This window comes from Protopterus annectens, chromosome 4.part1, assembly GCF_019279795.1.
Source record: "Protopterus annectens isolate FY-2018-M chromosome 4.part1, PAN1.0, whole genome shotgun sequence".
Lineage (NCBI taxonomy): Eukaryota > Metazoa > Chordata > Ceratodontiformes > Protopteridae > Protopterus > Protopterus annectens.
This window is the reverse complement of record NC_056734.1, coordinates 895,615,766-895,687,854: the sequence shown is the minus strand read 5'-3', so window position 1 is coordinate 895,687,854 and position 72,089 is coordinate 895,615,766.

Genomic DNA, 72,089 nt, shown 5'->3' with positions numbered 1-72,089 from the left:
GTTAATCACTATGTAATCCAATGTAACTACTGTCTGTTTATTTTAACCGTGGAGCTTTTCTCCCCAGGCCTCTGCTGAAAATGGATCTATGTCCAGTTGGACACTCCCGGTCAACAAATGTAAATAAATAAATAAATAATAAAGGGACACTTGGGTAAATATTTCAGTTTTGTGCTTCTGCATACTTGGAGCTTTTACTGCATAGGTCATTGTGAAAATGGTTCAAGTTTGGTGTTTGCACAAAACCTACATATATTACAAAAGAGATTGCTGAGATATACAACTTGTTTTTTTGTTTATCCACATTTGGACATAGTATTGACATGGTTCACTTGGCTAACGTATTCATTCTATTGCCTCTACATAATTGGACAAAGTACTAAAGGTATAATCTAGGGAAAAAGGGTGTTTTTGATGCCTGCACATGTCTAGACATATTTCTGAAGGGATTACTGGGATAAATGTTTCTTTCTTACTGCTTTTGCATATTTGTACATATGACTTCATGGGTCATTTGTGGAAATTTTCATCTTGGTACACAGGCATATTTGAACACATTACTCATGGGGTCACTTGACTGCGGTGGTGGTGCTGCAGTAGCATTGTTACCTCACAGTAAGAAGTTGTCCTGTTCGATTCTCAGCTAGATCATCTTCTGTGTGGAGACATACATGAATGGGCTTACCTTTGTTAAAGGTTGTGCATTAGGGCTGGCAACTCGGCACATAAAAATCTACTGCCAATCATTAGCAGACTGGAGTTCTGCTGTGGTGACCCCTAACTGGGAAAAAGCCAAAAGACCCAACAACAACTCATGGGGTCACTTGAATATGTGTTTCAGTTTGGTGTTTGTGCATACCTGGCCATATACTTGAACCATCCTTATGGTATATGTGTTAAATAAAATCAAGAATTCAATACTCAGGAGGTTCAGATTCAAAAGTTTACTAGTGTACACCAGGAGGCAAAAAATGTACATGTACAGAATTTTGTCTGACATGAAACAGGAAGCATACAATTTTATATAGGTTTAACATTCAAGCTGTGCCCACCTTACTGACGTGGTATGTCACAGGGCATCTACATCACTTTAGCTTACAGTCCTCTATTCATAAAAACTGCTGATGCCATATATTTAAAAAAAAAATTCCTCTGGTAACAATACGGCCTTGCTATCCACCTGGTCAGACATAATGTCTTTCTGTAAAGTTACTTCTTCAAGGTTTCATATCAGTTCGAATACAATAGCAGATTCAGTCTTTTAATACACATCTTTGTTCACTATTACATTTTCCCACCAGCTGCGTGCTATCTCAGTAACACATATACAAGGCCAAATCATCCCAGCAGGAAAGAGCAGAAGATTTCATTATTTCACACATTTAATTTCCTGACCCAGCAGATAATCACTTATGAAAAGCATAAACATTAAAACTTGCTAAGCTAGCATCTGCCAGGGTCGAAGGTCAGCTTACTTCAAGCCACACCGCAGTTTCAAAACTACTTACATTTACACATGAATTAATCCTCTCTGCTATATGATTAATAGAATAAAATGCATTATATACTACTTTGCTTTTAAACTAGCATTTCTCATATATTCATATACATATTTGTCTAACATTTTCCCCCCTATTGATACTTTTTATTCTATTTTGAAGTATGCATAGTGTAATTTCATCTCCTAACCTTTTCCACTTAGTATTTTCAGCTAGGTGAGTCATTCAATCTATACTTCAGAAAAAATGTCATCTGAGATTAATTTTTCAATCTTAATATCTTGATACAAAGTTTCAGTAACAGATACATCAATAAAATCTTTGATTAATCTTTTCATGCAGGGAATTCCACAGCAAACACATGCTCCTATTAGGAGTATACCCACACAAATGTCAATCAGAATGTTCATTAGGATGGAACCCCACCCCCCAAATAGATTCTGGAAAAAGTCTGTCAGTGGGTTTGGGCCTGGTTCAGTAATGGCTGATACTTGCTGAATTACCTCTAGTTGATTATTGATTTCATGCCTGTTATCTGGTATATACGCACAGCATTCTTCTTTGATAAGCGCGCACGTACCACCTCTCGCCGCTAGGGTGAAGTCAAGAGCCATTCGATTTTGTAGCACAACAGTTCTCATTGCATTCAGTTCATCAGTCACCAGTTCTAGGGCAGAAAAAGTTGCATTACTCATTACTTCAAGAAGTTTCGACAAGTTCCTCAGCTCCCAGATCAATTTGACTGCTCCGTAGGCTGGGAGTATTCCTGCCCAAGATATAACACTGTCACTCAAGTCCATATGAGTCAATTTGCTTTTGTCTTTCATGGTATTATGGTCTTTCCAGCCAGCTTCGATCTTTCCAACTGGATTCACAGGTTTCTCAACTGGGCCTCCGGGTTTTCGAGCTGCTTCTCTCACGTTTCGTATCTTACCCAGAGGTAATTCTGCAGTATGTCTTATTGCCGGAACCAAATAACCCAAAAAACAACTGCCGGACCAATTCTCAGGTAGCCATTTATATGCCTTTTTCCCACAAATAAAATAACAGTTTTCTACTTTAGTACTAATACGCATTAGCCATGCATGAAACATTTTCTGATCTATAACTGACAATTGTTTAAACAAAACAGGATTCTTGCGAATGTCATTCATGGTTGTTTTCAATGAATTCAAATATGAGTCATAATTAATATTGCAAAAAGTATTGCCATTACTATTCTTAATATAATATCGGTAAGATATGATTATATTGCAATTGCTCCAGTTCACCTGGAGAGTATCATTTTTATAAAAACATACAATTCCTTTTTGTGTGACATGTAAGAATAAAGCTATTTTGTCCTGTGATCTCACAGTTCCTGTATCGAAGAGTAAATTCTCTCAAGTCTCATTTATCCCCAAAGGGACAGCGGACATTATCAGTCCTCCATATGCTGTTGGTATAGCTGTACAAACCCAGCAATTTGAAAAGTTCATAGTCTCTGCATATTCACGCTTCATGGCTAGGTATGTGTTAAAATTTGGATGCCAGTCTAAAGACGTTTTGTCATGCCTTTCCACTTTCACTTGTGTGGTTGTGTGCAGGATAAACCACAACAAGAGGAAAATTGTCACAATTACAGTCAATAAATGTATACTCAACAAAATGATTATGCAACATCTCTGGGGTTGATCTAAATTTCTATTCGCTTTGTTTTTGGCCATCTTGGTCTGGTTGTGTATCAGTCACAAAGTTTTTATCAAGTTGAAAGTTCTTTACCGGTTTGCAGTGTGTCAAATGAACCCAGGACCGTCCTCTCGGCCACTTTGACTGCAGTAGGCATTGCCAACAGAACCTGGTATGGTCCTTCCCACTTTGGACTCATCCAATTCTTCCTTTTCGTCACTTTCAGCCACACAAACGTCCCCAGGGCCAAGACTGCTTCCACCGGTCTGGTCTGTTCCTTATCTGAAAAAGAGTTAAACTGCAAAACAGATTTATTTGTTAACAGTTTCCTCATATAACTAGCTAATGAACTGTCAGCCTCTTGCTCTGCAGGCGTGAGAGCTTTCCACTGAGGCACATAATATGCTCTCCCAAAAAACATTTCAAAATGAGTCAAACCTTTCACATTTGGAACTGTTCTCATACTCAGCAGTGCTAAAGGCAGACAGTGTATCCAATTCTTTTGGGTTTCCTCAACTAGCTTCCTAAGCTTATTTTTGAGGGTACCATTGTACCTTTCCACCAGTCCTGCTGACTGTGGGTGGTAAGCACAATGGTTCTTTAAGGAGATGCCAAACAATCTCCCAAGTTGTTGAATCGTCTGGTTCACGAAATGTGTGCCGTTGTCAATATAAATCCTTTCCGGAATGCCAAATCTAGTGATTACTTCTTTTATCAGGGCTTTTGCCACTGTTGCTGCATTCGGGTTTTTGGTTGGAAGAGCTTCTACCCATTTGGAAAATGTCTACGATAACTAAACAAAACTTTTTCCCTTCAAACTTATTCAATTCTATGAAATCCATACAAATAGTATGGAATGGATATGGTGGTATAGGAAAACTTCCTTGCTTGGTTTTAAATGCCCCTTGTGCATGATGCTTGTTACAAGTATGACAAGCTGCACAAAATTTTTTTGTGTAATTTGTGTATCCATATGTTTGGAATATTTGGTTTACTAACCGTACCATCCCCCCTGTTGAGACATGGCACTGCCCATGGCTCAACAAAGCTGCATATCTAAATAAATTAGACGGCAATATTGGTTTTCTCTCTTTGGAAATGTACAGTCCATTCTCAAGAATTGCACCTCGTTTTACCCATTTTTGTTTTTCTGCTTTTGTAGTAAGTGTATGCATTGTTTTTAACATGTCTAAATCTAAAATCTCAGAGGGTTGTAATTCCTCATTCAAAAGTAAAGTTTCTGAGTATGAGGCTGCTTGCTTTGCAGCTGCATCAGCTCGTGCATTGCCTTTTGAAATCTTATCCTGTTGTTTTGTATGAGCTACACATTTACAAATGGCTACTTTGGTAGGTAACTGAATAGATTCTAATAACTCCAAAATAAATTGCGCATGATTAAAAGGTTTTCCACTAGATGTTATCATTCCTCTATTTTTCCATTGTTGTGCAAATACATGTACTGTAGAAAAAGCATACTGACTATCAGTATATATGTTTACACACTTGTTTTTTGCTAAAGTACATGCCTGTGTCAAACCTATCAATTCTGCTGCTTGTGCAGATAAGTTATGTGGTAAGGATCGGGCTTCTAAAATTTCAGTGTCTGTAACTACTGCATACCTCACTAGATTCTTTCCTATAGGACCCGTTCTGCATGAGCCGTCCACGTAATATGTCACCTCAGCATTATCCAAGGGCATATCTGTGAGATCTTGTCTAGGTAAAGCTAACTGTTCAATTTCCTGCAGGCAACTGTGTGGTGTGCCATCCGCTGGAGTCGGAAGTAATGTTGATGGATTTAATGTCGTACATCATTCAATTGTCATATGAGGTTGGCTCAGAAGTATAGTCATACATGAAAGGTGTCTAGCAGGAGAAAGGTATGCCACTTTTTCTTGCAGTAAAATTATTGCAACTGCATGAGGCACTCTCAATGTGAGAGGGTGGAATAATACCACTGAGGCCGAAGCCTGTACTGCCATTGCAGCTGCAACTACTGCTTGTACACAGTGAAGCAAAGATCGTGCCACTGGGTCTAACTGCGATGAATAGTAGGCTATGGGGCGTTGCTTGTCCCCATGTAGTTGCGTCAGTACTGACGTCATATATCCTTGCTTGCAATCTATGGTCTGAAAGAACCGTTTGTGATAATTTGGAAGTCCTAAAACTAATGAAGACGCTATCAACTGCTTCAACCTGCAGAAAGCCATTTCTGCTTTGGTTGTCCATTGTAAAATATCTTGTGCTGCCATTGGTGTCTTATATATCAAGTCAGTCAGTGGAGCAGATTCCAAAGCATAATTTGGTATCCAGCTCTGACAGAAATTAGTTGTACCCAAGAAAGACATAATTTCCTTCTTGGTTGTTGGTTTGGGTGCTTGCAAAATTGTTGTTTTTCTTTCCTCATCTAATATTCTACCTTCATTGGATATTACATATCCTAGGTATCTAACTTGTTTTCTCCAGAGTTGTAACTTACTTTTGTTTACTTTGTGTCCTTGTGTTGCTAAAAAATTCAATAACGCTACAGTATCCTCCCTGCATTGTTGCTGGGTGGGGGCTGCTAGCAAGATGTCATCTACATAAAGTAGAATTTGACTACCTCCCGGTGGGGTAAACCCTACCAGATTGCTAGCCATTTCTTGTGCAAATATTGTTGGACTCTCACAATATCCCTGTGGTAGCCAAGTATATGTATACCTTTTACCCTGAAATGTAAATGCAAACCAATATTGACTATCAGGATGTATAGGTATTGAAAAGAAAGCGTTACTGATATCTACCACAGAGAAATACTTCTGTTGCTGTTCTAAATCATTTAACAAAGTATGTGGGTCTGGCACCATAGGTGCTCTGGGTATTACTGCATTATTTACAGCTTGTAAATCTTGTACCATCCGCCATTCCCCGTTTGCTTTTTTAACAGGAAATAGGGGTGTATTACATGGTGAATCAGAAGATTCTATCAGTACTCCTTCTCTGAGTAATGCTGCTATTATAGGCATAATTCCTATTTCTGCATCCTTTCTCAAAGGGTATTGTCTTTTCTGTGGTCTAAAAGCTGACTTTGGGGTAATTGTAACTGGTCCTGCTGTTCGAATAAGTCCTACATCTGATTTGCCTGTTGACCAAAGAGTTGTTAGAATTTCACGTAAGGCCTTTTCTTCTTCTTCTTCTAATAAAAATGCTAATCAGCTGTCCTCACTAGATTGCAAGTGTACAGCTGGATGTGTCTGTGTCAACCGATTCAGTTTTTGTTTTTGTATCCCTTGTTCTGATAGTTCTAAATCAGTCTGTTTCTCCCATCTTGTTACTTTTTCTCCTAAATCTGCCCATTTTACACTTTTGTTCTTTGTCAAACTGACATGTGGTAATCGATTTGATCTATATAATGCAAGGAATTCTTGAGGTAAAAAACAGCTGACTACACTGTTCCCCTCAGTATCCCAGTACAAAGTACGCAAAACCATCCTGGTTGCTCGATTTCTGAACAATTCCTGCTCATATTCTCTATCAGGTCCTGGTGTAGTACGGTAGTATAGAGTACAGTGTAACAAATGCTGTTGATCAGTGTCGAGGGAGGGGGCTTTACTGATGGCTACGTTCATCAGTTCCTTGGTTACTGCCACTGGACCAGTCGTGACTAGGTCCTGGCTGTACCAGTAAAAAGTTTCACCCTCCGACCGCACTACAAAGGTATCCATTTGTCTTTGTGCCTCCATACCTTGTACAGTTGGAACTACTGATATGCCAAATATTTGCATAAGGTCCCTGCCCAATAGGTTTACTGGACATTTTGCAGAAACAACAGTTTTACTTCTCTGGGTCATACCTGAAACAGGGTCATTTATTGCTATATCATGGGAAAGTGGTTTCCTGTATAGCTGTCCATTTGCTGCTTTTACTAGTATATAATCAGGTGATTCGGAATGTTCTGGTAACTTGGAGGGGTGTATCAAAGTCCGTGATGCTCCCGAGTCACATAGGAATTTGACTTCCCTTCCCTTCACCAGAAGTGTAACTTCCGGTTTCGTATCTGCTAAGTAGAGCTCTAAGCTCAATAATGCTAAATCCAAACTTTCACTTTCTTCATCCTCCATATCTACTTGCACTTCCTCTACTCCTTCTATCACATTTACATTTGTTTTCTGTTTATTAACTTTTTTCTGATGATTTCTGACTTTCACATGATGTTTCTTTACTATCATATAGTCAGTCCTCATCTCCCTTATCTTCTGTAATTACCTTTTTGTTTTGCTTACAATCCCTTGCTAGATGTCCCTTTTTTCCGCACTTGAAGCACTCACCTCTCTTTTTCCTCTCTTCAAAATCTTCTGATCATTTGTCAGACTGTTTGTTTCCCTGGGCATTCTTCTTGCCCTTTTTACCTGACTGTAATACAAACACTTCAGCTCCGTCTTCAGCAGTGAAGATTTGTGCCTTCTTTTTCTTTTTACTATTAAAATGTCTTTCAGCATGTCTAGCGTATTCGAGTAAGGCTTGTAGCCTTCCTGTTTGATGGTCTATCATATGCTTCGTAATGAAGCTACTAATAGGTGCAATGCAACCTTTCAAAAATGCATTTTTCAGTTGTTGTTCATACGGGGGATCATTTGTTTGGTTCTCAGGAACCGACATACCGCTATGATTATTAAAACATTCTAATAATCTAGCATAATACCCATCTATTGCCTCATTTTCCTGTTGTATGCATTGATTAATGCAAGTCCAGTCTGCTCTAGGTTTCCATTTCTCAGAGATTCGGTCTGTAAGACCTTTCACTCTGTTGTCTAATTCTGCGTCACTATGTGGGAGTGGTTTAAGATCTGCATTACGAGGATTCCAGTTGCCACAAATCATGTGCCAATCTGGACCTATAATTTGTCTTACTACTTTTTCTACTTCTTCCCCATTCAAGTGGTAACTCAATCTCATGCCTTGTAAATCTTCTAAAAATTTCGTAAAATTAACTTTCGGATGGGGGATTCCCTCAGTAGCTTTCCGGATATCTTCCGGTGTCCATGGCCTATATACTAAGAGTGTTGGGTTTTGCCCTTCCTGTCCTGACTGAGGATTTGGAACTTCTATAAGTGGGCATATTTCTTCCTCACTCTCATCCTGTAGGTTTCTCTCTATTTGATATGAGTCTGTGTCCCTATGTGTTTTACGTGTTCGGGACCTAGTTTCAATAGGATCTCTAACAAATGGTTGTGGTCTTGCTGAAACTTCAGGATAACACGGAGGCGGACCAGCCTGTCCACTCGCTTCATAACCTGAAAAGGGTAAGGGAGGGGGCAAGTGAGGAGGAGGAGGAGCTGTCGCTATTACCAAATTATTATCCTCTTTGTCTAAAAATGATGTTTTTGAATTTTTCAGCTTCTGTTCTCTACGATTTGCTTCCTCAATCCACCTGTGTGCCTGAGGAATGCCTAATTGGCGTTGCTTTTTTGCCTGACCTCCTGCATCAGATTTAAGCTGTTTAAGGAGTTTAACTAGTGAAGTTTTATCTAGTTTGCCATCAAATTCATACTTATTAACCCATTTCGTATAATACCTAACGTTATCAGAACATTGTAATTGCATGTATTTTGCGTCTTCGGTTAGGGGCGGATCTCGCAATGTTTTAGTGCACTGATTTCCCATGGCAAAGAAAATGTTACGTAACCCTTTTTTATCATGTGATATCAAATTCTCAGTTCCTGTTCACAGTTTATCTAGAATAACTGCCTACCTTATTCTGTTACCCTGATCTATGACCAAATATACAGTATTTCCTTTTGTCCCTGATCTGCAAACAAATCTTGACAACAATTTACTGTAACCTAGTCCCTGATCTAAAACAGAAAAAAGGCAAATTCTTCCTACCTGAGCCTCCAGTATTGAATCGTCCAATATCCGCTCTTCGGCCACAGATCAAAAAGTGGCCAGCCTCTTTAAACGACAATTCAGTCGGAGGTCTTTTCACCCAAGAAGTACCATTTTGGTAACTTCTCCTGCGCAGTATTCGACCACCGGTAGACTCTGATCTGCAGCTGTCCGAGGGAATTCCGGCTAAGAAGGACCAAACTGTTAAATAAAATCAAGAATTCAATACTCAGGAGGTTCAGATTCAAAAGTTTACTTGTGTACACCAGAAGGCAAAAAACGTACAAGTACAGAATTTTGTTTAACATGAAACAGGAAGCACACAATTTTATATAGGTTTAACATTCAAGCTGTGCCCACCTTACTGACATGGTATGTCACAGGGCATCTACATCACTTTAGCTTACAGTCCTCTATTCATAAAAACTGCTGATGCTGTATATTTAAAAAAAGTTTTCCTCTGGTAACAAAATGGCCTTGCTATCCACCTGGTCAGACATAATGTCTTTCTGTAAAGTTACTTCTTCAAGGTTTCATATCAGTTCGAATACAATAGCAGATTCAGTCTTTTAATACACATCTTTGTTCACTGTTACATTTTCCCACCAGCTGCGTGCTATTTCAGTAACACATATACAAGGCCAAATCATCCCAGCAGGAAAGAGCAGAAGATTTCATTATTTCACACATTTAATTTCCTGACCCAGCAAATAATCACTTATGAAAAGCATAAACATTAAAACTTGCTAAGCTAGCATCTGCCAGGGTCGAAGGTCATCTTGCTTCAAGCCACACTGTAGTTTCAAAACTACTTACATTTACACATGAATTAATCCTCTCTGCTATATGATTAATAGAATAAAATGCATTATATACTACTTTGCTTTTAAACTAGCATTTCTCATATATTCAAATACACATTTTTCTAACAATATGTTTCACACTTGTGCTTGTCTGTGCCTGAACATAAACAGGAATGGGTCACTTGGTTAATGTCTCATTTATGTGGTTATGCATACTATGACAGATTACTGAAGGGTTGCATACTTATGTTTCATGTTGGCATATTGGCTTACTTGCACATATTAAAGAAGGGGTTACCACTTCAATTATGCCTCTGCATACTGGAACAGATCGCTGAAGTGCTTGCTGGGCTAACTGTTGTCTTTTGGTGTTTCTACATACCAGCACATATCAATGAAGTGGTACCTCTTACAAATGTGTCACATTTGTCCTTCTGCATGTTGGTTGTTTCCGCTTACTTGCACATATTAAAGAACAAGTCACCTAGTTAAATGTTTGGTTAGTGCACTTGAGCCTACTTGGATATATAAATTCAACTGGTTCCAGGAGTTAATGTTGTAATTTTGCATTTCAGAATACTTGGACCTGTTAATGAAGGGGTCCCTTGGTAAAATGTCTCATTTGCATGCTTCTGCATACTGGGACATAACGCTAAAGGGAGAATGGTTCAAATCGATGATTGCGCTTGACTAAATATATTACTGAACAGATTGCTTGGGTAACTGTTCCATTTTTAGTACTTTTGCAAGGTTGGACATATTATTGATGTGGTCGCTTGGAGAACTGCTTCATTCCGGTACTTTGGCATATAAGTAAAAAGGTTAATTGGAGAATTTTTTTTCTTTTTTTTTTTGGCGGTTCTACATACTTGGACATAGTAACAAAGGGATACTAGGGGAAATGTTTCTTTTTTGTGCCTCTGCATACTGGGAACAAATACTGTAGGTGTCAGTTGCACAAAAGGTTCATTTGGATGCTTACACAGACTTACACCTTATTTCAGAAGAGATTGCTTGAGTAATTGTTTTTCTTTTAATTCTTGTACATATTTGAAGGTAAATCTATATAAGTCACACCACAGCACAATTTTTCATTCATAGGTGTTAATTTATTGTTGTAGAATATGTTACAGGTGGTAATACATCTGTTTTCAACATATGCATGCTGATATATCATTTAAAGTCCCAAACTGCCCAGTTCTGACAATAACTCAGCCAATATTACCTTTTCCATTATTTTTCTACAACATGAAAGTAGACAGTTTGAGGCAACATATACAATAGTACCAGATTCATGTAATGTTGTCATATGTTCCAAGTATGTGGGTCTATAGGGGTATCAACTTACATTCTCTAGTAGTAAAATGTGCTATGAGATCTGTGACTAGGTGTTTTCCAAAAGAAATAGTTCTGACCGGTTCAGTATGGAAATATAGTATGATTGGTTACAAAAAAGGTGAGTTTTGTTATCTGAAGACAGAGGTGTGTGTGTGTGTGTGTGTGTGTGTGTGGGTGTGTGTGTGTGTGTGTGTGTGTGTGTGTGTGTGTGTGTGTGTGTGTGTACTCATGTGACTATGTATGTACAGCTATATTTCAAAAACAGCTATACATATTTGTATTTAGATAGCTATATGTAGTCTCACACACACACACACACACACACATATATATATATATATATATACAAAATTAAAATAATATATACATTTATAAAGATACATATAGAAACACATGGAAAGATATGTTTAGCTAGCCAATAACCAAAATCAAACAATTGAATTATGTGCTGCTGTGTGTATTGATTAAAGAAAAATCCCTACATGCACCAGGTGTATAAGGCACTGTCCATAGTCGTTATTTATATGTAATGTTCGAGTTATTTATAACAGTAAATAGGTACATATATATTTTCTGTTGGTTTATTATAATTCCTACATGTGCAGATATGGTATTTGACAGTGAGTGAGGGATATGCATACCTGTCAGCTGCCCCTGGATTTCTATTATCTCCATTATTTGCCATCTTATTTTTTGCCATGTTCTTGTGCTGGTTGAGGAATTACATACAAATAAACATTGTTGGTATTCACTCAGTCATTTGTTGAAATGTTTCATTTCAGTACTTGTACATAATAGGACATGCTAGGGGTCCTATGGAAACTTATTTTATTTTTGTGTTTGTGCAAACTGCGACATATTACTAAAGCATCCTTCAGGTAAATGTTTCATATTTTTCCACTTACACATGACCCATTCACATCATGATCTTACCTTCCTTTGATGTAAGATGCATGATAAGAGATCAGGAAGCACCATTAGGATGCAGTGTGTGTGTGGGGGGGGGGGGGTCATGGCTACCTGTGTCAGAACTGCCAACCCATTACTCTTTGACAAACCTGTTCTTCTTTTGTCTGGTTCAAAACTCAAGCAAAATCATTTACATAGGAGTCCAAATGTCTGCAGTTGCTGTTCATAAGGAATGACTCCCGTTTCCCTGGATGTCTCTCCCTTCCTATCGTAAGCAATGAGGTTCATTGTTATTCAGTTTTTTGTATATATGATTATCTGCTGCCTTTAGAAATAATGAGGTGTCAACTCTTAAATTAAATTAAAGTAGTAACTTGGTCAGGAACTGCAACTAAGAAAAGTGCCCTTTGTGAAAAGCCTTTTTTATCTCAGTAATTTGTTAGTACTTTTGCAAGCTTTTTTCAGAGAATGTGCAGTATATTAGTAGGAACAACATTTGTAAAAATCAATGCAGACCAGTCAATTTATTTATTTTATTTTATTTATTTATTTGCTATTTGTTAACCGGGTTGTTCTGGCTGGGCAGGTGCCCTATTTCAGCAGAGACCTGAGGAGAAAAAGTCCACAGTATAGATTTTACAATTAGTTACATACGTCAAATGTCAACAGTACACATTAAACAATCGGTTACTAACTTTATTCACAAATGTAATTTACAAAAGTTTACAAATTTGATGAGTATGCAAAAAGGAAGAAGAGTGTAGATACTGAGCAAAAGATGTAAAGAGAGAAGTCTTGGTTGTGTTAGTCTTTCTTGAGAAGGTATATTTACTGATTAATATAAAAACATAAGTTGTTACCTGTAGTTGAATATGGCTGTTAGATAGGAGAATGAAAGAAGAGGGAGGAAGAAGAGGAGGGAAGGCCCATCATTCTAGTAGCAAAGAGTCAAGACCAGAAAGAAGAGGTTGGGAAAATGAAGGGAAAGTTATGGGTGGGAGTTATAAAGGTACAGAGAAAGGAGGTGGAAGGGTTTACAGTTAGGTGAGTGAGGTATAGGGGATGGACACAGGGGTATTATAGGTATGGATGGCAGGGGAGGGTAGCAAGGTAGGGAGAATTCAAGTGGGGTCATAACAGGGACAGTACCAGGAGCTACTTAAGTAGTTCTTCAGGTTAATCTTGAAGTTGAGAGTGTTTTAGAGATCTCTTATTTGTCGAGAGAGCTTGTTCCAGGATGAGGTGACTGCATGACTGTAAAGACTTTTACCTATGGTTTTATTAGGTTTTGATACTTGGAGTAGATGCTGGTCTGAGCTACGAAGTTTACGGTTAGTGACGTAGGGAGAGACAACAGATGATAGAGAGGGGCAAGCTGAGGGTTGTAGTAGTTTGGAATGTAACATGTTAAGTTGAGGGAGGAGGAGTTGATTTTGTAGCTGTAGCAAGTTTAGTTTTTTCAGTGCAAGGCAGTGGTGAGAGTGGTAGGGGAGATTTCTGTCAAACCTGGCAATTTTATTTAAAGTTAATTTGTTTATTTAAGAGGGTTTTATTGAGATTAGTGAAGATAGGGGTGGAGTAAAGTAATGAAGGAAGGAGGTAGGCTTGGGCTAGGGATACTTTGGAGTCCTGTGTAAGGAATTTTTTATTTCTATATAGTAGTCAGAGTTTCTGATGGGTCTTTTTGATACAGGTATGGATGTGGGTATCAAATTTAAGTTAATCATCTGTGAGTACTCCTAGTACTTTGGTGTTAGACTCAGCCATGATATTAGTATTGTTTAGGGAGGAGATTTAGAAGGAAGATTTGGTGTGTCGGAGAGACTTGGGAAGGAAGAGAAGAAGTTTAGTTTTGTTAGGATTAAGTAGGAGTTGGTTAGTAGTGAGACATTTTTTGACAGAATGTAAAGTGTCTTGAGTGAGGGCATGAAGGTGGGTAAGATTGGCTGAAGTGGAGATAATTGTGGAGTCATCGGCAAATTGTATAAGTGTAGAGTGAGTGCAGGTTTGGATGAGGTCATTAGTAAAGATGTTGAATAATAGGGGGCCAAGAATGGAGCCTTGAGAGACTCCAGTGGGAACAGGAAGGAATGCAGAAGTGGCTGACACCCATTTGACAGATTGGGCTCTATTAGAGAGATACAAAGAGAACCAGTTAAGGGTGGAGGATGAGAGGTTAAAGGAGGAGAGCTTGGAGAGCAATGACACTTGATCTGAGACTCTTAAACTTGGCATTTTTTTCAGGTTTCCCATTGTAAGTGAATGGAAGCCTAATCTGACAACAAAGGGTAGGGCTACTTTTCCTCACATTCAGGGCTGTCATATTGCATTTTGGTACAGATTTAGCCTATCGAGGGAAAAAATCTCATCAGGATGTCTGCCCCCATGAAGGCAGACAGGGATACAAAAAAAATAAAATTAAGAATGAATACTTATTTTGTGGCAAACAGCCTTGAGAGGTGCAGAAAATCATGACTAGATAAAAATATGTTTTTTCATCATTTGCCCGTAGTGTTCCTTTAAAAAAAATGCTGAACACTATTACTGATGGCTCCAACTAACTCCTGGCTTGCTTGACTCTTGCAGCAGGGAAATAATGTGGTATAGGTTTCTCACCACCAGTGAATTAACATATGTATGTACTATATATGGGAGTGGGGTTTTATTGTCATTGGGACACTGGCTAAAATATATTCATTCTCCTTACTTAGAAAGTTGACATACCTGCTAGATTTGTATTAATGCATACTTTCACATGGAACATAAGTCTCTAAGTGCAATGCCTCATTTCTAAGATGCACCCTTCATTTCTGTCAAACAACCTATTGTTTAGAAAAAAAGAAGACACTGATAAAGCTAAAATCAAGGTTAGCCTAATGTGATGTCACAGCATGAGGCAATTTTTAGGTTTGTACAAACTTTGAAGTAGATGCTAGAAACTCTTGCAGAGAGAAAAAAAAAGATTGGTCATTAAGGCTCTTTGGGAGGTTCATGAAAACGTATGAAACAACAAAGACAAGTATTTATGTGCCATGAATCATGGAACAGAGGAAAAACAATAAAGACTAGATGCAGTTCTGTCAGTTTTTATCAACCTTTCCAAAATAGTTCCCCTCACAGGATACTATGGAGTACAATGCATTCTAAACATCTCTGATGTTGTAAAAAATAGTCAACATGGGTACTGTTCTCTGGCTGGCATAAACTGCACATATTCACTGAACAGGTGCAAATATTAACAATGCTGATATTGGATCATCAGCTTCACAGCCTGACTCACAGCCATAGGTTCTTGACAGTACAGTAGTGCATGCATATCTCACTAGCAGGAGTTATATAAACTAGACTGGGTTAATACTGTTACACCTGCTGACACATAGGTAAAAGGCATATTAAGCATTGCTGTTTTTGGTTGCAGCCCACGTCCATGCTGCCCTATCACAATGAGCAATCCCATCCTGAAACAGCTTGTATACATACCTGTGTTGCAGGTTTTCATTTTAATAGTTAAAGACATTTCTTGGACTCTATATGTTATTAAATTGATTATAGATGCCCATAGCAGATGCACATGGTTGTGTGCACATACTATATCTTGTTACAGCCTTGATCTCTGCAAGCCACCACTGTAGCTAGATACCCAATGCAGATATCATGATCACCTGCACAACAGGATGTGTACATGTGCATTATGTAACTCATTAACACCTATGTGGTGTGGACTGTCATGCCTCTAGCTGCCTATAAACCTTTTGCATTCCAGAGCATTTTCTGAAAAATAATGTTGCCACATCCCCTGCCAATGTTGTGTCCTCTCATTGGGCAAAGGAGAGCCACTCTTGTCAGCCCTGTGTCCCTATGGGATACTGCTGCTGCCATTAGTAACTCTGCTGGTCCTATTTTTCCTATTAAAAAGAAACAAAAAACTAAACCTGTATCTACACCTCCTCAAATTTCCTTAGACAGGAGGAGTTTACTGGGTCTGGATCTGGGTTTAATTCAGGAAATTGATCCTTCTTGTAAAGTAGTTTCTGGTAAAAAAAAGAGGGATACCGCCTTTCCTGAATATATTCAACATTGTGAATCTGGGCAGGAGGACGAAGGGACAGATTCAGAGTCTCCTCCTTAGATTTCTGATCCAGACTCAGAGGACAGTTCAATTTCTGACTCTCCTGGTGAGGAATTTTTTTCTTTGAAACTTTTTGAAGAATATGCCAGTGAGGTTTCTTTGTCCCTCAGAAAATACTAAGAGCTTTTACAGAAGGATTTTCCAGAGCCTTTACCCATTCCTCCAGCTCTGTCAGCCTGGGAGGATATGTGTATGTGTTACTGCCTGCAATTTTCCTGACAGTCAGCCAACTGCCTCCTACAAATGCTGATACGATGTATAAAGTTCCTCAGTCTTTTAAGTTTTTACACTCTTTCCAAACCTGATCTAACAGCTATGGCTTTTGTTTACCCTTCTGATGCTAAATGCTTTTAACTCCAGTCCTACTTTTTCTGATAAGGATAGGAATATTATTGATAAGTATGGGAAAAAAATGTATGCTTCTGCAATTGTGATTTTCAGAAATTTGAATTGTCAGGTTCATATGTTAAGGTTTGTCCTGACTAATTGTGAATGTATGAGGAACGTTTTGTTTACAGTTCCTTCTTCAGGGGCAACATCTGTTTTAAGTAATTTTACTGTTCAAGTCACTGTTCATTATATATAGTGTGTGTATGACTCTGCGGACACTCCTTCATAGGCTATGGCCACTGGTTATGTTTTGAGGAGGTTTGCGTGGCTGCATTTCAGAACCTCCCATTTGATATTAGAAATGAAGAATGAAGACAAATGGCAGCAAACACAGCATGTCAGAAAAATCAAGTTTATTAAGAAAAATAAATTATGAACTAACTTTATCAGAAGATCAAACAATGGGAATGGCAATATTTAAATAATAATATAAATTTAAATAACCAAGTATGTCTAGGTACGTTGGATGACATACCAAAAGAAAATAAATGTGGGTTTCAGGATTTTTTACATCCCTTCCCCTATCACAACCCCACTGAAGACCCCCCCTGAATTTAGGAGAAGCAACTGTATTTGAACAAGTTGAACAACCCCCTTCCCCATGTTACAACCCCAGTTAATCAACTAGGCAGGAGCAAAGGAAGTGGGAAGGCATAGAATGGAGGAAGGAGATTTTAGATACCATCTCCCACCATTTATATGATATTAAAGGCTTTAAATTTTTCAATTACAGTGATGTAGTTATTACCAAAGAAATGGTGGAGATTTTCTCAAAAGATTTCATCTTTGTTTCTACTATAAAAATTGACTTGGTAGACAATTTGCTAGAATTGAAATTATTTGCTAGGAAATTAACCTTAAGTTTGTGGTTGAGAGACTCGGAGTATTTGGTTCCCCTTGTCCATAGCTGTAGTACCATAAATCTCCGACTACTTCCAGCCAATGTATTATTTTAGAAGCTTTGTGACTATGACCTTAGGGCACAGCAAATGAATGAGCAGGGTGTACAACCTGACTCAAACTTCTTCAGAATGATGGCGTGCCTAAAGTTGTATCTAGTAGGAAGGTAATTTTGAAACTGGCAAGGTTATTCCTTATGGTCACTTTAGTAATAAGGTTATGGACATCATACTAAGAATTGGAATTTATCCTTTAATACTTTTGATGGGTCTCACAAGTTGGTAACCATACCTACCTTCTGCTACAAAAAGGGAAGAGTAGTAAGGGTATTGCAGTAGCACCTCTTACAGTATGAGCAAGTGTAGTGTTTATCCCCAGTGTCAGTTTATTTATGATAGTACCACCCTTAATTTGGTTACCTGTTTGTGGAATATTAGAAATAATAGGGAATTTAATATTATTATGGCAGGGGTGGTTTACATTGCTTCATGTTTGACTTGCTCTTCCTTTTGTGTGCAAAAGTCTGAGTACCAGTTAAGAGTTAGGGTTTATGAACATAATTATGCTATTATGAAGCTAGCTTGCCACTCTGTGCAATGTAAGGGTTTTAAGACGTTTTTGTTTTATATAGTTGAGAAGGTGCCCCACTTGGAAAGGGAAGTTCATGGGAATAATTACTTGAGTCAAAGGAGTTATACTGGCAAATTAGATGGCTGCAACCCATTCTCCTGGGCTCAACAACAGAATTTCACTTAGCAGTAAATTATTCTCAAAAGCCAGTAGAACTTAGTATATGTATTATTGTATAGTTCTTCATTGTTATGACTTTTATGCATGTATGTATGGGTTATTCTTAAATAGAATTACTTAATTTAATGGCATTTCTTTTTTGATTAGTGCATTTATTTTTTTATCCTGGCTTATAGTGGTTACCCTTTACTGTTGCTAATTATTAATGTTCTTAGTGTTTTTTTAGTTTACGATTGGCTGAAGATGTCCATATGATTGCCATATTTGGCTATTTAAATATTGTTTCCCATTGTCTGGTATTCTGATGAAGTTCATTCACAATTTATGAATGAAAATGTTTAATTCTTTTATTAAAATTGACTCTCCTGATGTGATGTGTCTATTGGCATTTTTCTTCAATTTCCATCCTTTTAATGCTGGTTGGGGTTTGTTTATTCTTATCGTTATGTTAGAAATGATATTTTAAATTATCCTTTGGATAGAGATGTAGTTTTTGTCTCCTCTGCTGTATAGATGATCAAAAAGTGGGATGAAAGGGGTAAACTGATACAGGGAATCTCTAGGATTATTCAACACTCCTTTACTGAATTTTCCAAGGGATACTGTATCTCCTCATCCAATTTTGGTAAGAAACAAAATAAACAGTCTCTACAAAATACAGATAAACAGATGTTTGAGAAGATATGACAAGGATTCCAAGAAGAAATCTGGAAATGATCAAAACCAAGGATAGTCAAATAAGTCAGAACGACTCTTTAAGAGAATTTTGGAGCAGCAGTCTAATACAGCTATCAAAACTACTCCCTCACTTTTGTCTGGCTACAATAATTCCCTCTCATCTAAGGTTAAATTACTGGACATAAAATGCCTGCCAACGTAACATGTTCAAATGTCCATTTCACACTAACATTCAAAGACCTGAATGGAATTATTAAAGGGAGGATTCAATATATTTTTTCTTCTTTAAGTTGCGTTTTTCAAGTTATCCACCCTTCTCTTAAAAAACAAATCAAAATTCAATTGGTGTAAAAAGTTTCAAATATATTAATATTTCATTATTACATTAATTATGTGGACTTTCTTGTTTTAAAAATGATCCACTGCTCATGCCCTCAAAAATTCTTCATTGGAAAAAAAAAATTCATCCTTTGATCCATAAGATATGACTAACTTGCAATCAGTTGCTTAACTTGAGAAAGCAGATTACCTGCAGTTGTACTAACAACGTATCTGTCATTATCTTCTCAGTCCATATCAGCCCAGTTTGACCTAACACTGCCTTACTTCCTCCTCATTACATAATCCTAATGTGTGCATTATGTGTCCGTCACTGCCTTACTTCCTCCTCATTACATAATCCTAATGTGTGCATTATGTGTCCATCACTGCCTTACGTCCTCCTCATTACATAATAATGTGTGCATGATGTGTCCATCACTGCCTTACTTCTTCCTCATTACATAATCCTAATGTATGCATTATGTGTCCGTCACTGCCTTACTTCCTCCTCATTACATAATCCTGATGTGTGTATTATGTGTCCGTCACTGCCTTCCTTCCTCCTCATTACATAATCCTGATGTGTGCATTATGTGTCCGTCACTGCCTTACTTCCTCCTCATTACATAATCCTAATGTATGCACTATGTGTCCGTCACTGCCTTACTTCTTCACCATTACATAATCCTAATGTGTGCATTATGTGTCCGTCACTGCCTTACTTCTTCCTCATTACATAATCCTGATGTGTGCATTATGTGTCCGTCACTGCCTTACTTTCTCCTCATTACATAATCCTGATGTGTGCATTATGTGTCCGTCACTGCCTTACTTCCTCCTCATTACATAATCCTGATGTGTGCATTATGTGTCCGTCACTGCCTTACTTCCTCCTCATTACATAATCCTAATGTGTGCATTATGTGTCCGTCACTACCTTACTTCCTCCTCATTACATAATCCTAATGTGTGCATGATGTGTCCGTCACTGCCTTACTTCCTCCTCATTACATAATCCTGATGTGTGCATTATGTGTCCATCACTGCCTTACTTCCTCCTCATTACATAATCCTGATGTGTGCATTATGTGTCCGTCACTGCCTTACTTCCTCCTCATTACATAATCCTGATGTGTGCATTATGTGTCCGTCACTGCCTTACTTCCTCCTCATTACATAATCCTAATGTGTGCATTATGTGTCCGTCACTGCCTTACTTCCTCCTCATTACATAATCCTGATGTGTGCATTATGTGTCCATCACTGCCTTACTTCTTCCTGCTCATTTTTTTCCTTTTTTTGTGAAAATGGGTTAGAATGCGTGTCTTGTGTAACATCTGGGTGTGATATTTGACTGGCACTCAAGCAGCAGTGGTCAGCAGATGTTAGACCATCAAACCCTCATATCTTCCAGATTAAGCACCTAATTAATTTTTTTTGGATTTAAATTTATTTTTATAATTTATTTATATTACATCTGTGCTGGTAAAGCCCAATTACAGGAGGAACTGTATAAAATAATTTTAGAAAAATTAATGTGCTGACAGGTAGGATAAAAACAGAATCAGGTAAACAAAAGCATGATATACTGATTTCAACAAAAACAATCTAACAAAAAACTTAACTGCTGTTTTTCCATATAAATATTTGAGTGTCAAACAATATGTGGCAGAGAAAAGCGTATGTATACAATGGATTTTACAGTCTAAGTTGAAGTCATAATAACGATAAACAACATAAAACAGATTAAAGTTGCAGTATAAATTTGGAACTACTGAACATATGATATGAGATAAATAGAATAATGTGCTGTGAATATGTGATAGGTATAGCTGAAGTCTAGTGGCAGTCAAAGGTATATGTATCTGAGTTTACAGATAATTAGATTAGTACAAGCTAGAGCAAAGTTAATTAAATGTTAATAGGTGAATCATCCTCACTGTTTACACATAAATCATATGGGATGGAGTTGCATTCTTTCGAGAAGAAAGAATGCCAAGTACTGTCTCCAATTTTGAAGTTAGTTTCATGTGCTTGTAAGAGATCCTTGTTTGTGGGTCCAAGTTCTACTGCTGTATATCATTGATGTTGGGAGATTGTGGCTGAGCAATGACAGCTAAATAGAAGTCTACGTGTGAAAGTGATGTTACTACATAATAATCTGTTTTTGAAGGGTATACATTTCAGGTTATTTAAACTATTGATGGTATGGCTGTTTGTAGCTAACTGAGGTACAAATTTTGGTATGTGGATTCTATTATTGCAGTGTCATTAATTTTACTATTGGGTGTAATGTGGGTGTGATCCAGTCTTCATCAGGGATTGGATAATGTTTATTTAAGAATGGCTGCTGTGTCTAAATGTTTATCTGACGAAGTTCCTGCATACTATAGAATGGGATGAAAGTACTTATTTTTGGATGTTTTCAACAGATTTTTCTCGGCTTTTAAGTGCTGTTCAGCCGATTGATTTTAATCTTTTGCATTATATCATTCTTGACCAAGTGAAGCCATACCTGCCGTCATTTTTAGGAACTTTGAGTGCTGGTTTGTTTTTCTCTTTGTTTGGATTCCATTTTGAGTCATAATGTCTTATTATGATTTCTGATGTAATTGAACCTAGAGAAGAGTTGTGACAGTAGTAGCATTTTATCATTCGTTACTCTAACAGCTGGGATAAACATTTATAAAATACATTAGACAGTACCGAGATGTTATGCGCGTCTTTTACAATGTCATTAACATGACGACCGAGTGTAAGGTTATTTTCAATAATGATTTCTAAGTATTTATATTCATCTGCTGTTTCAGTGTCAGTTTTACTTCTTTAAAAAGAGATAGAATTTTAACAATTTTCAACATGTTTGGAAATGTACTTCCTTGAGACTTCTGTTAATTTTAACTGTAAGTGGATAAGCAAAGATATTAGATATCCAGAGTAAGAGAGAAGGAGGGAGTATGCCCACAGAAGGAGATCCATGGCCTTTTAGTTTGTGGGACATTTATCTGATGGGGTTAACTAAGACAAGCTGGAATGAAAATTCGGAATTGACAGGGTGCTTATTAATAGGTGGTATACTGATGCTAAGTGAGGCGTGTGTGCATTTGCGTGTGCATGTGTAAGCAAACATGAGAGCACAATTATCAATTTAAAGATGTCAGTGAAGGCACTTTAAGGCTCCTGTTTGTATAGCTACTCTTGAAAATCATATAATTGACAATGCTCCATGACACATACCTTGTTTTTATTGCTTTGTTAAGGGGGAAGAAAGTAGTTCTCTTCTGAAGTCGTAATTATCTTTGACATTTGCTCTCTACATTTAATAGCTGTCTTTATTTTTTTTGCAATTTTATTGGTTTGCTTAACAGCATCTCTATTCTTATCCTTCAGTTTTTGGTTGCTGTGTCTATACCAGGCAGTAATATATTTCTGATTGTATAGATGAATGATGTGTATTTCACATGGAGCTTGGTGACAGTGACTTTACCCCTCCTTCAAAAACAGTAGCATTCTTGTGAAAGGCTACGACTGTTGCTTTTCACAGTATATTATTTTTGTACTGCTGGAATACTGCCTGCCTACAGTGGTGAAGTCAGAATTTAGCATTCCTTTTCTAAGCTAGCTCCATTGTCACTGAGTAATAAAGCTTTGAATAAGACCCAGGCAACCTGAGTTTGAGTACTGGCTTGGGCACCTGTAGGAGCAAACAGGGAAAGGAGGTAATGGCAAGAATTAAGCGTCCCTGGGTCACTTCATGAGGTGGTTGGGGTATGTGCTTATGGCACACTTTCCATGCCTCAAAGATACTTGTATGAAAGGAGAAGGGGGGGTCAATTAATCATATCATAAAGAGGTGTGGCATGACTTTGTATCATATCATACAGAGGTGTGGCATGCCTTTGTATCATTTCATACAGAAGTGTGGAGTGCCTTTGTAACATATCATACATAAGTGTGGCATGCCTTTGTATCATCTCATACAGAGGTGTGGCATGCCTTTGTATCATATCATACAGAGGTGTGGCATGCCTTTGTATCATATCATACAGAGGTGTGGCGTGCCTTTGTATCATGTCATACAGAGGTGTGACATGCCTTTGTATCATATCATACAGAGGTGTAGCATGCCTTTGTATCATATCATACAGAGGTGTGACATGCCTTTGTATCATATCATACAGAGGTGTTGCATGCCTTTGTATCATATCATACAGAGGTGTTGCATGCCTTTGTATCATATCATACAGAGGTGTGGCATGCCTTTGTATCATATCATACAGAGGTGTGACGTGCCTTTGTATCATATCATACCGAGGTGTGGCGTGCCTTTGTATCATATACAGAGGTGATACAGAGGTGTGGCGTGCCTTTGTATCATATCATACAGAGGTGTGGCATGCCTTTGTATCATATCATACAGAGGTGTGGCATGCCTTTGTATCATATCATACAGAGGTGTGGCACGCCTTTGTATCATATCATACAGAGGTGTGGCACGCCTTTGTATCATATCATACAAAGGTGTGGCATGCCTTTGTATCATATCATACAGAGCTGCGGCATGCTTTTGTATCATACACAGAGGTGATACAGAGGTGTGGCGTGCCTTTGTATCATATCATACAGAGGTGTGGCATGCCTTTGTATCATATCGTACAGAGGTGTGGCATGCCTTTGTATCATATCATGCAGAGGTGTGGCACACCTTTGTATCATATACAGAGGTGATACAGAGGTGTGGCGTGCCTTTGTATCATATCATACAGAGGTGTGGCGTGCCTTTGTATCATATCATACAGAGGTGTGGCATGCCTTTGTATCATATCATACAGAGGTGTGGCATGCCTTTGCATCATATCATACAGAGGTGTGGCGTACCTTTGTATCATATCACACAGAGGTGTGGCATGCATGCCTTTGCAACATATCATACAGAGGTGTGGCATGCCTTTCTAACATATACAGAATTGTGGCACACCTTTGTATCATATCATACAGAGGTGTGGCGTGCCTTTGTATCATATCATACAGAGGTGTGGCATGCCTTTGTATCATATCATGCAGAGGTGTGGCACACCTTTGTATCATATACAGAGGTGATACAGAGGTGTGGCGTGCCTTTGTATCATATCATACAGAGGTGTGGCATGCCTTTGTATCATATCATACAGAGGTGTGGCATGCCTTTGTATCATATCATACAGAGGTGTGGCATGCCTTTGTATCATATCATACAGAGGTGTGGCGCACCTTTGTATCATATCATACAGAGGTGTGGTATGCATGCCTTTGCAACATATCATACAGAGGTGTGGCATCCCTTTCTAACATATACAGAATTGTGGCACACCTTTGTATCATATCATACAGAGGTGTGGAGTGCCTTTGCAACATATCATACAGAGGTGTGGTGTGCCTTTGTAACATATCATACAGACGTGTGGCATGCCTTTGTATCATATCATACAGATGTGTGGCATGCCTTTGTATCATATCATACAGAGGTGTGGCATGCCTTTGTATCATATCATACAGAGGTGTGGCGTGCCTTTGTATCATATCATACAGAGGTGTGGCATGCCTTTGCATCATATCATACAGAGGTGTGGCGTGCCTTTGTATCATATCATACAGAGGTGTTGCATGCCTTTGTATCATATCATACAGAGGTGTGGCATGCCTTTGCATCATATCATACAGAGGTGTGGCGTGCCTTTGTAGCATATCATACAGAGGTGTGGCATGCCTGTGTATCATATCATACAGAGGTGTGGCATGCCTTTGTATCATATCATACAGAGGTGTGGCATGCCTTTGTATCATATCATACAGAGGTGTGGCATGCCTTTGTATCATATCATACAGAGGTGTGGCATGCCTTTGTATCATATCATACAGAGGTGTGGCATGCCTTTGTATCATATCATACAGAGGTGTGGCATGCCTGTGTATCATATCATACAGAGGTGTGGCATGCCTTTGTATCATATCATACAGAGGTGTGGCATGCCTGTGTATCATATCATACAGAGGTGTGGCATGCCTTTGTATCATATCATACAGAGGTGTGGCATGCCTTTGTATCATATCATACAGAGGTGTGGCATGCCTGTGTATCATATCATACAGAGGTGTGGCATGCCTGTGTATCATATCATACAGAGGTGTGGCATGCCTTTGTATCATATCATACAGAGGTGTGGCATGCCTTTGTATCATATCATACAGAGGTGTGGCATGCCTTTGTATCATATCATACAGAGGTGTGGCATGCCTGTGTATCATATCATACAGAGGTGTGGCATGCCTTTGTATCATATCATACAGAGGTGTGGCATGCCTGTGTATCATATCATACAGAGGTGTGGCATGCCTTTGTATCATATCATACAGAGGTGTGGCATGCCTTTGTATCATATCATACAGAGGTGTGGCATGCCTTTGTATCATATCATACAGAGGTGTGGCATGCCTGTGTATCATATCATACAGAGGTGTGGCATGCCTTTGTATCATATCATACAGAGGTGTGGCATGCCTGTGTATCATATCATACAGAGGTGTGGCATGCCTTTGTATCATATCATACAGAGGTGTGGCATGTATTGCAAAGGCTAACTGCACACTAATCAAATGAATGCTAATGAGCATGCAATGAGGATCAGAGTAGCAAAGAAAAACATTTACATGTCTATAGAATGGCAGTGGTGCATCTGGTGCACTCAGTCCCCACCCTCAGAGAATGAATGGACCATAGGTCTCTTTCTGAGGTGGAAAAAACAAAAAAAAAATCAGTGCATTGTCCAGAAGGGTGAGGTCAATGGTCTGAGGAGGACTGAATCTAAAAACAAAATCTACTTCTCAGCTATTGTGCCATAAGCAATCTGTGTCCTATCTATTTGCAGGAGATTTGTCTTCCTATTTACCCAATAGTAGCTATAATAATCAAATAATGGAGTTGCTAATTACTCATGACACTCAGTATCACACCTTGCCAAGGCATTCTTTTGCTTAACTATCACTTTTCCTGTAGAAATAGCCACACTCCCTGATTCAAACATGCAGAGCCACCGATTCATTTTAGTGCTCCCTTAAATATCATTTAATTGCATATTTTATCTTACTGTATCTAGTAAGTCTTTGCATAAACTTTATTAATGATTGATGCTTGCTTTGTTTTGTTTTAGTTTCATTTAACTCCCTGTTCTTAATGTTTTCCTGTCAGCCTGGTTTGTTTTTCTTTATTATTCTGATATTATACAGTCTTTAGAAATATGCACCTTAATTAAATAAAGAATGAAATTAAGATTTAGAGCAGGTCATGGACATTCTGGAGAAGGCACCCTTAGCCAACAGCTGTCATGTTATGGTATGATTTACAGTGTATGTGGGGCTTAAGAATAAAAAAATGATGGTATGTGCTTTTTAGAAGATGGATTATGTTGAGCATAGGGAAAATGTCAGAGCTGAGTTATGGGATCAGGACAAACTGAAGTAGTAAATAGGCTGTGAGAATGGGTCATTTAAGGAGTACTGAGGGCTGTAGACAATGGTTTGAAGAAAGACAGAAAAACAAAAACATGCGAAGGCCAACATGGCCACAAGGAATGTGAGGCTAGAGGTAAAGACAAAAGTAGGATATAAAAGAGATGGAAGAGGGAACATATAGAGTGTAAGAAGGAAAGGAGAATAGCAGCAAAGCAGGAGGAGGCAGCAAAACAGCAAGTCAAATGGAATTACAAAGCACCAAGAAGGAGAACAGACATTTTAGGCACGTAGCAAAAAGACAGAAGGAATAGGCTTACATGGCCACACTGAGAATAGATGGGAGGGAAACTCTGAAGTATGGGAAAACCACAGGTACTGAACAAGCACTTTGCATCTGTCTTCACAAAGGAAAGTAAGCAGACACACACGCGCGCACACACACGCACACACACACACACACACACACACACACACACACACACACACACACACACACACACACACACACACACACACACACACACACATACGCACAGAGCATAATGTCAGTTTTAGCTTTGCTGTACATAGAGGGCATTTTGTTTGCATCATAGCATATCTGAGTGAGACCTGTAATCAGGAAAGCCACTACGAAGAAAAACTAAAAAAGAAAAAAATATTTATATGATTAAAAGAATACAAGAGTACCTCTGCATCTTTTTCCTCAGTGTTGCTAAAGACTGATAACAGTAGGAGTTTAGGAAATATATGAGAGTATATTTTGAAATATGTCAATAGCAGGTCCATAATTATTGTTGGCACTTTCCTGCTTTTTGTACCGCAAGAGATTTCAGCTGTCAAGAAACAGCTGCTATAATGAAAATTGACATCCTCATCCCATTTCAGCAAGAACACAGTCTGAGACTGCATCATTATCAGGAGTCCAGACAAGACAAGCAGGCCAGTCATTTCTGTCTTTAAATGCTTAAAATACTGACAAAGGTGTTGTGTATAATATAAAAAAACTGGCAAATCCAATAAGCATTCCATTTACATTTTGTATATTTCTCCTTTTCTTAACTCAGAATTAAGTAATTACATATGACATTGACTGTTATTCTTTAGTGTGTACTTTGAACTTGTTTACCTGTGTAGTTTGTCCTAATCCCATAACTCACCTCTGACATTGTCACCCTGCTCAACGTAATCCATTGTCGAGCTACCATTGTCTGTTATACCATCATAACTGATGCATACAGTACAAAGGGCAACAACGGTAAATGAAGTCTTCAGGAGAAAAATAAAACATGCTTTACAAAGGTCAAAGGAAAAGTATAAAGGAAGGAGTATTTAGAAATAATGCAAAATGCATACAAAAACTGCATTAAAACAGCATTTTTTTGGAGTGTGTTAGCTGAATTTTCATAATAAGACATATGATGGGTTTCACTGTCATAATATAGAACAATAACCAGATAAGGCACTGTCATTTTAGGCTAAAGCTAGGTATACCTTCCACCTCTCCAGCATCTTTTGAAAGAACTGACATTTTTTTGTAGGATATCTTTCTTAATTTTCTGCTGGCAGCCATGGCAGGAGATTGCCTTAGTATTAAAAATATTCTGTTTTTACTTGGCAGTAACTGTCAAGATGTGGACTTACTGACTTACTGCAGTATGCTATTTGGTTCTGTTTTGTTCTTTTGAGCCATTAGGAGATTTAGGAAGCAGTCTTGGCTCTTGATAACTTTCCTCGCTTGCGACATGGCAATGTATGCACCAGTTTGGCTTAGAGCTGATTAGCTTTCCCTGAATGCTGTCAGCAATGCAGGCAGAAGCTAGCCATGGTGCTGAATACTAAAGCTGCCTCTTAGCGCAAAAGGAGGACACGGTTTGCTGCTTCCCACAGCCAAGCTCTGAATACTAAAAAGATACAAAAAAAAATAGATGTAGGATATACCGCAGGCACTCCAGTTTCTGGTGTTTTCTCTCTCTCCAGTATTACACAGCAGCAGACAACTATGAAATCTATTAGAGTATTAAATTAACAACGCAGTGAATCATTTATTAACGGATACATATTTTAAAGCACCTTCTAACTCAAGGGCAAACAAGAAGCATGTGCCCTAAAGCTCAAGTGTTACATCTTACAATTCTAGTAATGAATTCAGTTTTAGTGAAACTGTATCAATAAATATACTGTCATAGCAATAAAAAACGAAATGCAAATTCATTTAAAAGGCTATATGTTTATTGGTGTCTAATTCTCTGCCGATCTCAGTGTTAATGGTAAGTCTGAAATAATGTCACTGCTAAGTGGAAAATTCATAAGACAATTAAATATAACCTGCAATACACAGTTTCTATATAATTAAAATACAATTTGCAAAACAAAGCGAATCAGACTAAATGTTTCTCATGATTCCAGTATGAATGAATGACTGACGTGCCTGAAAAAATGCCAAGGTTTACTTTAAGAAGAAAGCACTATAAACAACACTTCTATGTAATGCTTAATGCAAAAATCTGCAAATTTAACATGCAAAAGATATTGAGACTTGAAAAGCATATGAATGCCTTCCATTGATAAAACTACCCATTCATGTTAGGGGGAGAAGAAAAAAATAAAAAAAAGCTGTCAGCCCTGAAGGTGAATAAAAAAAAAAACGTCATTGTGCTGCTCTGCGGCTGTGCAGTTTCTCAGTCATTCATAACTGTTTGCTGTTTCATCTGTGATAAGAAAAAAAAGGTCTGTTTTTGGTGCCCTCCCACCTAAAATGAACACTTTCTGAATGAAAATTTCCTAGACCTTATTCATTGTAAGCGCTCATTGATTTTCTTTGTCCTGTCTGCCTCACTGGCTGAGGTGTATGCAGAATATTAAGTACACCGGAACTGCTGCAGAAAGTATCTAGCATCTGCACATGGAAGGCTGTAAAGAAGAAAATATCACTGAACTCTAAGAAAAAAAAAATAAAGCAATTTCTCATAAATATTAGACATGATCTCACATAATGCATCAGTACAGGTATGTTATTTAAGGGCCTAATTGCTTCTCAGTAGTGGGGAAGTCAGCAAAAGTAGCACTGGAACAAAATCAGAATTTGTTTACTTCACTAGGTCATGGAGTACAAAAGTATAAATATTTACAGTGGCACACTACGAGTAAATATAATAAATCGAATTGCCTGCTTTGCAGAGGGAGCAGCCAGGGAGGTTAAGGGATGGGATGTACTTTGATTTCATTGGGGCTTTCAGTGCACTTTTTAAGCAGAAGTGTAAGAATTGTAGTGTGGGGTTAGTCAAAATATGCCTAATTCAGTTTAAAGCTGATTTAAAGGAGGCGATAGAGGTGGTATAATGGCTAAGGTATTTTTACAAGAAAAAATGCAGGGTTTGACTCTCCCCTCTGAAATGGAAATTGGATAGGTTAAAATTGCTTACAATAACAGCTAGTCTAGTCCAAACCTATCATCCTATAACAAGTATAGTGAGAGCAGTCTCAGGAGATGAGTGTGAATAGTGGCATTTTAGAAATGGGATGTGGAGATATTGTTACTAAATTTGTCATATGTCACACTGAGTGTAGATGGGATGGAAATGAATGAAAGGGAGAAATGTGTTTTTTTGTGTTAAGATCTCTGTCAACATGAGCAGCCCAGGAAGAATCAAAACAATATAAAGGATGTTCTAGCTAAATGGGAAAAATTACTATGAATGAAAGCTGAAAGTTCATGCAAAGAGATACAAGAATCATGCATTCAAAAACATAAATCTGTTTATTCTACAAATCTTCACAGCATTGCTAGAAAGAAAGAGCTAGCAATAAACTTAACAAGTGAACTAAAATAGGGATGCACCTTTTTAAACTTGTGGAAGAGAACAAATAAAAGCTGGGATAGATGCGATTCTCATCAGCCAAGGAAAGAAGTGGCAAAGGTGGTGTGTGAAACAACACTAAAACCATCTTTAGATTATTATTTTAATGTCCAGAAGGGCTGTTTCCTTAATGCAGATGCAGCTTAGACTGTTTACAGATAGAACAGAGCTTGACCACCAACAACAACAACAGCAGTGATATGTAGGCAAACAATGCGATCAAATGTTTATTCAGAAGAAAGAAGTATACATTCATATCAACAAACAGGATTACAGGATTTCACAGAATGGAAGGTATCTGGAAACAAGATCACCGTGACATCAGTCCAGAATGGCACACACACACAAAAATATGAGGAGGTTTTGTGTGTGTGTGTGTGTGTGTGTGTGTGTGTGTGTGTGTGTGTGTGTGTGTGTGTGTGTGTGTGTGTGTGTGTGTGTGTGTGTGTGTGTGTGTGTGTGTGTGTGTGTGTGTGTGTGTGTGTGTCTGTCTGTCTGGGTGAGCATGTATTTGTATCTGTGTGTGTTTGTGGGTGTGTGTCTGTGAGTATGTGTGTGTGTGTGTGTGTATCTGTGTCTCTGGTGAAAGGCTATGTATGAAAAGGAATGCAACTGTAATATGCAGCAAATGCAAAGACAGATGCACAGAACAGGCATAAGAAAATCATCAGAAATGGGAAATGCAGAGACAATAAATGAAAAAGACATATAGGATCAGCAGATTATTTTGTAGTACAGAAAACAAATGCATTGTGTGGGTTCAGATCTTACTTGTTGTGGTATAGCTTTTGAACACTGGTGTTAAACTATTTAGATGCAGTCCCATGGAATATAAACTTAATCTATTATATTTTAAGCATAGTTATCTTTAATGTTAGAAATGCAGCTGAGCTGAAGACATCTGCATGAAAAAGAAAGTTCTTGTTTTCTTTCTATAAATGTTCTTAGTCAGCTTTAACTCCAATTGATTTAATAGTTCCATGATTTAGTGATCTGTTAACCAAAAAATAACTGTTAGCAAGCCTACCTCTGAAAGGTGGGTGGCACTCTGACTTAATCTCTTCTTCCATTACCTTGTCACAATTACATCTCCTAGTTAACCTCTTGTCTTATCCTATACCTCTTCCATACATTTTTTCTTGTACTCCTCTCCAGGTTATACCTGACCTTTTCTACATTTAAATGCAACAATGTATGCACTACGTTAGCCGTCTGAAATCGTTGTTATGCTGTTGGAAGTCATTTCTTTGAGTATGTAAAGCAGTAAGTGTATCACTGATTGTTCTAGTCATAGTTTAGATTTGTATTGACATGTTATGTATATATAACCTTATTTCTCTTTTGACTGTTTAATCAAAACTTGCTTTGTCCCATGTCTCCCCTAGCCTTTTGCCTGAGTCATTACAGAAAAGAGCTCTCGAGGCAGTTTACTTACCCAATTAACAAAAAAGTAAAAATAAGAAAAATGAAATAAACAAACAGACCAAATAAATAAAAATACCAGTTCCATGAATCCTGTGAGCTTGTGCTGTGGGCATTGATAAGCTAGGGAGTTTAGCCTGGAAGAAGACCACCAGAACAGAGAATGGAAGAGGAAAAACAGGACAGACATGGAAAAGCAAATCGCTGCTGACTGCATGGAAATCAATAGAATCATTTCATGTTTCTCAAACCCCCACTGCAAATTTTGACAGAGAGAGATGAAGCAATAAAGGAAGAAATGTTCAGCATCTGCATAACAAATAAAGCAGCATGCCAGTTAATACAGCAATAACAATATTAAAGTTGATGGCATGCAGAGGGAAATAGAGAAATATTTTTGTGCATTAAAATGTAAAACTTGAAAAATGAAAAATAAATGATAGAGCACATACGTATACCACAGGATTCAGTAAACTCCATGTAGGGTTCCTGTAGAGCCTACACAGAGTGTTATTGTGTACAGGAAGCAGTGCATGTGGTGGTGGTGCACAATCAATATTAATGAAGATCTGCACATTTAAACAAAGTTTTGCTGCACACAAGTGCATCTGCTCATGAAACTTCTCTATGAGTGCGGATAGCACTTGATTTCTGTGTAACTTTGCTGTCAGAGAAAGGTTGATTGCACTGCAATTTCTTCTCCTTGTTCAATATATATTAGGATTATTCTTAATTAATATTGTATGTGTAATTGTTTAAGCTTCTCTTTTTTTTAATTTTTTTTCTGCTGAAGTTTGTGCGATGCGCTGCTTGCTGCAAACTGCTTTGCTGCACTGTGCAAATACTGTCAAGTTAACAGTGAATACTAATATAGGGGACTTCATGTAAGTAATGCTGTGGTGACAGGTGTTAAGTCTATGATTCGAGTGCAGACGGTCATGGGTTCTAATACAGGGTATGCACATTTTTCTTATAATTTTCTGACATTGCAGATTATACAAATAAAGTGGTATATAGACAAGTATTGTCTCAACCTACTTGTGGCAAGAGCTGCAAGTTTAGGACTATTGTACACATGGCCCTGTGTTCAAATACCATGTAGTCCATACACATTTTTACTTTATTTTGTTCCACATCACATTACATTTACTCTCACTTATAATACTTGACACAGTTTTGCTGATATGACAATGTTCTTGAAAGTATAGTTCTGCTCTCCCAGTTGAATAAAAGAGTTGCACACATGGCTGTATATGAAATAACCCTGGAATTGCATTGCTTGAGAATATGCACTGTCTAGTTTATGATTTGTAGAAGTTGTACTCCGCTTACCATCGTGCAAACACACTTAGCTTACTGTGGTTGTGCAATGGTAAGCACAGGGCAGCTGTTTTAAATGTATCAAAATGCAGACAGTGTGCATTCTCAGTAAGCACAATATGTGCAATTGGTGGGAAAACATGATATTTAAAGTGGAACTGGCAGGAAATGCACATTAAACATTGAGCTTGATCTATTGTAGGTACGGTATGTGTCATTGGAGAGGGTGTGCACTTCTGAGCACAGAGCTGGAGTGTACAGGACTCCAAGGTCTTCGTTTTGCTCTTAGTTAAGGACTATGGACCTCACCTCTTGAAAAGTAAATATACAGACTCTCAGTTCAGGTCTGATGGACTAGTGTGGCTAGGGGTTTGTCTAGTGGGACACGTATCCCAAGTACTGGAGAACAATGAAATCATCTCTATGACAATCTCAAAAAGAGGACATGGGATACCCTTGATTGTTAGATCAGGGAATATCAATCAGGAAACATCCAAGAGATGTGTATGTATAGATTGCATTGATTAATTGTACGTATTGAAGCTGAATATAGTCAAGACTGGTATTCATGATGGCATTCTTTTCTTTTTTTTTTTTTCTTTTTCCACAGCTGCAGAAGATTGGGCTTCAAATGTGAGGTTGCATGTACTGCGACTGACAAGGATGAGAGAAGCATGTGGCATGTAAGCATAATTATATACAGTATTGTTATTGCAGCCTTAACAGTTAAAGATGGATTACTTGTTATATCATGCAGTTATATATGATTCAGCATGCATTCATCCCTCATCAGGCCCATCATAGAATACAATGCCCCTTTTGGGATGTACCTTACCCGACACCTGCAGCAATTAGAAAGACCCCAAAAGTATCTCACCAAGAGGATCAAGGGTCTCAAACAGATGCCATATGCTGCTCGGTTAAAAAACCTCCAGCTCTACTCAGTTGCATACCGCCTACTTCGAGGCGATCTATGCCTGACATACAAAGCTATGTCAAATCCAGAATTAATGGACATGCTCCACCTCAGTAAATCTAAATCCCTTAGAGCCACACGCTGGAGGGACTTGAACCTCAGCACAGAAATAAATAGAACTTGCTGGAGGGACAGGTTCATAACCCTGAGGCTCCCTTCACTCTGGAATAGAATTCCAGTTCATGTGAGGCAGAGCACCTCACTGAATCTCTTCAAGAAGAATCTCGATAGGTGGATGGGGGATCATAGGTTTGTCCCAGGGATTACTCCCGTGTCACTATTAGACAGAGGGACAGTAAACTAAACCTTAAAAAGGGCACAGTATACTCAAATCAAGGGGTGGCGTAAGCCATACAGAATCGGGCTAGGCTTATAATTGCCTCAGGGCAGATAGCCTAGTATGAACCTATGAACCTATATCTCAACTGTAAATGCAAGTATGCATGCAGTACTCTGTAGCATAGCCTTCAACTGGCCATATTTCCATTGCATGTCCAGAATTCTGATTCACTGCTTTGGTCTGTTCCTCATAACATTTATGGTTTCTGACAAATAACTGAGATTAAATTCAGTAAATAATGGGTGTCAAAATGTATATTAACACAAATCCTATGCAACTTTCCATGTTTGTAAGACCAATATTTAAAATCTGTCCCTATTTTTGGGTCATTGTACCCTCATTATTTTATGATCTGTCCAGATATCTTGTTCTAAGAGGTCGAAAGGTATGCTCTGTAGCACAAAGCAACGGTTTCACATTCTCAGATAACAGTGAGCATGAATCTATAAAGTGTAAGAGGAAAGTGTGCATGCATTATGCTGTAGTCCAAATGAAATGTACAATATTACAGTATTCACTGGTTGTGGGTTTAAATACCACACTTGCTAAACATAAAACTTACTTGTTTACAATACTGTTTTAGGTTGTCATCATTAGATATACAATACTGCTAATGTTTTCATCATTATAGCAGTTTAAGTTCAGACCTCTGTACCTGTGGCTTGAATGGCCTGCTGTCAAGTGTAATCAGTGTACATGGAACATGCATATGTGCAATACAGGCACCCATGAAGGATTGCTGGATGCGATCTGATCTGTACTATATTGTGTATGTGTTAGGATCAGGCTAGTATTCAAAGTAATAAATACATTGCTTGGTAGCTGGTAGTGTTAAAAGTAAAATGTAACAGAACAGAGTGAACAATTGTACACAGCTTTGTACATTAACTGTGACGTTACTAATGTCCTCCTTTTTTTCTCTCACCCCACCCCTTCTCTTTGTCTGCTTTTTATGCTTAATTTTCTTATTTTTATGTATAATTTATTATTGCTTTGTTGTTACATATTTTTTCATTTATTTATCATTTTGTTTGTAATTATATTATTTATTTTTATAAAAATGTATCATTTTTTATTTTATTATTTTCATTTGTTTTGGGTTATGCTTTATTTCATTATTGTATTTTAATTTTGTTGTTATTACTACAGCACAGCAGGGTACCTACACTCCAACCGCTCAAGTGGGCTGCAACCTAGCAACACCCCCCTCCACTGACCCTGCTCTACCTGGACCCTCAGGTAGTTCTGCACCAGAAGCTAGGCCTGTAGTCCCCTCTGGGAGCAGAGGTAGAGGGGGTGCATTTATCACCTGGGATGAGTTGCCAGGTATGGTGAGTAGACTTGTGCACCAGACAGTGGGCACACACCTATGCAGGATGGAGAGACTGCTTTCCATCCTGCTACAGAACACCTGCCATAGGTGAAGACTTTGGCCAATGCAGCGAACGGTGCAGTGATAGAACAGTGATGGCAGTCTACTGGGGGAGGACTGGAGTCACACTGTTACCATGCCTGATGTCCATGGGACCTTGATCACCCCACCCTCACCACAGCCATGGTGTTCACCCCCCTCTTGTGTCCTTCACCAGCCTTGTGTCTTGTCTTATATGTCTTGTCTGTCAGCAAATACTTCCTCACCTTCCCAACTTGCCTGCCCCAGACATGCCTATGTCCCATACCCAACATTCCTCTCTCTCCCCAAAAAAAAAAATCAGCTAAGATTCTGTATACGTGATCAGTTGTTACTGTTGAAGAAATGGATAGCTATGGTTCTTTCCTACACCCTTCCTGCACATTCCTGCCTTCCTTTCACTTTGTTTTCCGCCTGTTTATTCACTATTTCACCAAAGATCCACAAAGCAACAAGGTATAATAACCAGTGAAGCTTATTCTGGTACCTCGGCTTTTCACATTCTTTGTTATATGTAATGCAAATATTTTATATGCATATATATCTAACAAGTCTTCCTGCAACAGTTTTTATTAACAGATTCCTGTATACAAAACTACACTTATAAAACTAAATTTATAAATTTCAAATTACAGGGTTAGATTACTATCAATGTTCATTCGCCTGGGGTAATGTGTTCTAAAATTTATAATAATTTTGCATTCCAGTTTATCAAGTCCATCCTTAAAACTACCCCCATACTTCAAAAATGGACGTGCCAGCACACTAAAAAACAGAGTAGTCTCAGAAAAAAAATTAAATGTTATGCTATCCTCTAATGCCCTCTGACCTCTGGGGCAGACCTACCTGATGTCCCAGGTAGGGACCTCTGGGGCAGACCTACCTGATGTCCCAGGTAGGGCAGTGGCAGCAGGGGGGAGTGAAACCAGACTGCAGCCCAGACGTGATGGGCCTTGGTGCTGTAGACAGTGGAGTGAGTGTAGGCGGATCTTAGGGAACTGGCCTACCCTGCTGTGCTGTAATAATAAAATAAAACATAATAAAATAAAACATAACCAGAAAAATGTCAATAATAAAAAAATGATAAAGAAAAACAAATATTATAATTATAAAAATACACACACAATTAAAAATAATAAATAAAAAATAGGTAACAAAGAAATACTAAATTATATATAACAATAGAAAAATTAAGTTAAAACAACTAAATAAAAAAATAGAAGAAAAGGGGTGGGGTGAGAGAAAAAAAGGAGAAAATTACTAACGTCATTAGCAATATGCAATGTGCACGTATACAATTCTATTACTCTATTTTGATCATACCTCTCCACCTCTTAGTGCAAGAAATCTGGACAAATCCTGACAAAATGGGGGGACAAAGCCCTAAAGATAGAGACATATTTTAAATATTACACCTATTAACTTAGAAAGTTGCTAGAGTAACAGGAATGATTTGAAGTCTGAAACTCAAATGTTTGTCATTGTTTAGTGACTTCAGTCCTCAGATAATCCCCGTGATTTGTCAGAATACACACATTTTATGAGGAACATACCAAAAATGTGAAATACAAATCTGGACATTCAGCAAAAATCTGAACAGTTGAGAGGTATGATTCTGCTACCTTTTTACCTTTACTTTTAACGCTCCCTATTACGCTGTCGCAGACACAGGTCATCGAATGCATCTTTTTCAAACTGAAAAGCGCCAAAGGCAAAATAACAAAGTGGCTTTTCAGCAAATTCTTTCCCTGGGAAAGAATTCATTTGGCCGCTTTCATTACTTTTCCTTTTCAGCACTGTAGTGCAATCTCGGAGTTGGCATATTTAAGTGGGGGAGCACAGCCCGCCCATGTCAGGGGGTGTGGGGGGTGAAGCCCACCTCATTATTTAACATTTTACAGTTTTTTTTTTGTTTCGGCACAAGGTTTCGACATTGTAAGCTTTCACTTACATGGTGTCGATTATGTGTCATTCGCTCTTTTGAGCATGCAATATCATAATATAGACCCATTTTTAACACTACCAACTCTTAACAAATAACTTTTACACTTTTAAGACAACCAAGCTCATAACAGATGCACAGTATATTACAATTGCATCAACCAATCATGTTTATGTGCATATATTGTACACGTGTTCCAGGTTTATACTGATGACAATCTTCAGCAGGCTACTGTTGTCCCTATTTGTAGGTCTTATGCTGCATTGTAATACTGATGTCATCTTAAACAGTATTGTATAACTGGGAAGTGTGGTTTTTGAACCGACAACCTTTGACTCATCTGTAATACTGGAGCCTTGTTTTATCCTACAGACTAATGCATGTATACTTTTCCTTTACAATTGATGAATGCATTCTCAATATGATACAAGTGTTTAAGACAACAAGCTGTATTTACTCTTAATGCTGCAATAACAGTACAGTTTGGATGCATACGTACCTTTTGCATCTTGCATCCATGCCATTCTTGCTTCTTAAGTTTGCAGATTCAGCAATCTATTTGCATGAGCTGTGGAAAAAGCAGAACACAACAGAATACTGTTAAGAACACCAATCCTGAACAAATGCAGCTCCTAACTCTTACAAGTAGTGTCTGTAGGCAATATTTACATATCTGTGGAGTGCCACCAGCCCAACATTCCTCAAGCCAATGGTTGAGAGTATCCCTCTTCCTCATCCTGAGGTCTTTGTAGTGATTTCTACACTGTTTGCCAGTGCAGAGGATACCGGTAACACTGGACAGATCCCTGCCCAAACTATTGCATGCATCTGATATGTAATCGGATCCATGATAGCACTCTTGCAACATCCGGGGACCATAATCATTCTGTAGGAGCCCAGCAAACACTTTGGACTCCTGCACACCCCACCTTTGAGACCAAAATCTCAAAACGTCCCCATGAACACCAGTCATGTGTAATGCAGATGAACAATAATGTATAATAATGTTTCCCACCAATTCCAGTTATCGCAGACACTGAGACCAGGCACTTTTGGATTGTGCAACATTTGAAAATGGTGCATATCACTCACCATCCTGCAGTGTCTGCACGATAGTAACCAATACAGACATTAATGCGTAAATACATAACTGACACAATATTAGTGTGTCAGCCATCAAGAAAATAATTATGATATAAGAAATACTAGTTCAACAGCTATAATTGAGAGTGATTATAATATGAAGTGGGACACAATTAAAACAAACAAAAAAAATAATGGAGTCTGCTGCACTTGAATCCTGGGCCTTATTTATGGTAGCCCTACACTTATAGCTGTTGCCACAAGAAGAACAAAAACATACTTGTCTATGTTTAACTTCATTGCTATCTAATGTAAGTTCACAACAGTAAAATAAAGGCTACAATCCTTGTAGTCAAACACAGGACTATGTGGATTTCAGTCAGACAATTGCCATCGCAGCCACAGGAGAAGCTACACAACTCTTTCCTAGATTAGTAGGTTCATGCTGTTATAACCAATGCAACGGTGCTTAGCTGGTTTGTGCCAGGCACAAACAGAACGCATCTGATATTTATTTTAGATGTCTGGGTCCTGTCTGCTACCTGGGTGGTCCAATTGTCCAGCTTGTGCAACTGCAGCTGTGTGTGCAAACCAGCCGAGCATAGCCAAAGCCATTTCTGCTAAGTACACCACCACGCAAACAGTGGCCCAAAAATTAAAAGAAGAAAACAAGGAATAACAGACAGAAACAGAAATCAATGTATGACATACACAGTACAATATGTTAGTATACATGAAATATGCCTACATAGGTCTGGATTCCAAATCGCCATCCAATGCACATTCAGAACACAGGATGGGTGCCTTAACCCTATTTTTTATACTAACACCTTTGTAGTGAGCAACAACACTCATTCAGCACACAAACAAATTAAACAGAATGTACAGCTATATTAAAACATTACATATTAGTTGTACATTTAGTGAAATGTTTATCCTTAAAAATACTGCACTTAGTGACTACACACTCTGTTATGATTCTTGCTTGCAAATATACAGCACTGTCTTACGTTGGTTTTCCTTGGTCATTCAACAGTTATCTGACCAGTACTCTGGGACATACAGTGTGTAAACCATTCTATATCACTGCACTTATAATATCAAAGAATACTAACTGGAAATAATTTGATATGCAGTTGCCAACTAAAGAAAGCCAGGTTGGATGTCACAAAGAAGCACTGACTGTTCTTTTGGGGGTGGGGGAGCAAAGGTGTGTTCCTGCTATGGCACTAACAAGACTGTGTTGGTTTGGTTACTCTGCTTGCTTGGCATCCTGCCTGTTGTTTCATTTAGGGAGGGTTGAGAAGTCAGAAACTGCAATCTGTATTCTTACTGTTGAAGTTTTCTCTGTAATGCTTTCCCAGTACAAAAGTATGGTGAAGTAGGAAGATGGTTTTTGGCTCCTGGATGGTGTGCTGTGGCTTGTCTCCTAGCCAGTGCAAGGACATGCTGAGCATGGCTATGTCTGCCTACAACCACACCATCTGCTGGTTCCTCCTGTGACTCATAATCGGCCTGTGGCTGTGGTGACCTTGCCATTGTTTGTAGGATGTGTTCCCTGTCCCCTTGATGATTCTGCTGCTGCTGTTTCCACTATATTAACTTGGGTAGCATAGCACATATTATGAGCATTGTGGAATCTGTCAGCGGATTGTAATGGTGCTCTCAGCCAGAGGTATGTAGGCACTGGCACTGTAAGTGTAGTAACTCAAAAACATGCTCTATGACATTACAGGTTGGACTGTGTGTCTCATTAAGGTGTTTGTGTGTGTGTGTGTGTGTGTGTGTGTGTGTGTGTGTGTGTGTGTGTGTGTGTGTGTGTGTGTGTGTGTGTGTGTGCGCGCACTTCTGATGGGTTTTATCAGCATGACTCCAGTGCATAGCATGTATCCACTCCTAAATGAGTCTTGGAGATATCCCCCAGGCCACACATCTGGTGCAGTTGGGAGATGTGGCACATATGGTAGTCATGCTAACTGCCAGGTTTACCAGCACACACGTTCCAGATGATTCCCATGATATTACACATGACTTGTCAGTTGTTTGAGTGGTAGACCTTACAGTTAATGTAGGCTCTACCCTGTTCCCCAGGTGTTGTTTTCATGTGTACATGACTGCGATGTATGGTACACACTACTTCACGGTAGTGCGATACATGGTACAATGGAACCAATGGTAAAATATATGTGTTGTCTGCCATGTTGTAGCATAGCATACAGAAATGTTTGGAGGATCCTGGATATTGATACCTATGACACACCAAGCATGCCCCCTGGTAGTCTATGAAAGGAAACTGTGGCTTACATTCTAAGTTAAACACATACCTTACTTTCCACTGTATTGGTTCCCTGCATTTGGCTCTGGCTCCGAGTCAAGGCTGCCAGAGGTTGCACAGTTCTTTTACTGTGTCCTTGGCCTGCAAAGACTTCACCTTCTCTGTCTATGGCTATTGGCAGCAGCAGAATTGGCTTCAGCCTGTAGCACAGACAAATGTATTAAAAAAGCAGCAGCTACTAACAATCTGTCTGTGATTACTTTGTGTCTATACTCAACTATTTTCTCAAACTGCATAAAAAACAGCATGGAATGAACATGTTTCCTTTATATGTTGTTAACTAGCTTCACAAGATTGGTTGAGTAACATGCAGTTCAGCTGCTTATGATGTAATTAGCATCTCTGAAGTACAGACTAAGACAGATGCAATCCATTACTAATGTACTCCATTATAAAAAGGCAAATGCATAGCTAGGCAAACTGATGTGGATGATAGTTATTGCATTGTTTAACTCAGTGACACATTTATTTTGCACACTATATCTCTACAGAGGAGTGTTGTACTCCAGCAGGTATGTATCCATTGTGTTACCTACATAATGCATATGCGGGAATGTAGTTAAGAATAATGTGATGTAAATCTGTATGCATTTTTAGAACAGTAATCATGGCATGGCCTTGTTCTTCAAGCCATTTCAGAGGTACAGAGGATGTAGAGTGGGATGAAAATATAATGCTGTGTGATAACTATGTACACGTCTCATGGAAAGGTCCTTTGATAGCACTTTTAGCATTTCAGTTGTTTGGTTAATATAATTGGTCCTTAGCCTGTTATTTTGTTTGGGGAGTGGAACAAATATGAGTTCCTGCTATGGCACAAACTAGAATGGACTGTTATTTTTGGTGGGTGAGCATAGCTGAATAACTATTATGGCCCAAACAAGGATATGTTCTCTTGTTACTCTCCTTGTTTTGTATCCTCCCCATTAGTTTATGACCCCTGTTGAATCGTTAAAGTCTATCAAGTGGGGGATACTGAAAGCCTTCCATTAGTGCTTTATCTGTAAAAAGTTTATTTGTAAATTTGTAAATTTGAAATTAGATATAGGCAATCTAGGAATGAAACCAAAAAATCCATTTTACAAGACAAAAAACAATACTACTGCAACTTACAGACAGTAAATCAAAACAACCCTCAGAAGTTTTGGGCAGGATTGAATAATCTACTTCATCCTGGACAAACCTCTATCCCCATCCCAGCTGTTACTATTGATACATGCACCGAGGATGTTTCAGATAGTTTTAACCAATTCTTTACTGAAACAATTCAAGTCCTAGCAAGCCAACTACCTCCTAGCTCCCCTGGTCCTGAAAGTACCACCCATAGAAACCTACTCTCATTCAGCTTCCAACCAGTGGCCACGTCACTTATCCGTACATTGATCAAAAAATTAAAACCCATTACACTCTCTGATGATCAACTCCCCGCCAAGTACCTTCAAAAATCAGCTGATGCTATTGCCTACCCAGTATCAATACTAATTAATTGAACCATAACAGAAGATAGAATTCCCACCATCTGGAAAATATCCTATGTAATCCTACTTCATAAAGGAGGCAGCTCTTCTACTGAATTCTCCAATTATAAACCAGCAGCCATACTCTATCCACTTGCAAAGATTATGGAAAAATGTATTCACAGACAACTCATGCACCACCTAATCCAGAATCACCTCATGACAGATACCCAACACGGCTTCTGTCCACACCACAGCACTACTTCAGCCCTACTAGTTTTCACCAACACCATAAACCATAATTGCAACAACAATCACATATCCTGCACCCTCTTTGTGGATCTTTCCAAGGCATTCGACATGGTTGACCACCAACTTCTAATGCACACCCTGCAAACATTCTGTCAAGATAGTAAGGCCCTTCAATGGTTTACATCCTACCTGAATGGGAGACAGCAGGCTGTTCTTTGGCACTACAAACTCTAACCTACAACCCAACACCCTTGGAGTACCACAAGGCTCAATACTAGGGCCCCTGCTATTTTCCATCTTCATTAGCATCCTGTATACTGTCATCACAAAAGTCAGCTGTATCCAATACGCTGATGACTCCACCCTGATCTGCTCCACCACATCTTCAAGAGACTTATGGTCTGCTACCCAGTCCACCTTTAACACTATAGAAAAGTGGCTTTCTGAACGTCGTTTGATACTAAATCCCAAAAAAACTAAAATGCTGTTATTCTCACCAACACAAAGGTCTCCTGCTTTTACCTTTTCCATAAATGCAAATGATGGCACATTAATCTCCCCCGAACCCTCTACAAAACTACTAGGTATCATTATAGATAATCTAAAATTCGACCTACATGTAAACCAATCGATCAAAACTATCAATAAAAAACTAGGGTCACTTTACAGAATAAAAGCCTTTCTAACCCCTCCAGCTAAAATTGCCATAGCTCGCTCTAACCTTCTCTCAACACTTCTGTACGCATCCCCTATTCTCTCTAATATAAACAAGACTGTACTTAAACTCTAAACCTGCTATAACTACATTGCCAGGTTTGCCACTGGGCTGCTTTTTAGGACACATCATTGCATCAATCTTAACCAGCTTGGGTGGCTTGAACTACCCAGTCTAATTCAGTATAACCAACTGATCATGACTTATAAAATCCTTTATAATCTGGATAATACTCCTGCACTTAAAAATCTTATCACCCCCTATCACAATCCGTGACTGCTTAGATCCTCTAACAGACTACTAATTCAGACAAGGAAAATTAACAATGCAGCTGGTGACTCTCTCTTTGCAAACTCTGTAGGCAGATCCTGGAACTCACTTCCAGCTGACATTACTTTACTCTCCTCCCTAGGTCAATTTAAAACTAGACTCAAACAACATCTGGCACTAAACTGGCTATGTCATTGTATCAAGCCTGGCTAACTCTCTTCTAGATTGTATAAAATCTATTAATCAGCTGCTGTTTAATTTACCCCTGGCTTTCACCAGGGTTTAACTCTAACCTGTGGAACATGTTTATTATTGTTTGCTTATGTCCTCTTTGTCAAAATTATACTTGTAACATGTTTTTAATGTTTCTGTTTACCTTGGAGCTTTTCTCCCCGGGCCTCCGCTGAAAATGGACATGCATCCAGTCGGACTATCCCGGTCAACAAATGTAAAATAAAAATAAAATAAATAAATGTGATCCTTATATGTGTTATCATTTTTTTATCTTTCAGAGCGCAAAATGTCTGTTTGATGTAGGTCTCCATTTACTGAGCCTGAGAATTACCTTATCATAGAGGGCTTACATCAACATCATGCAGTACTGCAGTCCAGAGGGCGGGCCAATATGACTCAGCGTACAGCCCTGTGGGACGACTTAGTCTGCAACATATGTGATATCGGGTGATACAGTCACACTTATGAGCAGGTGCAGTCCAGAGCCACATATATGATAACAGATGCAAGGATTTGTGCAGCTGCAGTGGCACATGATCACCAGATCACCAATGGTGGGCCTGCTGTAGAACCGCCTCTCACTGCCACAGAGGAATTCCTGGCAAACATTGTCACACAGGACATCTCCCAGCAATCAACGACCCAGTACATTATGGATGTGGGCGCCACTCCTGTGTCTCAAGAGGAGCTTCCAGGTAAGCTTTGTTAGATCATCTTTAGAATACTGTGGCATTTCTGAAATAGCGTCAATAGTTTGTGTGTGTCAAGTTATACTTTGGGTAGGGAAATTTAAGATAACTGCAGTTTTAAGCTTATTTTGAAGTTGTTGGCCACATTCTCGTTAACATTCGAGTTACTGCAGATATAGATGAGTAAAGTTGCTACCCCCTGTTACACTGTTAAATGTGGTGCCGTTACCATTACCTCTTCCTTTACTTATATCAAGATCATCATGGATTCAGAGACATGGGGCTCCTGCAGTTGGTAAGAATAATACATTTATGTCAGTACTGTAAATTCCAAGATATCTGATAATGTGTCCTCTCTGGCCTTCTGTATGTATTGCTGTCCTGTCTGTATACCTGTCAACTGTACAGATTTTTGCTGAATGTCCGGATTTCTGACTCATTTTTCTGGCCTGTATTTCATATCATAGTGATGTTCTGGCAAATTATTGACAAGTCATTAAAGATTGAAGACATAAAATAATGACAGAGATTTGAGTTTCAGACTTCATACCCTTCAGAAATCTCATACGAAAGCAAAACATGTTTTTCTATCAACTTTCTAAGTTTGTAAGAGCAATATTTCAAAATTGTCCCTGTTCTTGGGCCTTTGTCCACCCATTATTTATGGCTTTGTCAAGATTTCTTGGTCTAAGAGGTTGAGAGATACAACTGTCTGTAATAGTGATAACAGTGTAAATTGTTTAGCATATATTGCAGCATAGTATTATTATGCTTAGAATTACACCAGACACATAACCAATTTCATCAATCATTTGTGCTTTATATTGTTGTCTCATCCTAGGTGAGCTTATAGTGCTGGTCAAAGGTAGGGTCATGCATGTCTGAGACACATATTTAGGGAGCTCAGTCATGTCTGTCTCTATATATTCCCTAGAGATATGTCTCAAGTTGTGCCTACCAACACCAGCTACAATGTATTAATAGTGGGAATTGTTGTGGAGAGACTTGATTGCATGTGTGATGCGACAACTACTTGTGCTGCACTGCTGACCCTAAATTTCTCCTTGTTTAAGCTGGAGAGTGGGGTGGGTGTATCACTGTACAATCAACTATAAGTACAACCTTTGCAAAAGGAAACTATTCTTTAAGCACTTCCTGAGTGAGACACTGGTGCTCATTTATTTATGTGTATTGTGTGCTTTTGTTTTACTGTTAGGTGTACCATGCTTATGTTTTGGCTGTCTCTGCTGTTTCTCTAGATTGCTGGGGAGTACCTATGCCCATGATAGTACTTAACTGATGTTGTAGTACAAGACTGAGGCATTATCTTCCCTGAGTCAATAAAGACATGTCAACTAGGCTAGCAGAAGAAAGAGGGGCACTGACAGCTCATAATGTGAGATGTGAACCTGGTATCTGCATAGAGAATGAGAAATGGATGGGTGTATGTGATATGGTGCTATTTTAGGGGGACTAACATTTGGGGTGTACAGTGGGAGATCTGTGAAAAGTGGGATCTATAGTTCTGTTGTGGAGAGATAAGATGTGACATTACTGCTTGTTTAACTGAAATTTGCTCAGGTATGTTGAGCTGTTGAAGATCTGCTCTGTTAGATAGCATTGGCTGATTGTAATGGAAAATAATTGTATTGTTTTTTCTGTATCTATAACTGCAAAGAGTTAAGCTCTCTGCACGCAAAGAAGAGCAGAGCAACTAAGACAATGAAACACTGTTAAAATTCAAAATGAAACCAGAAACAGTTAATATATAGTCCCAGTGTACATGGGTGTTTTCTCACAAATCATGTGTCATGATGTTTACTTATCATTGCTTGAACTGAACTGGATTCATCCATTGTGAATCCATTGTATAGTGCAGGCAACACAACTGCAACAGAATAAAAGCAGTAATGGGCAAATTGTTTGTTCATAACTTTACATGGGCAACAGAGTCAAAAGCAGCACAATATTTAAACTTTAAAAACACAATCTACCAGGCGGAAACAAAACTGGTAAAACGGCACAGACTGTTTATTGACGTAAGCGCTTTCGGCTGCAGTGATGCACAGCCTTCATCAGACAAAATACAAAATCCATGACAACCTGCAACACTTAAATATACTAATTCATCTTAAAACTCATGACCTAATTACCCTATCAAAAAACAAGGTTAATTAGACCTATTAAACCTTAACATTAAAATTAAATGTACTTCTTTAAAAGGAGCAATTATAAACAGCAATTATTAATTACATTTATAAATGGCATTTATAAAAGGTGCTCACCTCCAATAAACTACAAAAAAGACTTGTCACAAAATAGAAAAATAGAAAAATAGAAAAATAGAAATACATCATGATCAAGTAAAGAAACACACACATACATTAACAATTCAGATTTAAATTGATTTGCACATATTGCATCAATTTATAAAAAGTTTAAATACATAATTTAGTATGAAACATAAACTAATACATTACTAACCCTAATAATTCACCCTCACAAGCTAATTACTTATCTACATAGAGCTTTAAGCTTGAGAATGCATTTAATAGAAGCAACATCATTCAATCCTGGAGGCATCTGAGCAGATGTTCTAATTTGCCAACACAGTTCCTGCTCTTCTAGATAGAGCTGCCACGGGCCCCCTCTAACATCAATGTTGACCTGATGGACAACGGTGAACAGAAAGCGATGTTCTGGATATTCAAAAATATGCCTAGCAAGTGCATTAGTCAAATCCTTCCTCCCTATGGCATATAGATGTTCATATATTCGCTTTCTTAACTTTCTCACGGTTTTACCGATATAAAAAGAGGGGCATTTCTCACATACAGCGACATATACCACCCCACATGCTTCACAATTATAATTATCATTGATGAAAATACTTTGCTTATTGATATTAATTTTATTACCGGGTAAGACATGCTTACATTGAGGACACATTCCACATTTTCACATACCAACTACTTTTTGTTTACTAGTAGCCCTACCTTTTTCAACAAGACCTTTTAAATTAAGGCCCCTTCTATATGCAAAAACTGGGTGTGTACCCAGTGTTTTAGCCAACGCTCTGTCTTCTAGGATAATATTCCAATTTTTAACTAATATGTCCCTAATGGCTTGATGATCCATACTGTATGTAAATAAGAAATTTATCCTATGTGATGTCAACATAGTATTATCTATCTTTGACTTAGATGCCCTATCCAGCGTTCCACCTCCCAGCAAGGGTAGAAAATGCCCATTGTATCTTTTCCCCTGCACTTCATCTTGTAACTGTTTATTAAATTGGCTGGGTAGCCTCTACTCAAGAACATTTTACCTATGTTGTCACATTCATTAATAAAATCAACATCCTCTGATATCATCCTTGCAGCCCTAACGAGCTGCCCTTTTACCACACTTCTTTTTTGGTGGAGGGGGTGACAGCTTGAAAAATGGAGATAACAATTGGAATAGGTTGGTTTTCTATAAATCAAAGATTTAAACTTATTGTTAACCTTATCCTTACATATTTTTACATCTAGAAAATTAATTTCATCCATACCAATTGTATATGTGAACTCCAAGAAGTCAGTCATAATGGAAATACTTTCAATAAAGTCAGGTATTAAGTCTGGGCATACTTTCCAGATGAAACACATGTCATCTTGGTATCTAGTATACCAAGTTACATGTTGTTGATACATTGCGTTGTTAAATAAAAATTGGTGTTCTCAAAATGCCATTACGCTATTAGCGAAACTACACCCACATGGTGAACCCATGGCTATCCCGGTATTTTGTAAAAAGAATTGATTCTTAAACACTAAAAAGTTGTTAGATAAGACCAAATCCAAGAGGGTCTCCACAATATACATCTGCACGGGAGAAGCATTTTTTGCCAACATGAAATTCCTAGTCCAATCGATACCCAGTTGGTGGGGAATCACCGTGTAAAGATCGTTCACATCTACAACAAGAAAAACATACTCTGAACTATATTCAATGTTATTAAGGTTCTCCAAAAGGTCCCAGGAATCTTTACAGATCTGGGGTTCGCTATGTAACATCGGCTTGAGAATCCCATCAACATACTTGGCACAAGCATAAGTAATGGATCCTCTCCCATCTACTATTGGCCTAAGAGGGGGATCAACTAAGTTTTTATGAATTTTTGGTGTGCCAAATATGGTGGGAATCTTGGGGGCTGGCATAGACAAAAAATGAAAGGTGTTACAATCAATACTACCTTCCAAAAATAAGTCATCCAAAATCCCCCTAATTTTCCTATAGGCTACATGTATTTCATTCAGACTGGAAGTCAAATATACATCAGACTGCAGATGATTTAACATCTTGCTGTCATATAAGTATTCATCCATGAACACCAGGCCCCCGCCCTTATCTGGCTTCATGACTCTGACCTTACAGTCATACAACAGTGAAATAAAATCCAATTCATTTTTTGAAATGTTACTTGTCATTTTACTACGAAAATTACTAGTATTCAGTCTAGCCCTTAGATCTATTTCACAAACTTTTTCAAACAGGTTTAAAACACAATTCAAAGGTGGATTAAATACACTTGAAACCCTCAGGGTGTTGCAGAGGGCCGGTGTATTACCTAAAGAGGCTGCCAGGTTCAATTTCCTAACAAACAATTTTAAGTCGATGATGGTTTTAACTAATTCACCCCTTCTATCCGGGATAAACGACAGCCCTTTTGAAAAAAAGTCAATGACAGATTGATCGACAGACAATACTGTGTAATTATAAATTTTAAAATCACAGTTTTGACTTATAAGAATCGTTGGTCCCGTCATTAGGGGGAATATCATCTCCTCCGTTGGTTCCGTCTCTTCCTCCTCTGTGCTTGGCCCCTGTTGTTGAATCTGGTATTGTTGTTCCCCTGCCGGTTGTTGTCCCTGGAAAAACCCTGATCATTGCCACTTTGGACAGATGCATGATTTTGATTTTGACCATAGTCGTTATTATCACTATTATTGTGATTATTATTGATTTGGTTCCGAATACGTTCGCTTCTACGAACTGGAACCTGTTCTTGAATATCAATATCATCAGAAGGGGTGACTAGCTAATTTTTACCCCTCTATTAAAATGATTGTGTCCCACTAATGGGGGAGGGGGATAGGCTTTGTTATTTTCATAATCATAGAGGTCTCTGTCCATCTTACATTTTTTATTGCTAACCAATTTAGCAATAGAGGCCTCAATACTTGAAAAAGTTCTGAGATAGTCATATTTATATCGTGGAAAATCGCTGTCCTGCAACAAACCAGTTTCAAGTACTTCAAGTTCTTCTTTAAGTACTATGATTTCCAAACCATAAAAACTGATTAGTGACAACAAAAAATCAAAGCCCTGTGCATCAAATAGGGCTAGCAATTCTTTGTGATATAAAGAATTGTTGACCAAACCCACAGGGTAACGCCACTGGCCTAATCCTTTAGGAATCACTTTTTTACATATACATTCCTGTAGGTAAGCAACTTTGAGTTGCAGTTTCTTACACCTAAACAGTTTTTGGTCAAAATTATTCAGTTTATCCACAAAGTTACTCACCACTCCTTCTTGCTCTGAGATTGTTTCATTACGATTATTGGATGGACCAAAAAAGTCTTTTTTGCCCAAAAAGGTTGCCATGGAAGGTATGGTAGTCGAGTTGTTTTCACCATTTAAATTCACTGGCGACTGATGACCTCGTTCATGGATGACATCCCCACTGGCCCTACGTGTGTTTGTATTAGCATTCAGTTGTTCAGGTGAACTATTTGAAAACTGAATCGACGACTGATTTCCCTGGCGCACTCCAGGAAGTGCATTCAGTTCACAATTCCCTCTAGGTAGCGCCGAGATTCTCAAGCTTAAAGCTCTATGTAGATAAGTAATTAGCTTGTGAGGGTGAATTATTAGGGTTAGTGATGTATTAGTTTATGTTTCATACAAAATTATGTATTTAAACTTTTTATAAATTGATGCAATATGTGCAAATCAATTTAAATCTGAATTGTTAATGTATGTGTGTGTTTCTTTACTTGATCATGATGTATTTCTATTTTTCTATTTTTTTATTTTTATATTTTGTGACAAGTCTTTTTTGTAGTTTATTGGAGGTGAACACCTTTTATAAATGCCATTTATAAATGTAATTAATAATTGCTGTTTATAATTGCTCCTTTAAAGAAGTACATTTAATTTTAATGTTAAGGTTTAATAGGTCTAATTAACCTTGTTTTTTGATAGGGTAATTAGGTCATGAGTTTTAAGATGAATTAGTATATTTAAGTTGCAGGTTGTCATGGATTTTGTATTTTGTCTGATGAAGGCTGTGCATCACTGCAGCCGAAAGCGCTTACGTCAATAAACAGTCCGTGCCATTTTACCAGTTTTGTTTCCGCCTGGTAGATTGTGTTTTTAAAGTTTAGTCATTGGTTTTTCTTTTTGTTTGCTGTTTATCCTTTGGAATGCCTGGTGGTAACACTGTCGCTGGTACACAGAATGGGCATAATAGGACTGCCTCGCAACCTCTTTTTTCGCAAGATGAAGAGCAAGTACCTAATTCCAATAACACTTCTAATGTTACCAAAAAAGCTGATGATGGGAATGCTTTGGGTAACTTAACTATTTTAGTAAACCTGTTGCTTACTAGGGTTGACGACTTGTCACAAAAAGTGGAGCAGAATGCTAATAGGAATGCTCCTGGAACCTCGGCGCTACCTAGAGGGAATTGTGAACTGAATGCACTTCCTGGAGTGCTCCAGGGAAATCAGTCGTCGATTCAGTTTTCAAATAGTTCACCTGAACAACTGAATGCTAATACAAACACACGTAGGGCCAGTGGGGATGTCATCCACGAACGAGGTCATCAGTCGCCAGTGAATTTAAATGGTGAAAACAACTCGACTACCATACCTTCTATGGCAACATTTTTGGGCAAAAAAGACTTTTTTGGTCCATCCAATAATCGTAATGAAACAATCTCAGAGCAAGAAGGAGTGGTGAGTAACTTTGTGGATAAACTGAATAACTTTGACCAAAAATTATTTAGGTGTAAGAAACTGCAACTCGAAGTTGCTTACCTACAGGAATGTATATCTAAAAAAGTGATTCCTAAAGGATTATGCCAATGGCGTTACCCTGCGGGTTTGGTCAATAATTCTTTATATCACTATTTGAAAACTGAATCGACGACTGATTCGTATTCGGAACCAAATCAATAATAATCACAATAATAGTGATAATAACGACTATGGTCAAAATCAAAATCATGCATCTGTCCAAAGTGGCAATGATCAGGGTTTTTCCAGGGACAACAACCGGCAGGGGAACAACAATACCAGATTCAACAACAGGGGCCAAGCACAGAGGAGGAAGAGACGGAACCAACAGAGGAAATGATATTCCCTCTAATGACGGGACCAACGATTCTTATAAGTCAAAACTGTGATTTTAAAATTTATAATTACACAGTATTGTCTGTCGATCAATCTGTCATTGACTTTTTTTCAAAAGGGCTGTCGTTTATCCTGGATAGAAGGGGTGAATTAGTTAAAACCATCATCAACTTAAAATTGTTTGTTAGGAAATTGAACCTGGCAGCCTCTTTAGGTAATACACCAGCCCTCTGCAACACCCTGAGGGTTTCAAGTGTATTTAATCCACCTTTGAATTGTGTTTTAAACCTGTTTGAAAAAGTTTGTGAAATAGATCTAAGGGCTAGATTGAATATTAGTAATTTTCGTAGTAAAATGACAAGTAACATTTCAAAAAATGAATTGGATTTTATTTCACTGTTGTATGACTGTAAAGTCAGAGTCATGAAGCCAGATAAGGGTGGAGGCCTGGTGTTCATGGATGAATACTTATATGACAGCAAGATGTTAAATCATCTGCAGTCTGATGTATATTTGACTTCCAGTCTGAATGAAATACATGTAGCCTATAGGAAAATTAGGGGGATTTTGGATGACTTATTTTTGGAAGGTAGTATTGATTGTAACACCTTTCATTTTTTGTCTATGCCAGCCCCCAAGATTCCCACCATATTTGGCACACCAAAAATTCATAAAAACTTAGTTGATCCCCCTCTTAGGCCAATAGTAGATGGGAGAGGATCCATTACTTATGCTTGTGCCAAGTATGTTGATGGGATTCTCAAGCCGATGTTACATAGTGAACCCCAGATCTGTAAAGATTCCTGGGACCTTTTGGAGAACCTTAATAACATTGAATATAGTTCAGAGTATGTTTTTCTTGTTGTAGATGTGAAAGATCTTTACACGGTGATTCCCCACCAACTGGGTATCGATTGGACTAGAAATTTCATGTTGGCAAAAAATGCTTCTCCCGTGCAGATGTATATTGTGGAGACCCTCTTGGATTTGGTCTTATCTAACAACTTTTTAGTGTTTAAGAATCAATTCTTTTTACAAAATACCAGGATAGCCATGGGTTCACCATGTGGGTGTAGTTTCACTAATAGCGTAATGGCATTTTGGGAACACCAATTTTTATTTAACAACGCAATGTATCAACAACATGTAACTTGGTATACTAGATACCAAGATGACATGTGTTTCATCTGGAAAGTATGCCCAGACTTAATACCTGACTTTATTGACAGTATTTCCATTATGACTGACTTCTTGGAGTTCACATATACAATTGGTATGGATGAAATTAATTTTCTAGATGTAAAAATATGTAAGGATAAGGTTAACAATAAGTTTAAATCTTTGATTTATAGAAAACCAACCTATTCCAATTGTTATCTCCATTTTTCAAGCTGTCACCCCCTCCACCAAAAAAGAAGTGTGGTAAAAGGGCAGCTCGTTAGGGCTGCAAGGATGATATCAGAGGATGTTGATTTTATTAATGAATGTGACAACATAGGTAAAATGTTCTTGAGTAGAGGCTACCCAGCCCATTTAATAAAACAGTTACAAGATGAAGTGCAGGGGAAAAGATACAATGGGCATTTTCTACCCTTGCTGGGAGGTGGAACGCTGGATAGGGCATCTAAGTGAAAGATAGATAATAATATGTTGATATCACATAGGATAAATTTCTTATTTACATACAGTATGGATCATCAAGCCATTAGGGACATATTAGTTAAAAATTGGAATATTATCCTAGAAGACAGAGCGTTGGCTAAAACACTGGGTACACACCCAGTTTTTGCATATAGAAGGGGCCTTAATTTAAAAGGTCTTGTTGAAAAAGGTAGGGCTACTAGTAAACAAAAAGTAGTTGGTATGCAAAAATGTGGACTGTGTCCTCAATGTAAGCATGTCTTACCCGGTAATAAAATTAATATCAATAAGCAAAGTATTTTCATCAATGATAATTATAATTGTGAATCATGTGGGGTGGTATATGTCGCTGTATGTGAGAAATGCCCCTCTTTTTATATCGATAAAACCGAGAGAAAGTTAAGAAAGCGAATATATGAACATCTATATGCCATAGGGAGGAAGGATTTGACTAATGCACTTGCTAGGCATATTTTTGAATATCCAGAACATCGCTTTCTGTTCACCGTTGTCCATCAGGTCAACATTGATGTTAGAGGGGGCCCGTGGCAGTTCTATCTAGAAGAGCAGGAACTGTGTTGGCAAATTAGAACATCTGCTCAGATGCCTCCAGGGTTGAATGATGTTGCTTCTATTAAATGCATTCTCAAGCTTAAAGCTCTATGTAGATAAGTAATTAGCTTGTGAGGGTGAATTATTAGGGTTAGTAATGTATTGGTTTATGTTTCATACTAAATTATGTATTTAAACTTTTTATAAATTGATGCAATATGTGCAAATCAATTTAAATCTGAATTGTTAATGTATGTGTGTGTTTCTTTACTTGATCATGATGTATTTCTATTTTTCTATTTTTATATTTTGTGACAAGTCTTTTTTGTAGTTTATTGGAGGTGAACACCTTTTATAAATGCCATTTATAAATGTAATTAATAATTGCTGTTTATAATTGCTCCTTTTAAAGAAGTACATTTAATTTTAATGTTAAGGTTTAATAGGTCTAATAAACCTTGTTTTTTGATAGGGTAATTAGGTCATGAGTTTTAAGATGAATTAGTATATTTAAGTGTTGCAGGTTGTCATGGATTTTGTATTTTGTCTGATGAAGGCTGTGCATCACTGCAGCCGAAAGCGCTTACATCAATAAACAGTCCGTGCCGTTTTACCAGTTTTGTTTCCGCCTGGTAGATTGTGTTTTTAAAGCAGCACAATATTTCCCAAAATTAATCATAGCAACACAAAAACTGAGCTATACTTTTTCTTACAAAAGAAAAAGCAACAGCTGCACATACTGCAGAGCTTTCACTTCATAATAGTGGCTTAAAACAATGTCATGATGAGTGTGCATAGATGAGTGTTCCATAGGCTGCTGTAAAACACTCTTTGTGTAATATCCAGTAATAGCTCAAACACACACACCACATCACGCCAGTTGACTACATTGAGAATAGAACCCCCACCTATATAAGTACACAGACTATAAAGCACAGTACTTAATGCACATGCCACAACATAATTCCGATTTTAACAGGACTGCAGTGATCTTATAGTAGATGACATTAGCAGACCATGTGGGAGACAAGAGATTGGAGGCCTGCTTGAAATGGATATTTCTGCAAGCACCAAAGCACTGGAAAACAATGCCATTGAGGAAGTCAGTTATGGACACATACCAGTTGACTGTAGTGAGAATAGAACTCCTACCTATTAAAGTACACAGACTATAGAACACAGTATTTAATGTATGTGCCACAGTACAAGTCTGATTTTAACAGGACTGCAGGTGATTTTATAGAAGATGACATTAGCAGGCAATGTGGTGGACAAGAGGTTGGAGGTCTGTTTGAAATGGATGTTTTTGCAAGCACCAAAACACTGCAATAGCATCCCGTTGGAGAAGTCAGTTTGGGATACACACTTCTTTATGGACACAAACACACAGTCCACCGCAGTGAGAACTGAACCCCTACCTATCTAAGTGCACAGAATGCAGAACACAGTACTTAACACACGCACCATTGCACAAGTCTGATTTACATAACACTGCAGGTGAGCTCATAGTAGACAACATCAGCAGGCCATGCTTGGGAAGCCTGCATAGGCACAGCACTTCTTACTGTCATCTAAGGCTAGTAGCCTAAGAGAAGTATACTGTTTAGAAACCTAGCTGTGTAACAACACAAGTACCCTTACTGAGCATATTTGGCTGTTTGAGTTTTGCAGAGCAAGGCTATGAGCACCACCAAGTGGCCCTGTCCATGAATGAGCACACAACATTACATATTACACTTTGTATTGTGGTTGATATATGTGTTGAATAATTAAGGAGACCTCAGGGTTGTATTGCTTGTTGGTGTGGTTGGTGGTGGGGGAACAAATGGATGGACTGTAAATATATGTACATATAGTTATATTGTGCCTTCAGTTTGCAATGTTTGCACATGTAGTTTTAAGTCAGACAAGGGATCCGAGAAATATAGAGTAATGAGAACATATCATATCTAAGAATATATCTATATATCTATACAAACACACACACACACACACACACATATATATTTATATATATATATATATATATATATATATATATATTTATATATATATATATATATATATAATGTAATAACTCGAGAAGCATCTGATTTGCTGTATGGTTAACAAAGTGTATGCACATACAAGCTTTCATCTTTACCTGTTTGTGCATAGTTAAGCAGTGCGCAAATGTGAGCCGCATTGCTAACCTCTGAGACTTACTATTATGTAATATATACCTGCTACTATAGCCCACTCATATCTCTACTCCAGGCCGGGATTTACCAATGACTAGGAGCAATAATTAAATGTATTTGCTTTCTGTTTTTGGCAATCTGACATAAATCTTATCTGTTTTTTTCCCTGTTTCTGTAATGCTGCACTTCATGCAAATAAAGATAAGTCTTCTCAAAATGTTTTCTAGATGCTCTGCATAAAGCAAATGTGGAATTAAAACAAGACAAAGAGGATAAATATTAAAGTTTGGGACACATAACCAAAGTCTGTAAAAGCACACTACCAATTGATAGTACACATCCAAAAGTTCTACTTATGTCAGGATTAGAACCCTCACCCAATACATCTTCTGCAAATAGGATGGCTGCCTTAGTCTTCTTTGCCACAGAAGCAGCTTGCCAGCACATAACTGGGGTCATTCATCACACAACCAACTGCATAAGAATGTACACTGCTATCAAACCATGGACTGTATATTGTACAAGTAATTCTCTGTATTATATTTGGACATAGAGCAGTTAGTAGTTACACAACCTGTCATAATTATGGTTGCTAATATACATCTTTCTGTCTTACATGTCTGTGTTTTTTGGCAATTCATCAGTTACCTAACATATGCAATGTGTAAGTAATTCTATATAATTGTCCTTAAAATGTGAGAGAATATTAACTGTGGTATAAACATGCATATACTGTGATTTTGGGGGCAACATAGCTGAGTTACTGTTATGGCAGGTACAAGGGTACTCTCCTCCTTTGGGCAGTAGGGGAACAAAACACACTTACTGTTACGACACAAACCAGTCTAAAGTCAGAAACTGCAATGTGTAGCCTTACCTTCTAACTTCTCTCTTGAATGATTTACCAGTATTCTGCAGAGGTATGACTGTGTGAAAGTTTCATGCCTGAGGCCTACCAATTACAAATGGACACATGTTAGTAAAAGAAGTGTCTGCATTCACGTTGATGTAATGTCTGTACAAATCCACCACTATTTACTTGCTTACTGTACAATGTTAAGTGATACAAGGATATGTCATAATAATCTTCAAGAATACAGTCTAGGCTCTGGACTTACCTTGCAAATGCAACAGTTGACACACCTTTAGTTCAGGGCTGGCTCTGTCTACTGAAAGCAGTACACAGCCAATACATGGATAGGTAAAGGTTGGGTGAGTTGCCTGGCATCAATTTTAATATATGTATGTAAGTAGGAGAAAGGTATTAGGTCCCTAGGTGGCCAGTGAATGTGCTATGCATTGTCTCTTAGCCAAAGCAAGGGCATACTGGGCATTCCTACAGGGACAGCAGCTGGTGGTTCCTCCTCAGAGTCCTCCTCTGACTGTGGCTTTGGTGACCTAGTCATTAATGGGGGATGTGTGGCTCTTCTCCTTGCTGATCCTGCTGCAGCTATTTCCACAGGATCAGAATGTGGAGCATAGCACATACTGTGAATATCTGTGTACATGTGCGTGGATTATAATGCAAGGGTTCCACCAGATATATCTAGACACTGGAACAGTGACTTCAGCAGATAAGACACACACTCTATGATGTTTCTAGTTTGAGCATGTGCCTCATTATGGCATTCTTCCGTGGGTGTGTGTGCACTTCTGATGGGTGTCATCATCACGGTTCCAAGGTGTAACTAGCATCCCCCACTAAATGGCACTGTGAGATGTCCCCCCCTAGAAAACATCTGGTACAGCTGTAATGTGTGCCAAATATGGGAGTCATGATAACTGCCAGGGTTGCCAGCACACACATTCAAGATAATCCCCTGGGCATTGCACATTGATGGGGTGGTATCCCTTGCAGTTAATGTAGATTTTGCCCTGCTCACCAGGTGGTGCCTTGATGTGTACATGAGTGCAATCTGTGTCACCCAGTACTTTGGGCTAGTGTGCAACATGGTAGAACTGTTGCATGTTGTGGGCCTTCTCCTCAGAAGTAGGGGGAGAATATATGCGCTCACTGGCATTATTATTTATTTATTTTATTTTACATTTGTTAACCGGGCTAGTCTAGCTGGATATATGTCCATTTTCAGTAGAGGCCCGGGAGAAAAAACTCACACATTAATCAACATTAAGAGACATATAAAAAGAATTTTAAGTAAATAAGAATATACATTTGGTAATAAGAACAACACATACCTAAGGCACTTACAGTTTATATACTAGATCAGTAGTAAAATATAAATAAACATCATCTAAAAGAATAGCAATTAGTTTTTATAATCAGTCAAAGAGAAAAAGGGGTACTTTAGGAGAGAAAAAATTAATAAATACAGTAATACAAGAGGAAAGAAGAAAGAGTAGGTAGTCTAGGAGAAGGAGGGAAGAGATGGAAAGAGTGCAGGGAGAGAAAAGGAGGAGGAGGGCAGAGAGTTAGAGTAGAGGGGATGAAGAAGAGAAAGAAAAGAGAAAGTGAGAAAAGGGAAGTATATAGTTATAGAGTGGGGTGAGAGAGAGGTTAGTCAGGAGTAGTGTAGGAAAGTGTAGAGTAACAGCCAGTAGCTAGTAAGCATAGTATATAGTTATAGTAGAGTGGGCATGTATGAGCATAGCATCCAGGAACTGGTGGAGGATCCTGAATGCTAATGCCTATGACACACCTATCATGTCTCCAGTTGGTCTTTGAAAAGTACCTGTAGCTAATATTCCAAGGGCTATACATAACTTAGTTTCCACTGGGATGGGTTACCCTTGGTTGGTCTGGCTCTGAGTTAAGGGCGGCAGTGCTCATAGAGTTCTTATAATGTGTCGCTGTCCACTCTGTAGTGCTGTACAATCTCCAGGTCATGTAGCACCTGGAAAGTTACCCTGGGCCTGAACACTCTTCTCCTTCTTGACTTAGCCCTATTGTCAGCAACACCAGCAGCACTGGCTTAGCTTGTAGTACATACAGATTTAGAATAGCTGCAGCAGCCCCTAGAATTATTTCAGTTAAAATTTCCAAGTCTCTACTCTGACGGTATTGAAGTTTTGAGGGAAAATAAGAATATAGGCTACCTGGATACTTTATACATTTGTTGAATAGGTTCATGGTGTGGGATTGGCTAATTAAGATGCAATTCACTTGCTTAGGCTGTAATTAGAATGATTTAACCCACCTGCTTCCGTGTTCAGTAGTGTGCTATGTGCACCTTCATGTGGATCCGTAAACTGTCACATAAATAAGATAAGAATAAGCAGAATACATATTTTTATTTCTGTTTTACTGCTATCACACAAACATGGACCAAAAACATGCAGAAAAGTTTCTACGTCCTATACTTGAACCCAAGACCATCAAGAATATAACCCTACACATACATGTGCTGCCACAGGAACAGTAACATAACAAGCACACTAAAACTAGCCTTTTATTGCTCTGTTTCCCATGGGTACGCTAAGCCCACCAATGCACAAATATGTTAAGAAAAAAAAAGGGAAGCTGACACACCACCCGATGTCATCACTCACTGTTGACATCCATTGGAAACAAAAACACCATACAGGTGCCTACATGATATGAACATCCCTACACAGTTACTGTTTTTTCTGGTTCAATACATCTACTGAGCTTTGGCCTCATTTGCATAATGACCATGTTGACAGCCTGGAATCTACATGGTTAGTAGCTGTGTAAGCAGGGTAACTGCATGGGAACACAATGTTGCAAACACAGGGCAGAGTATTGCTTTGCCTAAATATGTGATACATACTACATAATGCTTAATGTACATTAGAATACTCTGTCTCATGCATTTTAAACATTTTAGCAGCCTGCATTACATACAAGTTTATTCCTCATTTAGGGGTAGGTGGGGGACCAAAGGTGCATTTATGTCATGGCAGCTAAACTGACGTTTTTTGGGATACTGATTTTCTACAGTGTGTACTTAAATCATAATATGTGTGGTGTTAGCTGTTAGGGTCAGTTCTGTCGATATTTTAGGACTTTTACTTGTCCTTGTTTCTGTGCAGACTACTGTACTCAGAAATTTTCTGAGTACACTGTCAACACATACATGGGGTCTTCACAGTTTCATTATAGGTTGTTGGATCACTCAATCATGTTGATTTGCTTCATTAGCATACATTTGAGCTACTTATGCTGAAAGTTGCACTCTACCGCAGTAGTGGTGCTGCGGTAGTGTTGTCGCCTCACAGCAAGATGTTGTCACATTCGATTCTCAGCTAGAGCATCTTCTGTGTGGAGGCATGCGTGAATGGGCATGCCTTTGTTGAAGGTTGTGTGTCAGGGCTGGTAACTCGGCACGTAAAAATCCACTACCAAAACATTAGCAGACCGGAGTTCCGCTGTGGTGACCCCTAACCGGGATAAGCCGAAAGACACAACATGCTGAAATTTGCACTCCACGAAAGCTCCGATATTTGTGTATGAGTACGCAATATTGCATGCAGCTCCACAGAGTTTACTGAATCTAAAACTTGCTATGCCCATGTACCCATTGCTCTGTGATGTGCACATGGTAAAAAATATTGTTTAAGCTTTACTGAATTACCCCCATAATGAAGAAATGAAACAAGAGCAAGGATGTTGAGACAGTTTGATCCCAACATGTACCTTTATGACATTGACAGCAACATTACTTTTGCTCACTGATGGAGTAGAAGACAAATGTGGAGAAAAAGATGTGAAACCTGACTGCATGACACAGACAGAGCTTTAACTGCAGCTGCAGTAACCTGGGTGTCAGTTATTGACCTAGGTACTGGATAAGCTGGCTGGGAGGGACAGAACTTAGCTAATGATATTATTTCTCTCATTCCAAGAGAAGGGAGATAGCTAATTCTTCCTGGTTAAATGACATCTGGTAGGAACCGGGGTTTGATCAAACAACAGATTGGTAGGTGACAACTAATGCCTGCTAAGGAGTACTTAACACAACAGCTGTAAAAGGCTTCTGGAAGTATGCATCGAAATGGTTCTCATTGCAAGTCTGGTCTTACCAGTGTGGCTCTGAGCAAAAGGGCTAGAGTCTGTATTAAGAAAATTCAAAACCAAGCAGGAATGATCTGTGTTCAGCAGGAAACTCTCATTATTTTGGCCTTGGAAAAGGATGAAGTTTACAAAAAGGCATATGTCCAGGGACGTCAGGAGGCATATGCACTGTACTGATTTCAGTACAACTTATTTAGAAGAGGGCGTAGCTTTTTTAATTAAAAAAAAAAAACAGCGCGGCTCCTTTAAGTTACATTTACATACCAGCCAGTCGGAATTGAGCTCACATACCAGGCAGTCAGAATTACATCATCATGTCATGTCCGACTGGCTGTCTGCGAGCGGGAAATGTGCATAGCTAATCGCAAATGGATTATCGCTGTGGAAGGTGAATGGATTATCAGGTAAGGGGTTCTTGTGTGTGAGTGGGAAATGTGCATAGCTAATCACAAATGGATTATCGTTAAGGGATTAACAGGTAAGTATGTGTGTGTGTGTGTGTGTGTGTGTGTGTGTGTGTGTGTGTGTGTGTGTGTGTGTGTGTGTGTGTGTGTGTGTGTGTAAGTACAACTGGTTACACTACTGTTTTTTTTTTTTACTTTTTTTCAGTTGTCAGAGTTTGCCACCAAAAAAAACATATCGATTGAGTATTTTAAGAATGAGAATTACCAAGTTGTGAAGAGTACCTTAGTAATGTTTTTATATATCATTATTTTTCAAAGAAGAAAACACTTTTCACAATATGTTGTAATTATGCTTTCAAGTTAATGTGGTTCATTATGACAATTGCATCGTATGATGTTAAACTTCCCTTTGCATGCCTTTAAAGAAAAACTCCACAGCTTAACTCAAAAATGTGTGTTTTTTATTATATCTTTGTTTTCTTAGTCATTTTAATGCATTAAAATAACTCTAGGTTCTTCTTAAAAGATTTTAATATGTTTTCTACAACGTGGCTGTCATGGGCCCTGACATATTAATGAGATCATGTTTTAGTGTTTTCTTTTCTCCTTCCCAGAATCCATTGCAAGCCTTTTTGTATTGGTCATGCTAAACATATGGAAGTGATGATGTTTTCCTATCCCACTGAGATACAATATCAGCCATACCGCTCCAGCTCTTTACATAATTCTGGACATAGCCTAAAATAATGGGGGACAAAGGCACACAAAATATGGACATATTTAAAATACTGCTCTTATAAACTTAGAAGGTTGCTAGAATCATACGATCTATGTTAGCATGTATTTTCTGAATAATATAAAGCATGAAACTTAAATGTATGTCATAATTTAATGACTTCAATACTAAATAATTTGCCAGAAAAACATACATTTTATGAAAAACAGACCAAAAATATGAAGCACAAATCTGGACATTCTGTGAAAATCTGAAAAATTGAGAGTTATGATAGCAGCAGTGTGGAACACAAGTATCTTAAACATCTTCTGCAGCAGGTGTGCTGGTATTTTATCCCTGAATGATGATCATAAGCATTCCTCTCAGAGCCATTTATAAGCTATTCAGAGTTATTTTACATCTCAAGCCAAAGAAAATATAAAGCATCCAGGCTTTTGTAAAGATTGTCATCTCCAGTCCTATGCTATGAACACTGGCACACCCTGCCCAAGCTCTTCCTGAGTTGTCAGAGCTAGCATTGCAACCCAAGAACTATTAACACTTCACAGATCTTGTTCTGCAGGTCACCAGTTTCTGCAACAGGAGAAATATTTTTTGTTATACTGAATGTTGGGGAAATGTACAGATTCCCCCATTATTGTTTTTGTTGTTTGTCCAGGTTTTTTGTGCTAAGGTGTGAAGTGAGAACTGAATTTGTATTCCCTCATTATTGCCTTTGTTTGCCCAGGTTTTTTGTGCTGAGGTTGAGAGCTATCTAAATGATAGCCATTAAGTTTCAGTCTTCCTATTTATTAACCTGCTGATTTAGCATAGTGGTATGTTGCACTGACTGTAATGCATATTGTTCTGGGTTCAAGACATGCATGGTGGTAACATAGCATTTTATTCTAGCAACTTTCCAAAATGATACAAGCAATGTTTAAAATGTGCCCCTGGTTTTTGGGCTTTTGTCCCCCCCCAATAAATGTTGGCTTTTTCCAGATTTCTTGTGCTGCAAAGTTCAGAGATAGAGCTGTGTGTCGAGTACATTTTACAAGTAGCTGAGAGCTGCAGGGGAATTGAAGTTTAATGCTGCTTATGCTGAGCCTGCTTGTACTGTTAATAGCACAACAGGTAGTGTACTTACGTTTGATGCAGAAGGCTGTGGGTTCTTCTCCCACAGTAGGTAGATGCATTGCTAATACTGTACTGTGTTGTAAAGGGGGGGATGCTGTAGTCCTTTTTGGCAAAGATATCTAGTAGTAACTGTGAACCTGGTATCAGTTTGCCATCCATTCCCTATTGCAATTTTACTAGCTTATCATTTTTTTTAATGCAACATAGGCAATTTATTCCTCAAGGGCAACAGGCACTTTATTTGTAGATGAAACCATGAAATATAAAGTTGTTTGCTAGCAGCAGCCTCTTCATTAGTTACAGATTTATTTAATGTGGAATTATGTAGATGGCTTTTACTAGTTCAGAGATTGTGCATATTTACTGATACTAGTGGACTGTAGAAGTTTGAGTAGACTTTTATCATGGAAATGTTCTGAATTTGGCTGTTTTGTCATTATTGGTGCATGGATTTTGTTTCATTGTTTACTTGAAAAATATTCAAAACAAATTTAAAATACTCTCTAACAACTTTACTGATTTGTACAAGGAATATAATTTAATACAATCAGGAAGATGTATCAACGAGCACGTGTATGTTTCATGTGCAAGGGGCCTATAATTTGAAAACAGCCCAAAGTTAATCTTTATCTGCCACTTGCAAAATGTATTTTCTTTGAATGTGGGTTTCAATGCTGTTTCAATGAATGTGAGTTTCAAGGGCAGAGAAGTTTTAATGCTAAGTCTAGTTTCATTGTGAGACTGCATTGCTTTGTTTAGCAGATATTTATTGGTGTTCATGCTGTAAAATGCAAAATAAAACTTTTCTGGCAAATCATTTAGGAATGAAGTCACTAAATAATGACAGACGTTAAGTTTCAGACATCATAATCTTCAGAAAAATGCATGCTAAAGCAAGACCTGTTATTCTATCAACTGTGTTATGTTTATACAAGATCAATTTTAGTACTGTTTGTATATTCCCCAATATATTTGGCCTTGTCCAGATTTCCTGCATTAACAGGTTGAGAGGTATGTGCAAATAAATCGCTTTATAGAATTAGGAATATCCAAACCTCTCAACTGTCCCCAATTTTGGCTCAAAATGTTGCTCTCCCCTAATAATCCCTCCGCAAAATAACAATTTTGGAAGAAAACATGGAGGGTTTACAATTATAAATAACTGTAATGATCAGAGTTATACATTACATTTATTTCAGAAATGCATGTAGATTCTCTAATTTTGTCAGCTGCTCAAGTTAACAGTGCTCATATTAAAATGGTGTCCCTTCTTTGACAGGTTCACAGCTGTATTGTCTGGTAATTTTATATTTTTGCATCAAATTTTTGGTCCGTTTTTCATAAAACTGCGGTTTTCTTTCAAATTAGTGGCAAATCATTAAAGACTGCAGTTAGAAAATAATGGCAGACATTTGAGTTTCATATTTCATACCTTTCAGAAAATCCATACTAATGCAAGACCTACTGCTATTCTGTTATCTTTCTAAGTTTATAAGAGCAATATTTTAAAAAATTATTTTTGGGCCTTTGTCTCATTTTTATTTATGGGTTTGTTGCTCTAAGAGGTTGAGAGGTGTGTGTGTGTGTGTGTGTGTGTGTGTGTGTGTGTGTGTGTGTGTGTGTGTGTGTGTGTGTGTGTTTGTGTGTGGTAGGTAGGTAGCATACCTCTCAACTGTCCAATTTTTGCAGAATGTCCAGATTTTTGCCCCATAATTTTTGTCTGTTCCTCATAAATTTTGTGATTTTCTAGAAAATCATTGAAGGCTGAAGTTGCTAAATAATGACAGACATTTGAGTTTCAGACTTCATGTCCTTTAGAAAAATTCATACTAGCACAAATCCTGTTATTCTAGCAAATTTCTAAGTTCATGGGGGCATTATTTAATATCTGTCCCTGTTTATTTTAGGCTTTGTCCATATTTCTTGCACTAAGAGGTAGGTAGGGGTGTGTGTGTGAATGAAACACCCTAGTTAGGGGTAGCAGGTAGTTAGTAATTTACTCAAGTTCAAAACCTGTACCTTAGTTACAGAAAACAAAAGCATGAATCCTGTACCCCAACTACCTTGCTGCATTTTTTGAAAGAACTGACTTTCAGGTTCATTTTCAAGTCAAGGAACCGAGTTTGAGTGAATTTATATTATATTACTGAAGAGGCATTACAGCAAATGCCTCTTCATTGACACTAAAAGAGTGAACCGTGAGTTACGAGAATGGCCGTAGCTTGGCTGGGGAGGGGGGTAGCAGTTTGAGAGCTGTGAGCACAAATTTGAAAATCCTAGCTACAACCCTGCATATGTCCACTGGTGAGAGGAGCCCCTCCCACAAGGTAATGTGGAGCACTGTGGAATAAGAGAAAAGGGCAGTGAAATGTCAGTGTGTGCTGAGTGTTACTAGATGGCTGGGATGCTAAGGACTTAAATGAGATATAAAAGTAAATAAACAAATAAATTAACCTAGTTAGGTAAATGCTAGCTATCGAATAATGCAACAAGGAAGTTTAATTTGTTTGCAGATTGAGATGGCATGAGTTGACTGCAGTTATCCTCATACTATGTATAATCTGAATATACCAGAGCTAATGGAATCTGAGTTTTGAGAGTCTTGTCATAGTTATAACAGAAATCAAATCTTACTGCCAGGAGACCTAGTCCAGTTTCCGCACCTGAGAACCATATCACTGACGCGTTTCATCTAAGCTTCACTTCCAGATCTGCAAACCTAGGACAGACAAGGTAAAAAACAACAAGCTTGTATTGTAAGGTAGAATTAAAATGGGGTCATATGTAACAAAATGGTCCTGACATTAGATTTGAAGTTCACATAAAACACTGTCATTTAGATTGCCACTGTCACCTCAGATTGCATGTCAATGAATGACACAGTCTGTTGAAGCAACTATTTACTAATGAGCTTTTCTGAATTATGTTTCCTGGAAAAACTTTTTTGCGGAGGACTCACTGACTCCCTCAACCCTCCTCATTGTATAGAACCAGAGAGTTCATAGCATGCTGAAGTGGCTGTATATAGGTGTTCTTTCTTGCAAAAAGTCATGTTCACTGAATTACATTGCTCCTTTCTCATCTCTAATGGTAATATCTGTCACACCCTTGTGTTGTGCTCCATGGCATGGTTACCTCACCACTTAGATAAATGCCCCTCTCGCTGGAAATACAATTGTCATACCCTTGTGCTGTGTTCTTTGCCATGGTGAGCTCACGAGCTGGACAAGTAGCTGTGGTGCACTTGTGCTATATAACCTTACCCACATCTGGTGGTTCCTCTCTGTCCTATTGTTGCCATCCATCATGTGTGTTCAGTACAATACAGAGATACATTACCAGGTGTATTGTCTTCCTTTCCTATGCCTGTAACAAAGTTTAATGTCTTCTCCAGTGAATTTCGATTAATGAGTTACTTGTCTTAATGCAGTCTTACATAATATGCTGACTGCACTTTTTATCATGCTGAAATGAACATGTATCATACTGATTCTGCTTGTGAGGGAATTTAGCATAATTATCTCTGACTCACTACCATAGCACATTGTGCTGTCATATCCAAGCACCATTAATATGTTCTTCTCTACCTGTCCTGGAGATAATGGGACATGCACACTATACTCATGCATGGTGCCCGTGAAGTCCATATCATAAGTGCTCTGCACTATTGAGACTTTTGCTAGTGCACCATTAATTCCCATTGGTATGTGTCGTGTAATGTCTAAATTTGTGGTCATGAGAATGGGACTCATATTTTATTCCTCATGAAGACTACTAGATTGCATAACTCTTCAGGCACTGGTTTCAGCATGTCTACTGCCTGGTGTGAGCATGAGACCATGATTTTCCATTATCTATTGCATGGGGACTATCAGCAGCACCTGTTGGGTCATTATAATTATCCATTATATAAAGTGGCTGCAAGGGACCCTCTTGCCAGGACAGTGAGTGATGTTACTGGTATCACACATTCTGACGAATAGTGCAGGCATCACTAAGGTAGCCTGTGGTGGCAACTGTCCTAACTGCTTTGCAAGTGGGAGGCAGAAGTTAGGAAAAGTGTGTTGACCTTTCAATATAAGCCCTGTATTTTTTTTTTTGCTATTTTCCATTTCCTTCCCCTCTTTTATCAGGTTGTCAGTGTACTGAGTTTTCTCAAAATTCATTTACAGTGGCCACATTTGTTTAGTTCAGCAGTTAAGCCTGTCTCAAGAGAACTGATGTACATATGTACTAATGTGTTTTATTTTTCCACTTTCTGTTCTTTTGTCATAGTACAGGTCCGGCCATGGTGCAAGTTGCAGACTGGCAGGGGTCACCTGGGTCTTTGTCAGTTGACATACACATCTCTTGCTGAGTCACCAGCATTTTTCAAGCCTAATTCTGAGTAAGGGTATGGAAGTTTCCCTACTGAAAATGACATAGAGGGCTCAAAGTAGCCTCTATGGCTACCTCTCATGAGGGGGAGCAGAGGTGCATCTTTGAAAAGTGGCCTTAAGGGGTCCCCCATTGACTCCTGGCAAAAGATGCAGTGGCTGATTGTACTGAAGGTTCACCAACAGTAGGATACTTGCACCAGTGCTATGGAACACCTCCTGGTGCATTTAGTGATGTTTCATAACCAGCCAGGACCATTCAATAGCCTATACCATCAGCGACTTAGGTGACAGATGTTTGGGAGTGACTCCTTTGGGCTGCTTAGAGAAGTTTACTGTACAGTGCCCCATGTTACATCCTGGTGTTACTCCATCTTATGTGTCATTCTCCTTACCCTATTTGTAGTGCAGTCTTCCCCCATCACCAGTTACTCTCTCTCTCTCTCTTATTCTTTGTATGTCTGCATTCCTCCATTGTTGTTTCCACTATTTGTGTCTATACTGTCTCTGTCTGCATATGTTTATATATTATGTTTTTATTTGTTCATCCCTCCTCCCCTCCCTACTCCCTCTATCCATCCTATACAAGCTCCTTGTTACTCTTTCCATCTATCCATCTTTTTGACATACCTGTACCAAAAAATGTACTCTTCTTCTCCTCCTATAGCAATCATTATGTCTGCCACCTGGTATGTTTCTCTGCTTGCTATTCTATCTTTTGTACCTTTATCATCTTGCCTTTTCCTACTCCATTTATATGATGAACTATGTTGATGCTTTGTTCTGCTGACCCCCTTTGGCTTGCACACAGTGACTGCCTTTCTATTATGAGGTGTTTCACTGCATATGTGAGAATGTGTAGCCTTGAACATACCACCTTACTGTCGTTATCCTGTTGATCATGTGACTAATAGTAACACGACCCCTTCACTACAGTTCAGCGGCACGAGTGCTGTCAGTAAGGCAGCTGCACAAATTTATAATGCACCCCTTTTGTCAAAACAATAGAGTTGTTCCTGTCATAGTACATAGTTAAGCAGTGGTGGCCCACAACATCCTGTGGAATCCTAGATACTAATGCTACTCCATTCTAAAGCAAATGTTTTCGAATGCCCCTTCTGTTTTACTAAGTTCAATCCTGGTTGCTAGGATGTGTGCATCTACTGACACATTTTCATGAGTTAAACTGATTTTTTTTTTTTTTGCAGTTTAAATATAAGAAAATGATTAAGGATGTTTCCAATTCCTTTGAAAATGTTCATGAACAGGAGAAAAGCACTTCTCGTGTTCTCAATAGATGGGAATTCTCCTCCATAATTAATAAATGGATAGACCTCTGTTTCAAGTACCATAATGAATGATGCTATAGTCATAACCTCCAGATTAATGTCTACCTCCTAGGGCAGTTGCAGTTTCCTGTGCTTGTGCTTGTATACATCTGTTATGTGATTTCCATTTAAATATCTTCTTTAACAGACATCACTATTAGATATAAGGAATCAGCTATTTCCACAGCCAGCCCATTTATTTAACTACTCTTTTTTTTTTGCATTTTTTAATATTTAATAAGTTTTTGTCTTATTAGTAATTCTAAGCTGGCAATCTGTTTATTAAGGGTGTTGAAACAGGTAGCCAACATTCAAATATCATTGCCAAACCCATGAACTGTGCAAAGGCTTACCTTTTATTTTTGGAACATTGCCCTCCACTTCAAACGTGCTAAACAAATCATTTATGTATAATAAAAAAGTTGTCAAGAAACAACCCCGTCTACTTTTCTTTATCTCAGATTTGTTTATAAAATTACTTCAAAAAGAAACTTTTTACCCTACCCCAAAACAGATTATATAATGCCTGAATGACTGTGATTAAATTATCTGTTTGCTTACATTCCTCACAGTGAAGCAAAACTTTTCCATTGTTCCTTGAATCAGTGTCACCTTAAAACCTATAAGCATGGCATATTTTTGGGGCCTTACTGTGACATGTTTCTTTCTAATATGATTAAAAATTAGACAGGCCTATTTGAGTCCAAAATACATGCTGATTATGGATCAAGTGTACTTCCAAACATTTTTTTCAAATCATCCAAGATCAGTCTAGAACATTCTTAGGGGACTTTGTAAGAGTGTAACAGGAAGGTACATCCTTATATACAAGTAATAAACAGTCTGTATATGTGGTGGTGCTATATCCAGATCACACAATGGGTCACATTTTAGCATAATCCAGTTCAAGAAACTGTGCAATAACTGAGGTGTTTTAACATGGAAGAATAACTCCATTAAACAACAGACTAATGATGCTATACAGAGGCTCACAGTCAAAATAAGCAAAAAAATTAGAAATGGAAATGGTAAAGGCATTTCACAGAAACAACAGGTTTACACCGTGATCAAAGTGTACAGAAGTGGGATCCTTGGCAGAAGCTGAGTCTCCCCAGCAAACCTTATGTTTAGTTATGACTATAAGTTACTTTCTCTATCTGAGTCCAGATGAAGCAGTGATATGCAGGCACTGTTACCAGAAAGACACAATCAAGTTCTTTATGAGTACCAAGAGAAAGGCCAAGATGCACCACCAAAAGTGTGACAGTCCATGGTATTGATACAAGTAGCTCAGCATAGCCACTTACCTGTACCATTCACAGGCTTATAAGGTAGAAAAGTTCAAGGTTATCAAGATCACCATTAAAATGACAAGCCTCCATTTTGGTTCTCTGCTTAAAGTGACACAACCTCTTGGGTTTGACACTAGTTACTCTGCATAATCTTAATTTTGGAAAAAAGTATCCTTGCCTTCACTAATGTTGACAAGCAGATAGTAACCTGATCTTCCTAGAAAGTGCTACTGAGATCAGCATATCTCAAAGGCTGTGCTATGAAATGGGATACATTATATTGCCTTTTCTGTGCAGGTTTCTTACAGACTCAATAACATTAAAATACGTTCAAATTCTAAGCATGTTAATGTTTCACTATTTGATCATTTTATTCCGTATAACATCAGCGACGTTTAAGATTAAAGAAATAGTTACTGCCAATGTACTGGCCTGAGAAGATGACTAACTGAAAAACTGTACCTGTAGGGTTGGAATGTAATAAAAGGATGTCATGAGATGTTATTCTTGAAGGGCTTTAAGAATGATGCATTGGCAACCTTCTTCCTTTGAGAAGGACATGAATGCTAATGTTGACAATGCCAAAATGCATCAGCAAGTATCTAATAAATTTGAATATGCTTCTACCCATCTGAAGAACTTACCAAAATTAGGATGTTATGCAGGATGACTGGCTAGATACAGGTACAGCCAATTATCCCCAGTATCCCTAGGTATACTGGTATGACACTCTGGTAGATGGAATCATAGTTTTATCTGCTTGTGTTTGTGAAGTGACAGCCCCAGTCTAGGTTGTGTCTGCTGGGGACAGAGTTATGTGGACCAGCCACTTTAGCAACAGCTGTGCTGCATAGTATCCTATATATAGGAGGACATGGACCACAGACTGTGTGCCACATGAGGGCATGAACTACTTCAACCTAAACTAGGTATCCTTGGTTTCCAGTTACCCAGAATAGTTTATCTGCAATTGCTTTGTTGAACTACTATTTCAAGTAACTCATGCTCCCAAAAATGAATTAAGGTT